General features: G+C 37.6%; 3 protein-coding genes and 1 long non-coding RNA gene across 5 annotated transcripts; 3 read left to right on the top strand and 1 right to left on the bottom strand.

The window, feature by feature from the left end:
* Positions 1–6,191: 6,191 nt before the first annotated feature.
* On the top strand, positions 6,192–6,818 carry LOC124819622 (uncharacterized). Its single transcript, XM_047291175.2, has one exon. The coding sequence runs from the start codon at positions 6,192–6,194 to the stop codon at positions 6,816–6,818; it is 627 nt and encodes a 208-aa protein (XP_047147131.2).
* Positions 6,819–22,966: 16,148 nt separating this feature from the next.
* On the top strand, positions 22,967–26,060 carry LOC124831679 (uncharacterized). 2 transcript variants are annotated; one of them, XR_015780009.1, is made up of 5 exons: positions 22,967–23,165; positions 23,541–23,662; positions 23,820–23,934; positions 24,107–24,206; positions 25,323–26,060. It is a non-coding gene; the product is annotated as an uncharacterized LOC124831679 (long non-coding RNA). The 2 variants fall into 2 exon arrangements; XR_015780008.1 differs by having other exon boundaries at positions 22,969–23,165; positions 24,112–24,206.
* A 16,745-nt stretch (positions 26,061–42,805) lies between these two features.
* LOC124831677 (laccase-7-like) lies at positions 42,806–47,706 on the top strand. Its single transcript, XM_047305752.2, has 6 exons — positions 42,806–43,079; positions 43,745–43,896; positions 44,952–45,193; positions 45,308–45,433; positions 46,170–47,144; positions 47,265–47,706. Exons 1-6 carry the CDS (start codon positions 42,990–42,992, stop codon positions 47,393–47,395), a joined length of 1,716 nt encoding a protein of 571 aa, XP_047161708.1. The 5' UTR covers positions 42,806–42,989; the 3' UTR covers positions 47,396–47,706.
* A 17,615-nt stretch (positions 47,707–65,321) lies between these two features.
* Positions 65,322–65,726, bottom strand: LOC124831678 (uncharacterized). Its single transcript, XM_047305753.1, has one exon. It carries the CDS (start codon positions 65,724–65,726, stop codon positions 65,322–65,324), a length of 405 nt encoding a protein of 134 aa, XP_047161709.1.
* Positions 65,727–72,089: the final 6,363 nt, after the last annotated feature.

Genomic DNA, 72,089 nt, shown 5'->3' with positions numbered 1-72,089 from the left:
GGCTCGTGACGTTAAACAAGCGCTACCTGGGAGGCAACCCAGTTCATTGAATATTTTTGTTGATTTGTTTTAGTTAGGGTTTGCATAAGCATTTTGAACATTGAATTGCAGGGAACCAGTGAGGGGCACATATGGGAGGCACGTAGGTTAAGAAAAGAAGGAGAAGAGCACTTCACGAAAGTGCCGCTGAGCGGTACTTTACCGCTGAGCGGTACTCTTGCAGAATAGGGTTTTAGTTCCCCTTAGCGGGACCCGAGCCCATTAGGGTATTTTTAAACCCTAAGCTGCGTATTCTTTCACACTTTCAGATTTTTCTCTGCACAAACACTCCCACATACCTTCTCCAAGGTTTTCCACATCTTTTCACTCTTCCCTCTTAAGAAAATTTCTCTTCTACTCACTTTTTCACTAGTGTGCCATCAAAGTTTGGGGTTGGAAGAGAGCATTCTAGCTTGGAAGCATTCTCATTGCATCTAGTATCTCCACCCAAGTAAGTAAAATGCATTTTGTTCATTCTAGGGTTTTGATTTTGAATATGATGGTCAAAGCATGAAGATTTAGGGGTTTTGATTTCTTTGCATGATTTGATGATATATTTGATGTTTGAACCGATTAAACTGCATGATTATGAACTGGAAAATTGAAAATTGCATTTGGGTGGAGTTAGGAAAGCTTTAAAACAGGTTTTTCAAAAATCTGCAGAGTTACCGCTGAGGGGTAAACTGCCGCTGAGCGGCACTCTGCCAGATTTGATTTTTCTGGTTTTGTGTGATCTGGAATGTGGTACTGGTGGCGCTGAGGGGGAATTCTGGCCCTCAGCGGTGGTTTAGCTTCGAAAGGAGTTGTGTTCTGTGTTTTACTAATGATTAACATCATGTTCTGTGGTTTTGTTTGTGTTTTGAATGTAGGAATGACATCCTCATCAGGAAAAAGATTGAAAACCATGGCAACTAAGAGAAAGGAAAAGGAACCAGAGCAACCTCACTCTAGCAGGTTCCTCTCTAGGAAACATGAGAAGCACTTTAGGGTGGTTCAGGACAGAAGACTTTTGATGGAGAGAAAGGTTGGAATGATACCTAACTTTGCTCCTCAGTTTGGAGAGCAAGTGTTAGGGAATGATTGGGGAAAGCTAGCCACTTATCCTGCACCTGCCAACATAGCTGTGGTTAAGGAATTTTACACCAATGCAAAGAAGATTGGTGATTATCCAACTGAGAATTATTTGGGCTATGTCAGAGGCCATGCTATCAGGTATGATCCTGATTCAATTAATAACTTTCTGGACACTGTATGGGCTGGTGAGCAGTGCCAGTTTGCTCTTTGCATGGAGGAAGGTGCTGATTATGAGGATGTGGAGAGAGTACTGTGTATACCTGGAGGACACTTCCAAAGGAATCGATCTGGCTCAGTGGTTAACATTAGGAGGACAGATTTGACTCCTCTTGCAAAGTATTGGATGGCGTTTTCTCATGCCAACATTCAACCATGTTCACATGTGTCAGATATTACTCTCAGCAGGGCATTCTTCATCTACTGTGCTATCAGAAACTTGAATGTTAATATTGGGCAGGTGATAGCTGATGAGATTAGTGTATGCGCCAATACTTCAAACAACAAAGCACCACTAGGACATCCTTCTTTGATCACGCACCTTTGCAAGATAGCTGGGGTGGACACTTCTGCTCCACCTTTTGAGAGGCCAAGAAAAGCTATTGATGAGGCCTACTATAGACAGTACTGTGGAGGTGATGATGCAGCTCAGCCAGTTCCACCACGCCGTGCTCGTAGAGAGAGAGGGCCAGCACAGAGCCAGACATCTGCTGAGACACATGAAGCAGAGCCATTCCAGATGAGGGACATGTATATGTCTCTTATAGGGGCTCAGTTGCAGTCCATTCACAGAGGGCAGGTGGCCACTGCTGAGATGATTGTGGGGATGTATGATACACCTCCAGCCCACAGGTGGACTATGGATGAATTCCATAATGTTGTAGCTTGGCCAGAGGAGCCAGTGCATGGAGGAGGAGCTGGAGCAGCTGAAGCTTCGGCTAGAGAGATGGAAGAAGATGAAGCTGATGATGATGATGCATTTGAAGATGCTGAAGATGAGGAAGAAGAAGAAGATACAGAGGACAGCTCAGACTGATGAGGAGCTGAGATAGCATTTACTGATAAATGCTATCATGTGCTTATGTTTTGTGGTTTAAGTTTTCTGAACTTATTTGTTTTTGTTTTTAGATTAGGGTTTGATGTACTCTATTTGAAACCTGGTTTCTTGTGATGGTTTGCTATTAACTGTGATTGTGTGATAAGTAATGCTGAATGATGCTTATGATTAATTGATGTTGAGATGATGTGCACATTAAAATGCTTATATAGGTGATTCACAAGCTTTGTGAACAAATGCATGATATCATGATTGTGATTGTGAAATTAAGCAGGATGTGTATGTCAAATGTGAATGAGCTTATATGTGAGATTTTGAGCTCCAGAGTTGTTATTGTTGAATGCTATTACTTTGAAAGCATGAATGATTTTGCCCAGGTTTTCTATGATTGAATCAATTGCTTGTTTTGCATCATATGATCAAGGCCGTTTGTTGGAAACCTTTTTATTGGCCAAATTTGTAAAAGTTAGCCCACTAAAAGAGAACACTTTGTGTTCAATCCTTTTGAACCCTTAGCCTTGAATATACACTGAAACCTTTGATTGAAAAATCTTTACCTTGAGTTAAGTAGAAGATCTTGTGTGGTATTGTTAAATGTTCAAGTTTGGGGTTGTTGGGAAAACATGAAAAGCATTGAGCTAAGAGCTAAAAAGTAAGAATATGCATAGAAAAAGAAAAGAAAAGAAAAAGAAGCAAAGCTCAATGCAAAGGCAAAAGAAAGTTGGGAATGAATAAGATGATTGTGTTGTATGATTCTCTTAACTCAAGGATTTTGTGATCCAGAAAAACCAATTTTCTTGTTAGCCCAGCCACATTATAAGCCATAGAAAAGTCCTTGTGATGATGCATGCTTGTGAATGTTTTTGATTGTGGTAAAATGAAAGGCAAATTTGATTCATGTGACATTGTGATAGTAGAGTGAATGAGTGATCATCTCTTATACACTTGAGTGTGAGTGAAACACTTGACTTAGTGAGGAAATATTACATGAACACATGAACATCCATGCTTAATTGATTGATCATTCATGAGAATAGCATTTGTTGGAATTTAAATGACTTTGTGAACACTAAAACATGTGCACATCTTGATTAAACTCTTGGTCATAAGTTTGAGTGAAGTTGTTACTTATCTTGAAAAAGAGGATTTTTGAATGAGTGAACCATCATATGAATTGGTTGAAGATTGAGTTACATCTTATTTGCTTGAGGACAAGCAAAGTTTTAAGTTTGGGGTTGTGATAACAATTGAAAAACTGTTATTTTTATGATTAAAATTGACACTAAAAGCAACCTTTACACTTAGAAACTAGCTTGAAATCATGCTTTTCTTTATATTTTTGGAAATAAGAGAGCTGGACAGGTTTATGCTTGATTTCAGTGTTTTTGTGCAGGTTTTAAGGTGAATTTGGTGAAAGAAGTGAAGACGGAGAGAATTGAAATCAGAAAAGACAACAAAAAGTGCAAAAAGGAGAAGCCGAAGTCACCGCTCAACGGCAGTTTACTGCTGAGCGGCACTCAGGAGCTTGCGGGAGGTCCGCTGAGGGGCAAAATGGCCGCTGAGGGGAGAAAACAAGTCACGCACTCACCGCTGAGCGGCACTTTAATGGGCTTGGATTTGACTTTTTGTAATTTACGAATGATATATAAGCTTTAGGGTTTCCTAGGGTTAGGCATCTCTGGCTGGAACGAAGCAAACACTCTCTCTTCCACCCCTTTGAAGGAGGATCTTGGATGCTGAGGCTTCCTCTTCACCTTTTTAGGGTTTATTCTTTCATTCTTTCATTGTAATTCATCTAGGTTCACCATGAATATGGTGAACTAAACTCTGTATGTTTGTTGGGGAATCAATGTAATCTTTTGAAGCTCTCATATATGGAATCTGTTTTTACATCTTTTAATTAAGACTTATGCTTTCTTTCATCATTAGTTAGGGTTTTTCCTCTTTGCTTAATGCTTGCATTGTTTAACTCATTCGATGCATGATTATTGGTTTTGTCGATACGGGCACGTACGGGGAAGTCTAGATCCGGGGAATTTCTCCCAATATGATATTGGTTGTCGTTAAGCTCCTGCACTTATGAACTGATCATTAGGAATGCTAGGAATTGTATGAACTCGTGATTAGGGAGAAGCCTTCTAGAAAGGTACTTTAGAGAGTGGCATTAACAATGATGATTTGAATGTTGAATTCCTAAAATATATGAGAGTGGATAAGATGAAATTGACCCCCAACAACATATTCATATCCATATTTCATTGAAAGTGTTTATCTTTTGCTTTTTGCCATTGATCAAAATTCATGCATACATGTTTATTTTCTGTCTTGCATATTAAACTCCAAATATTTCGTTTGTAAGTCTTAGTTAATCAAGAAACCACATAACTAAACTAGGTCGTGAGTCCTTTGGGAAGAACGATACTTGGTCTTACCAAGTTTATTACTTGAACGATTCGGTCATACTTGCCGATTGAAAACAAGTTTGTGACATCATAATTTGGTGTTCATAAATTTGTCCATCAGAGAGTCCGCGTTCGGTCATGGAAGTTCAAAGTTTCGTGGGGCTCGCGGGCTACTATAGGCGCTTTATCGAAGGATTCTCTAAGATAGTAGCTCTGTTAACTCAACTTACCAGAAAAGATCAACCGTTCGCGTGGACCGATCAATGTGAGGCGAGTTTCCAAGAATTGAAGCGGAAGTTGACGAGCGCTCCAGTCTTGGTTATTCCTGACACAGCCAAACCATTTGAAGTCTATTGCGATACATCTTATCAAGGTTTGGGCTGTGTGTTTATGCAAGAGAAAAGGGCGGTCGCGTACGCTTCTCGACAGTTGAAAATACATGAGAAGAATTACCCAACGCACGACCTGGAATTGGCAACGGTCGTCTTCACACTGAAGATTTGGAGACACTACTTGTATGGATCAACTTTCCAAGTCTTCAGTGATCACAAGAGCCTCAAGTACCTCTTTGATCAGAAGGAGTTGAATATGAGACAGAGGAGGTGGCTTGAATTCTTGAAGGATTACGATTTCGAACTACTTTACCATCCAGGGAAAGCGAATGTTGTTGCGGACGCTCTAAGCTGAAAAGTGGTTCATGTCTCGTCCATGATGGTTCGAGAATTAAGTTTGGTGGAGAGTTTTAGAGATCTAAGGTTACAGTTCGACTTGGAGCCGAACAGTATCAGATGTTGTAACCTTAGAATATCCAGTAACGTATTCGATCGAATCAAAGAAAAGCAAGCAGAGGATGAAGATCTGGTGAAGATTTTGAGCATGCTCGGTACGGATAAAGCCAAGCACTTCAACACTGGAACGGACGACCTCTTACGTTACATGGGTAGGACGTGCGTTCCTAACGATGGCGAACTAAAGCAGATCATTCTTGAGGAGGGACACCAAAGTCGTCTTAGCATGCACCCAGGCATGACTAAGATGTACCAAGACCTCAGGAAGTCTTTCTGGTGGCCAGGAATGAAGAATGATGTCGCTCGTTTTGTGGCATTATGTTTAACTTGTCAATGTGCAAAGGTGGAGCATCAGAGGTCAGGCGGTTTACTACAGCAGTTGGAGATTCCTGAGTGGAAGTGGGATAACATCTCGATGGACTTTGTGACCCACTTGCCTCGAACGGTCAAGAATCACGACTCCATCTAGGTGATAGTGGATCGACTGACGAAGAGCGTTCACTTCTTGGCTGTCAATCTGAAGATGTCTATGACGAACCTGGCAAAACTCTACATCAAGGAGATCGTGCGGTTGCATGGAGTACCTTCCGCATCATCTCTGACCGAGACACGAGATTCACATCTCGGTTTTGGCAATCTTTACAAAGCGAGCTGGGCAGCAAACTACAAATGAGTTCGGCGTATCACCCTCAGACGGACGGCCAATCTGAGAGAACCATCTAGACGTTTGAAGACTTACTGAGAACGTGCGTCCTAGATCACATGGGCGTTTGGGATGAAGTCTTACCTTTGGTTGAATTCACCTACAACAACAGTTTCCAGTCCAGCATTGGAATGGCTCCCTTTGAAGCTCTCTACGGAAGGAAGTGTCGCACGCCACCATGTTGGTTTCAAGAAGGAGAGAAGGTGTGGACTGGACCTGAGCTCATTCAGCAGACGACCGAGAAGGTGAATTTAATCCAAGAAAGGTTGAAGATGTCGAGGAGCAGACAGAATTCCTACGCTGACAAGAGGAGAAGGCCCTTGGAGTTCGCTGCAGGAGATCAAGTCTTTCTCAGACTGAATCCAACCACTGGAGTAGGCAGAGTTGTTCGTCCGAAGAAGCTATCTCCCAAGTTCGTCGGACCTTATCAAATCCTAAGGAAGATCGGACCAATGGTGTATGAGCTATCATTGCCTCCCCAGCTATCAAATCTTCATCCAGTCTTCCATGTTTCCCAAATCTGGAAGTACATAGCCGACCCCTCTCACATACTGGAATTAGAAGACGTTCGTCTTCGTCAAGACCGAACGCTGGAGATGCAACCAGTTCGAGTTGAAGACAGTCGCACCAAGTACTACAAAAGGAAAGCTATCAGATTGGTGAAAGTGGTGTGGGATGAGAAGATGGGCGACTCTACATGGGAAGTGGAGGATGCCACGAGGGACTTGTATCCTCACCTATTTTCGGGTAAGTTTTAATTTTCGAGGACAAAAATTTTTGTAGTTGGAGGGAATGTCAGACCTCGGAAAAATGCCCCCAAAACCCCTCTGAACGGACGCCAGGTGTCAAGAAACGAGGATCCGAAAATCAGATAGTGGAATGCAGGTGTCAGCAAGAGAGCGGACGTTCGTTTGAAACAAAATTGATTTTTCTGAAATCCGCGTCACTCTCTTCTGCATGCACCTTCTTCTTTCCAAACTCTGATCTTCCATTTCTCCTTCTTCTCTCTAGAAACTCTCCCTTCTCTCTACTGAAACTCACCTTTTCTCTGCTCTGATCACCGTTCAGGCACCGTAGGAGCATTCCCTGCGTCCCAAGCTACAATCTGAACCGAACAGCTCCAAGTTCTAAAACTGGTAAGTCTTTTGTCCTTAGTCGTTCGTTCTATAGTACATGCAAACCAAGTCTCTGTTGCATACTGATACCTTGTCTGATCCATTTTTGGTTTCTGGCTGTTGGTTAGTTAAAGAATTGTGGAACGTAAGGGTAGAAGAGATTTTAGTCAGACAAACCATACTTCTGCCTTTAGGATGATCGTTCACACTAGAGGTAAGGGAAGCTTATTTAAATTTAATTTATATGTTGCTGCAATGTATGAACGTCCGTTATTTGACTAAATGAATATTATGCATGATGGTTGATATGTTTGGATTGTATGAATGTTGATATGATTGTTTATATGGAATATGATTTATTAGTATGATATGAAGTGTAAGAAGTATGCAAATTGATTATGATATGAATTTTATAAAGTTATGAAATTATGTAATGAGAAATGAGTTGAAGATAAATGAGTCCTGAATATGAAATTTTCATATGATAATGTACGTTCGTCATTGAACGGTCTTTGACCGTTCGATGTTTCTAGTGAACTAGTTTGACATTGAATTCTTTCATTTGGAAAGAATTCTATTTGAGGACGAGCGCTTTCTTGTAGTAATGTTGTGCTTGAGCGTTCGACCAAGCGTAGTTGCGTCTGAGCTTTCAGTGACAAACATAGATCTGGTGTATATATATATATATATATATATATATATATATATTTGTATATGGTAGTTATTCTTAGACACAATTCCGATAATATCTTATTTATTAATCTTTTATTTTAAGTTTAGCAGTGCTCGGTCTCAAACCAAGCTCTTGTAATGAGTGGTGCTCGATCTTATACAGAGCGCTCGTACCCGTTCATAGTAAAACAATCTTGATGAAATAGCGTTCGTCCAATTTTAGTAGAATCTCCTTTACCGTGTTCGGTCATTGACCGGCATGGTTTCTGTATCTGAATTATTCTAAATATGGTTCTTTAACGTCTTGACGTGTCTACATTCATTGGTTCCGGTCTAGAGCCCGTTGATGGACAAATTTATGAACACCAAATTATGATGTCACAAACTTGTTTTCAATCGGCAAGTATGACCGAATCGTTCAAGTAATAAAACTTGGTAAGACCAAGTATCGTTCTTCCCAAAGGACTCACGGCCTAGTTTAGTTATGTGATTTCTTAATTAACTAAGACTTACAAACGAATTAATTGGGGTTTAAAATGCAAGACAGAAAATAAACATGTATGCATGAATTGTGATCAATGGCAAAAAGCAAAAGATAAACACTTTCAATGAAATTTATGTATGGATATGTTGTTGGGGTTCAATTTCATCTTATCCACTCTCATATATTTTAGGAATTCAACGATCAAATCACCATTGTTAATGCCACTCTCTAATGTACCTTTCCAGAAGGCTTCTCCCTAATCACGAGTTCATACAATTCCTAGCATTCCTAATGATTAGTTCATAAGTACAGGAGCTTAACGACAACCAATATAAAATTGGGAGAAATTCCCCGGATCTAGACTTCCCCGTACGTTCCCGTATCGACAAAACCAATAATCATGCATCGAATGAGTTAAACCATGCAAGCATTAAACAAAGAGGAAAAAGCCTAACTAATGATGAAAGAAAGCATAAGTCTTAATTAAAAGATGTAAAAACAGATTCCATATATGAGAGTTTCACAAGACTACATTGATTCCCCAACAAACATAAAGAGGTTAGTTCACCATATTCATGGTGAACCTAGATGAATTACAATGAAAGAATGAAAGAATAAACCCTAAAAAGGTGAAGCGGAAGCCTCAGCATCCAAGATCCTCCTTCAAAGGGGTGGTAGAGAGAGTGTTTGCCTCGTTCCAGCCAGAGATACCTAACCCTAGGAAACCCTAAAGCTTATGTATCATTCGTAAATTACAAAAAGTCAAGTCCAAGCCCATTAAAGTGCCGCTCAGCGGTAAACTACCGCTCAGCGGTGATTGCGTGACTTGTTTTCTCCCCTCAGCGGCCATTTTGCCCCTCAGCGGATCTCCCGTGACTTCCAGAGTACCGCTCAGCGGTGAGTGCGTGACTTGTTTTCTCCCCTCAGCGGCCATTTTGCCCCTCAGCGGACCTCCCGCAAACTCCTGAGTGCCGCTCAGCGGTAAACTGCCGCTGAGCGGTGACTTCGGCTTCTCCTTTTGCACTTTTTATTGTCTTTTCTGATTTCATCTCTCTCCTTCTTCACTTCTTTTACCAAATTCACCTTAAAACCTGCACAAAAACACTAAAATCAAGCATAAACCTGTCCAGCTCTCTTATTTCCAAAAATATACAGAAAAGCATGATTTCAAGCTAGTTTCTAAGTGTAAAGGTTGCTTTTAGTGTCAATTTTAATCATGAAAATAACAGTTTTTCAACTGTTATCACCCGTACTTGATTTATCCTTTGAGTATTGGTTTGAACTTACGAGAGTCAGTTCATTCAACTGATTCACGTTATATATATAACGTTCGTCATATGTTATATGATTGTACTCGGTCTATTCCTAAATCTATTAGTAACCCTTTTGGTCTTATCCTAATCTAGAACGAGCGACTTCTCGATCTCGTTCTTAGTGTTCAATCCTCGTTCTGAGTGAGGACTGAACGTTCGGTATTTGAAGTTATTAGAAATTGTGATATAGATGGAATTAAAATGATGGGTAATAAATGATGAAGAGTATATGAGACTGATGTAATGATGTGAAATATGAACGAGCATTCCGGAGAGGAACGACTCATGAGTGAATATTTGCAAGTTGTAAAGTATGACTGTGGTAATGCTAAGCTGTCAATTCATCCTGATGTTCCGTGAGTACTCGTCCTCATGTAGAGGAGGGTAGGTCATGTGTGGGAACGACAGGAGGTCCTAGTCCTTAGGGGTACTTTGGATAGATAGGATTAACCTCGGGTGGCAGCTGATGAGAGTATTCCAGTTACTACATCACCCGGGTGCACGAACGTCGTAGCTACACAGATGTCATACAGTCCGGACGGTCAGTCTAGTGATAGGCTTTGTAAGATGTGTATGTTGAATTTCTATTGTGTGTTGGATTGTTTAAAATATATGTTGATGCATGAATTAAATTATATAAGCTTACCCTGTATTTTCCTTGTGTTGTCTTGTTCACTAGTGCAGAAAGGGCCATAGACGTCCGTTCTTTAGGCTTTTTGACGTCCGACGTTCGACCGACGTCTTTGCGGGTGACGTCTATGTAGACGTCCGTTGTGTCAGGCCGGACGTCTGTATAGACGTCCGTTGTGTCAGGTCGGACGTCTATATAGACGTCTGCTGTGTCAGGCGGACGTCTATATAGACGTCCGCTGTGAACCTCTCGGACGTCTACACACTACTGCAGAAAGGACTTTATTAGACGGGTTATTTAGGGTTATTTATGGGTTATTTAGGGTTATTTAGGATTACAGGTTTTGGACGTTTTTTTGTGCACTGCAACACGTCTGAAGACCAGATTCGAAATGAAAATGGAGGGAGATGGAGGAGTAAACGACCTAAATCGTAGGCCAAAAACGCCGCCCAAGAACACGCTACAAACTGCACAAAAATGCACAGAAAACGATATTTAATCGGTCCAAATGAAAGATATTTCATCATTGAACAATTTAATCGGAATAAAAATAAGATTAAACGGTCCAAAACAGATAAAAACCAACCTGGAAATGCAAGGCGCAGAGGGAACTCTCACTGGTTCGCATAACTCCTCGCGGGTTCGCGTTTTGGTTAGTAAGTCCTTATTTCAAACATCTTTTGAACGTCCGTTGTGGCGGGGGCGGACGTCTATAATATAGTAGACGTCCGTCCCCCGCCAGGACGGACGTTTAAGAGGCTGACAGAGTAGTTGAACCAGTCAGCCCCTTGAACGTCCGTCCTGGAGGGGGACGGACGTCTATATATATTAAACGTCCGTTCCCCTCCAGGACGGACGTTCAAGGGGCTGACAGGTTCAACTACTCTCTCAGTCCCTTGAATGTCCGTCCTGGAGGGGGACGGACGTCTATATATAGTAATAGTAAACGTCTGTCCCCCTCCTGGACGGACGTTTAAGAGGCTGACAGAGTAGTTGAACCAGTCAGCCCCTTGAACGTCCGTCCTGGAGGGGGACGGACGTCTATATATACTAAACGTCCGTCCCCCTCAAGGACGGACGTTCAAGAGGCTGACAGGGTAGTTGAACCAATCAGTCCCTTGAACGTCCGTCTTGGAGGGGGACGGACGTCTATATATAGTAAACGTCCGTCCCCCTCCAGGACGGACGTTCAAGAGGCTGATAGAGTAGTTGAACCAGTCAGCCCCTTGAACGTCCGTCCTGGAGGGGGACGGACGTCTATATATATTAAACGTCCGTCACCCTCCAAGACGGACGTTCAAGAGACTGATGGGTTGAAATATTGTCAGTCTCCTGAACGTCCATCCTGGAGGGGACGGACGTTTACTATATATAGACGTCCGTCCCCCTCCAGGACGGACGTTCAAGGGACTGATTGGTTCAACTACCCTGTCAGCCTCTTGAACGTCCGTTCTGGAGGGGGACGGACGTTTACTATATATAGACGTCCGTCCCCCTCCAGGACGGACGTTCAAGGGACTGATTGGTTCAACTACCCTGTCAACCTCTTGAACGTCCGTCCTGGAGGGGGACGGACTTTTAATATATATAGACGTCCGTCCCCCTCCAGGACGGACGTTCAAGGGGCTGACTGGTTCAACTACTCTGTCAACCTCTTGAACGTCCGTCCTGGAGGGGGACGGACGTTTACTATATATAGACGTCCGTCCCCCTCCAGGACGGACGTTCAAGGGACTTATTGGTTCAACTACCCTGTCAGCCTCTTGAACGTCCGTCCTGGAGGGGGACGGACGTTTAATATATATAGACGTCCGTCCCCCTCCAGGACGGACGTTCAAGGGGCTAACTGGTTCAACTACTCTGTCAGCCTCTTAAACGTCCGTCCTGGAGGGGGACGGACGTTTACTATATATAGACGTCCGTCCTGGAGGGGGACGGACGTTCAAGGGACTGATTGGTTCAACTACCCTGTCAGCCTCTTGAACATCCGTCCTGGAAGGGGACGGACGTTTACATATAGTAGACGTTCGTCCCCCTCTAAGACGGACGTTCAAGATGCTGACAGGGTAGTTTAACCCGTCAGTCTTTTGAACGTCCGTCCTTGGGGGGCCGGACGTTTAATATATATAGACGTCCGGCCCCCTCCAGGACGGACGTTCAAAAGGCTGAATCTTCAACTCTCTCGTCAGGCTTTTGAACGTCCGTTAGAGGGGTCGTTCGTCTACTATATTATAGACGTTCGGCCCCTTCTAGGACGGACGTCTCCACACTCAATTATTTACATTTATGCCACCGGTCAATTATTTACGTTGGGGTTGTGGTGGATGGACGTTTATGGGGTGAGGTTAAAGATTAATTTTGCACTAGTGGTTGTACGTCCGTCCTTTGTTGCAATGATCATCCGTGCGGATGTGAGCAGAAGGAGACGCGCTCCTGGAAGAGGCGCTGGAAGAAGAGAATTTGGTAGAAGTTGAAGTTAAGACCGAACAGTAGGACGTTCGGTCAGTAGGGTAGTTTTGTATTGAGGCAGTCTTTCCCCTCTTTCTCATCTTATTATGTATGACCGTTCGGTATTCTGTTTTGTAAACCGTTCGGTCAGACTCGTACTTATGTATTGTTTTTTTTTTATATAACAACTCTCTCACTCTGTAAGGTCGTTCGACCATGAGCGTACGTCATGCTAGTGTAAGACTGAACTGAATTATTATTAATTGTAATGATTCTACTATATAGTATATTGCTGTATTTTTGGGATGTAACATGAACTATGAATACTTTATACTTTTCTTTACATTTACATTGTAGTTACGAACAAATGTACCTTGCTATTTTAAATCGAAAATAAAATTAACTTTTTCGTACAGTGTTATAATTTTTTATCTTCTTTATTTATCATTATAAAAAAAAATAGATTTTATTAAATTATGAAATTAATTAAAAAATTATATAAAATTTATAAATTATATAAAATTTGAATTATGATTAAAAACGTTGTAATATATTCCAAAGAATGACAGTTATAATGTCACTATTTACATGGAATTTTTTTTATAAAAACATTATAACAATTTTAACTGTTGTAATTTACATTTAGAAATCATCACTTTATATATATATATATATATATATATATATATATATATATATATATATATATATATATATGTATCTACAAGGGCCGGACGCCGTACGGAAGAGCTCACATGGGCGCCCGAGCCGAAGTCGAAGCCGCAGCCGAGAACGCCCCTTGAGAGGACACATTAATACCATTTCCGGAGGATTCGCGGGAGGAGGATCATCTTCTTCCGCCCGTAAGCGCCACGTTCGGGCCCTCCAATCCGTCCATCTGGTTGACAAGCCGCGTCGCTCCCTGCCGCCCATTACCTTCTCCGACGAGGACTTTCACGCCCCTGATCCCGACCAGGACGACCCAATGGTCATAACGGCAGAGATAGCACGGTATGGGATAAGCAAAGTCCTGGTTGACCAAGGAAGTTCGGTCAACATCCTTTACTGGAAGACCTTCCTGCAAATGGATATCTCAGAAGATCTGATTGTCCCCTACGATGGGCAGATAGTAGGGTTTGCAGGAGAAAGAGTTGACACAAGGGGATATGTGGAGTTGAGGACGAGGTTGGGGACCGGACGATCTAGCGAGGAGAAGAGGGTCCGGTATCTGCTGGTAGAGGCGAGCACCTCATATAACGTGCTGCTCGGAAGGCCGTGCTTAAACGCTTTTGGAGCGATCGTCTCTACCCCCCACCTCACAATGAAATATCCCTCCGAGAAGGGAATTATTTGTACAGTCCGGGCGGACCAGAAGACGGCGCGAGAATGTTACGCAGCAGGGTTGAAGTTGCACGTCCGCCCCGCGAAAAGGCGGGCGACCGGCTCAGAGGTGGCCATGGCCGACCTTGATCCTAGGACGAATACCGAGGACCGGCTGGAACCTATGGGAGAAACCCAACCTATCTTGATAGGAAAGGAACCTGCCCAAACCACTCGCATCGCCAGGGAGCTGAACCTCGAGATGGAAAAGGAGTTGAGAGCGCTCTTGTGGAGGAACCGTGATCTCTTTGCATGGACGGCAGCGGATATGCCAGGCATTCATCCTGCGGTGATGTGCCACAAGCTCTCACTTTTCCAGAATGCACGACCTATAGCCCAGAAAAAGCGAAGAATGGGCGAGGAGAAGCGCAAGGCGGTCGAAGAGGAGGTAGAGAAGTTGAAGAGAGCCGGATTCGTCCGGGCTGTCACCTACACCACATGGCTAGCTAACGTGGTCATGGTGAAGAAGGCTAGCGGGAAGTGGCGCATGTGTACCGACTACACGGATCTGAACAAGGCCTGCCCAAAGGATTCGCACCCCCTACCCAGCATAGACGCCCTGGTGGACGGCGCCTCAGGACACCGAGTGCTGAGTTTCCTGGATGCATATTCCGGGTATAACCAGATACCCATGTACGGACCAGACATCGAGAAGACAGCATTCATCACAGAGAAGGCTAACTTCTGCTATGAAGTTATGCCGTTCGGCCTGAAGAATGCGGGGGCGACATACCAGCGCCTAATGGATCGAATCTTCCGGGACCAGATAGGCCGGTGCATGGACGTATATGTGGACGACATGGTGGTCCGATCGGCAGATGGAGAGGGACACATCCAAGACCTTGAGGAGGTTTTTCGCCAAGTAAGGAAATTCGGCATGCGCTTGAACCCCGCAAAGTGTACGTTCGGGGTAGCCGCCGGAAAGTTCTTGGGTTTTATGCTGACATCAAGGGGGATTGAGGCTAACCCAGACAAGTGTGACGCGGTACTGAAAATGCAGAGTCCGGCCACCCTTAAGGAAGTCCAGAGACTGGTCGGACGCCTCACTGCCTTGTCCCGATTTATCCCCAAGCTAGCAGAGCGGATGAGGCCGGTCCTGCGTAAGCTGAAGAAAGGGGCCGGCCCGTCATGGGACGACGAATGCGAGCGAGCGTTCCAAGACATCAAAGCCATCCTAAGTAACCCACCGGTCATGAACCGCCCGGTTCCGGGTGGAGATTTGCATATCTTCTTGGGAGTATCTGAAACGGCTGTCAGCGCCGTATTGATGCAAGAGCGGCCGCAAGCGAGGTTAATTTACTTCGTGAGTCGAACGCTCCTAGATGCAGAAACCCGGTATCAGCGGGTAGAGAAGGTGGCCTTGGCTTTATTGCACGCATCCCGAAGGCTTCGCCCTTACTTTCAAAGTTATCAAGTGATAGTCCGGACGGACTTCCCAATCTCCAAAATCCTCAGAAAGCCGGACCTAGCCGGACGGATGGTGGCATGGGCAGTAGAGCTCTCAGAGTTCGGCTTGCGCTATGAACCAAGGGGATCGGTTAAAGGCCAACATTTGGCAGATTTCGCGGCCGAATTACCCCCATCCGGCCTAGAAGACTGGAATTTGTACGTGGACGGAGCGTCCGGGCGTTCGATAAGCGGGGCCGGCATCGTTCTTGAAGGCCCCAACGGATTCTTACTGGAACACTCCTTGATATTCAAATTCAAAGTGTCCAACAACCAGGCCGAGTATGAGGCCCTGATAGCCGGCCTCGAGTTGGCGAAAGACATGGGGGCGCGGAGGATAACCTGCCGGACGGACTCTGAGTTGGTGGTAGGCCAAATGAACGGCAACTTCCAAGTCAGAGAGGAGCGCCTTTTACGATACTACCAACGAGCGGCGGAACTCGCAAGGGCGTTCGATAAAGTGGACATACAGCACATTCCCAGAGAACAAAACACGAGGGCGGACGTACTGTCTAAACTCAGTTCGGGAAAGGAAAAGGGGCAGTTGACTACTGTCGTGCGGCAGGTTCTACTTCAGCCTTCGGTGGAATGCTCGGCGGTATCCGATGGAGGGCAGGACTGGCGTGCAGAAATCAGGGAGATCATGACCCGCCAGGACGAGGGGCGGACGGTAGGTCCGGGCGAAGCCAAGAAAATCGCCCGTTACCTTATTGTGGGGGATGACTTATACCGAAGAGGATTCTCCTCCCCCCTCCTTAAGTGCTTGGGGAACGAAGAGGCATGCTATGTCATGGACGAGCTACACAACGGCGTTTGTGGTTTCCACACAGGCTGGAGAACGTTAAAAGCCCGGTTACTGAGAGCCGGATATTATTGGCCTACCATGGAGGCGGACACAAAAGCGTTCGTCCAGCGCTGCGTTCGCTGTCAGGAACATTCCAACAACACCCATCTTCCGCCACATGCCTTACGTTCAATATCCTCCCCATGGCCATTCGCCCAATGGGGAATGGACATCGTAGGACCATTCCCAGTAGGGCAAGCGCAGAGGAAGTTCCTCTTGGTGGCGGTGGATTACTTCACCAAGTGGGTAGAGGCCGAGCCCTTGGCAACCATCACGGCCGCCCAGGTCCAGAAATTCTGTTGGAAGTTGATATGTCGCTTCGGCCTCCCCCGATCCATCATCACAGACAACGGCCGGCAGTTTATAGATAAAAAACTCGCCGAATTCTTCAAAGGATTGGGAATCAAGCACATTACCAGCTCCGTGGAGCATCCCCAGACGAACGGTCAAGCCGAAGCAATGAACAAGACCATAGTTTCGGAACTCAAGCGGCGTTTGGGAGAAAGGAAGGGAGCGTGGGTGGACGAACTGCCCGAGGTCCTATGGGCCTATAGATGCACACCTCACGGAACCACAGGCGAAACCCCTTTCAACTTAACTTATGGTACTGATGCTATGTTGCCGGTTGAGCTGGGCGAACCATCCTTGAGGCGAGAAGTCGAGGACCTGAACCTCAACGACCAAGAGTTGAGAATCGAGTTGGACTCCCTGGACGAACGGCGCGATCGAGCGGCGCTGAGGGCCGAAGCATGCAAGCGCATGGTGGAAAGAAAATACAACTCCAAGGTCCGGCCAAGAAGCTTCCAGGAGGGGGACCTAGTATGGAGAAAGGCGGGAGACGCCCGCCGAAACCCAACTCATGGAAAGCTGGCCGCCAAGTGGGAAGGGCCGTTCCGAGTAATGGAGGCCCTGGGAAACGGAGCGTATAGGCTGGAGCGCATGGACGGACGTCCCATCCCTAACACTTGGAACGCCACGCATCTAAAGTTTTATTTCAGTTAACTTCCACGGCTTGATGTAATGTACCCCCATGGTTAATGAATCAAGTTCTATTTTCTCCTGTGAAACTCACTTTGTTTTGTAGACATCCAAGCTGCCGAACGAGCGTTCCAAAGAGAACGACTCTCAGCTTGGTTGGGCGACGAAGCGAAGAAACGTCCGCCCTACCAAACTCCAAGCTGGCGAACGAGCGTTCCAAAGAGAACGACTCTCAGCTTGGTTGGGCGACGAAGTGAAGAGACGTCCGCCCTACCAAACTCCAAGCTGGCGAACGAGCGTTCCAAAGAGAACGACTCTCAGCTTGGTTGGGCGACGAAGCGAAGAAACGTCCGCCCTACCAAACTCCAAGCTGGCGAACGAGCGTTCCAAAGAGAACGACTCTCAGCTTGGTTGGGCGATGAAGTGAAGAGACGTCCGCCCTACCAAACTCCAAGCTGGCGAACGAGCGTTCCAAAGAGAACGACTCTCAGCTTGGTTGGGCGACGAAGCGAAGAAACGTCCGCCCTACCAAACTCCAAGCTGGCGAACGAGCGTTCCAAAGAGAACGACTCTCAGCTTGGTTGGGCGACGAAGTGAAGAGACGTCCGCCCTACCAAACTCCAAGCTGGCGAACGAGCGTTCCAAAGAGAACGACTCTCAGCTTGGTTGGGCGACGAAGCGAAGAAACGTCCGCCCTACCAAACTCCAAGCTGGCGAACGAGCGTTCCAAAGAGAACGACTCTCAGCTTGGTTGGGCGACGAAGTGAAGAGACGTCCGCCCTACCAAACTCCAAGCTGCCGAACGAGCGTTCCAAAGAGAACGACTCTCAGCTTGGTTGGGCGACGAAGCGAAGAAACGTCCGCCCTACCAAACTCCAAGCTGGCGAACGAGCGTTCCAAAGAGAACGACTCTCAGCTTGGTTGGGCGACGAAGTGAAGAGACGTCCGCCCTACCAAGCCCAAGTTGATGCAACAACGTTCCAAAGAGAACGACTCAGCTTGATTGGGGGCGGGCCACGAAGCGAGAGTTAAACATCTAAAAGCTAAACGTCGACATCCGCCCGGGAAAAGGGGGCGTCATCCCACCCGGCCGGGCCGGTACTAAAGCAAGTTCCTTAAGGAATAAAAGGCGCACAAAATATACGAAACAGGAAAAAGCAACTGTGTATTAATCAATGACGCTAAAACGCGCCAATTTACAAAAGGACCGCCCGGCCAACTTCTGGACAATCCGAGATGTTGGGCGGATGGTCACGACATACACCAAAAAATTTAAAGAAAAAGAATTCTAAACGTTTTTCCCGGATGCCGCCTCTACAGTTGGCCCGTCGTCTTCAACCACATTCAAATCCATAAGGACGCCGTCGAAAACGTCCTTCTCTATATCCACGCCCAAAGAAAATGGATCCTGGATGCCCGCCAGCAGAGTTACCTGACGAAGAGCTTTGTTGAACCCTTCCTCATGCTCAAACATAATGGTCGACTCCAACTCGGCAACCTGCTCCTTGGCCTTGGTAACTTCAAGAGTGAGCTCCTCGTTGGTCTTAGCATGATCCGTTTCGACCTCTTTTAGGCGGGCTACCTCCGCCTTCAGCTGACGACCTTCCTCCGCCAAGCGCTCCTGCTCGGCCTGGGCGGTTGCCAAACTTTTGGCGGCCTCCGTCTTGGCCTCCTCAAGATCGGCTTCTAACTGTTCGATCTTCTTATCGTATTCATCCTGGTTAAGGACCATCTGCTCCAAGGTCAACTGAAGGGAGGCTGCATTCTTCTTCTCCTTGTCGAGCTCGGCCCGGACCTCCGCCACGCCGGGGCGGTCAGCAAACTTTCTTAAGTACCAGGCCAGAGCGGATGTCCGGGTAGACATCTCTAGCATGGCGTTGGTTAGCTCCAGCTCGGACAAGGGTTCAATAAGCGCCCGCTGAGAGGAGCTCATATGGAATTTTGCCCGGTCGCTCATGCTGAACTCCGGGCTGAAAACACCGCCAGGAATGGGGACGGCCAATACCCTCTCCCGCTCTTTCTCTTTGCCCTTGTCCTTACGGGCTTTCTTCGAAGCTGACCGAGACGAAGAGCCCTCCTTGTCTTGACGTCCCTCAGCAGTAGGATCTTTTCTCTTTCGAGTAGGATCCGCGGAAGTCATGGCCGCCCCAGACGTTGGACCTACTTGGACGGCCACCATCTCCGGGTGATGCTCCCGGATTCTAATCTTCACGCCTGGACCCCCGGCCTTACCAGTGGGGGGGACCAGTCCAGTCGGAGCGCCGGCGGGAGGAGGGCGCGGCACAGCGGGAGCACCGGTTGGCCGGGCCGTCGACGAGCTGGCGCCGGACTTCTTCCTGACGGTCAGAAAATTGGATTTGCGGGGGCCCGGAGTCGTCATTAGTTCTGCAAAAAACAAAGAAATTCAGAAAAATTAACGTCAGTGCGAAAAACGAGCACACCTAATGTGACAAGACCATACCGAACGCCTTTGGTCCACAATCCTCAAGACTAAGGCATTCAACCAGGTGGCGGGCGGAGATCCGGCGAGGGAGGGTGTTAATGGTGCGCACGGCCTCTCGGTCGGGTGCTGTCAAATCCCCGATTGAAGTCGCCCGTATTCGTCGAGGGTCCCTCGTCCAATAGAATGGGAACAGCGGCCTCCCTTCACCATCGGAAAATTCACGGAGGCCGTCCTTGTCAACGATTATTTTAAAATAATGTTGCTTGAAATTTTTAAAGGAATCGGAGAAGGGGCGGAATAGGGTCCTGTCCCGCACCGAGTTAAAGGATACCCAACCGCCCGAAGAAGAAGGGCGGACTTCGAAATAGTGAAAGAAAACTGGGATGGTGGGAGTGACACCCACTGCTGAACACATCGCCACAAACGCCTGTACAGCCGCCCACGAATTGGGATGCAGCTGCGTCGGAGCCACATTAGCTTCCCGAAGAATGGCCATTTGAAAATTAGTAAAGGGCACCCGGACGAAAAGATGGGTGAAGAAGGCCACGTACATGAAGAAGAAATCATAAGGACTAGACCGCCCATCATGAAAGACCCTTTCGTTCAACAAAGTCACCCCGGCACGAATTAACCTCGAATCCTCCATATCCCGTACGATATGGGTATGGCGGATCCGCCATTCCAAATCCTTGCTGTAAGCATAGCAGGAAGCATATCGGCTGGGAACGACGGGAGCCAACTCCGATATCACCGTCCCTTCACCATCCGGCTCGAAGGGTGACCCGACTATACGAATACCGCCTTTGAGCAAGAACAGAGGCACACCATTAAATATCCGGTCGTTCATCGAGACCGGTGACCCAGGGTCCCCTCCGGAAGACCCAACCGCCTCCTCCAAAAAACGAGAAGAAGCCGAACTTAGAGAATCGCCGCTGTCGCCCTGCGCCGACCCCTCCCGGACTCCGCCCGACGACCCAGAACCTGACTCAATGGACATAGATGCCATTTATTACCTGAGGGAAAAAGAATCTCGAACTCCTGAGTAAAGAAGATAAGTGAAAATGACCCCGTTTAAACACCCTATTTATAGAGAAAAATTAGTAACCGCTGGATGTATCATGGCCGTTAGATTTGGCACAGCCAACGCTCCGGATTTGGCGACGCTTCAGCTCTATTCACTGGGGACGCGCCACGTGTTTTCCCGCCTAAAATCCAAATTCAAAAAGCCCACTGGATAAAGCCCAATTACGGATTCCCGATCCCCGCGCGCCGTATTCAAAATCCTACGTTCACTACGTGTACTAGGACTTGGGGGGCTTGTGTACCAGAGAGTGTCGGGCGCCGTACGAAAGACGCCCGAAATACCGGGCGCCGTACGGAAGGACCGTCCGGTTGTCCAATACGGAAGGACCGTCCGGTTGTCTAATAATCGCCTACCCAAAGATATACCAGAGTCCACTCCGGAGGTTACGGCGACTTACGACAATGCCTGTACGCAATCGTAGAAGGCACACCGGAGGCTCATGCATTGAAGAGCCGGCCAAAGATTGAACTTAGACCCGGTATAAACTCTCCTAACCCTCTTGTATCAGGGAGGAACACCTACCAACCGGGGCCGGCCAAAGATTGAACTTAGACCCGGTATAAACTCTCCTAACCCTCTTGTAGCAGGGAGGAACACCTACCAACCGGGCCGAACCTCTTTATAAGAAAAACTTTGAAGAACTCACAAGGAATCCTACCATCACAGAGCAGCCCGGCACGACAGCCACTGCATCAAATCTTGTCTGTTAGGTGACCCAAAGTCCCACGTTCACTACGACCACTAGGACTTGGGGGGCTTGTGTATCTACAAGGGCCGGACGCCGTACGGAAGAGCTCACATGGGCGGATCCCACGACCACGTGGGCGGATCCCACATGGGCGGATCCCCGCGGACACGGCCAGCAAAACCGGATCTCCGTACGGACAAGGCGGACGCCCATATCACATGGGCGGACATAACGAGTAAAACCGGACCCCGTACGGAAGAGCTCACGTGGGCGGATCCCACGACCACGTGGGCGGATCCCACATGGGCGGATCCCCGCGGACACGGCCAGCAAAACCGGATGCCGTACCAAAGAGCCCATATGGGCGGATTTCTGTGCGCGCGAGGTTGACGCCCATTTCACATGGGCGGACGACCACGCCCTCCGAAACACTAATCAACATAATTTAAGGGAAAGTAATCTGGTTTAAAGGTAAGTAGAAATTAGAAGCTATCGGGCCGTTTTGGGCCGTGATTAACTTTTCACTAATCCCAGGCCCATAGCGAAAACTATAAATACAGGTCCACGGTGAGTGGTAGATAGGTTACATTGAATGCACATTTATTACTGCTACTGAAAATAGCCACTGCTCTGAAACTGACTTTGGCATCGGAGAATCTTTTGTAGGTCTCCACCCCTCCGGATCAAGAGGAGAGCCAAAGCGCCGGGAGAAGATCAGCCACGAAGACGAGACCGCGGGAGGACTTGGAAGACTTGGAACCGCACAGCCCTACACATCCGAAACAATATATATATATATATATAATGCAATAAATAAATGATAGTTTGTGAGACAGTTCACTTTAAATCGTTACATACGACACAAATTATGACGACTTTCGAATTTGCCTTAAACATAAATAATTACAGTTAAAATCATCACAGTATACAAAAATAACAGCAATAATTTACAAGATTTATCTAGTAAAAGATATACAACATTTTAGTATTCTAATTTATTTTTAATATATTTTATTTTTAAAACATAACTCAAAAATTTTTCTTTAAATTGCTCTTAGATTTTTTTTTTTACTAAAACTTAATGAGATTCTTTTAGTCTGTGAACTTGACTAACTTTAAATTTGTAATTACTTTTTAATATTCAATTTATTTTTATTTGTGCACATATATTTTGTTAAAGGTTTATAAATAATTAATGTAATTAATATTTTTAAACAATAGTTGTAACACTAAAAAATAATTTTGATGCTTTTTTACCTTCAGTTTTATAATTCTGAATAGTTTTCGACAAATTTATTGAAAACTTCCAATTAAAATTAAATACATTTATTTTTTGAATTATTTTTCGGCAGAGCAAAATATCACCGCCGCCAAGAAGGCGGTGGGTGCAGACTTTAAGGCGCATATGGAAGAGGTGGTGAGCGTGGTTCTTTACGCTAACCGCATGAGGTAGAGCGTTCTTGTGAACATAATGAGCGCGACCACTGTGTACCAGGCGGTGCTCTTTCTTGAAGGCCTGGTCCAATTCCTCATTGGCTTCAGAGAACAGGACTTCCTCAACGCCGTCGAACAGTGCAAGGTCTTGCCTCACGCTAAACATTATCGCACTTCCTCTTACTGATCCATACTCCACTCTATCTATTTCTTTCCCCTCTTTTTTCATCATCCCCATTTAGGCTTCATTATTCCATGAAATAATACATATACATTCATCTTCTTTACAATTGCTTAAACTTCCTCCTGCATTTTATTGATTGATACGCTTCACCTTTCCTGAATGTTGAATCACACTTTTTCATTTCATGTCTACATTTTCTGTATTCAACAGAGACCTCTATTAGTAGTAAATATATAATTTCAAGTCTTACACAATAATATAGTTTTTGTACTCTTTTGTTTTTTTGCCGAAATAGCTTAACAAAGAGTTTCCTTCATTTTCATTTATTACAAACAGATGGGGAAATACCCCGCTTGATGAAGCCCGGATGTGTGGAAATAAGAATCTGATCAAGTTGCTTGAAGATGCAAAATCTGCTCAACTGTTAGAATTTCTGTATTCCTCCCAAGAATTTACAGGTACTGACATATTGCGTTACCTTTATAGTTTTCCTAAGAGGTGGATAGGAAGTATGGTAGAATAGGCTTCTTAGCTATTTTGATCGATTAATTCTTCCATACTAAAGTGATCTGCCTGAGAATTTTATAACATGTACCGGAATGTATTATTATGTAGATCCGATGTTAGATTGTGTGAAGGGCGTGCCAGACCGATTGATATCCTAACCAAGCATCTCAATGGATCCGCTGATTTGGATATAGAAATAAATGAACCATACATGGTGTTCAAGGTTAATATTTATATTTATAGCAGTTCATATCTTCCCTTTCCTTTAAATGATGAAGATTATAATGTAATGGCCTTTGAAAACTCATTGAACCTTTTCCTTAGTATGATTAAAGATTTCCAGCTTTAAATACCAATGTTATTGGACAATTTACATAACAATTTGAATTATATAGTTCAGGGTTTGACAGTAAAGGAAATGGAAGAGCTTCGTGATGACATCAAATGCATCTGGACCTTCACAGGGCCACACCCACCCATGTAGAATATTGGGAGGTATCATCTTTTATCCATTCTTTATCCTATTCACGCTTCAATTGCAAACAGATCAAATCTGGTGTCTTTGTTTTGTGAGAAGGAAGGACAACCAATCGGTGGTCCAATTCTCATAAGCATTCGATCCTTAATGAAAAAACTAAAAAGTAAAATTAAATTTGTAGAATAATAGTTCTAAAGAGTTCTAAAGAACTAATACCACTTTAGCGAAACAACTAAACATTTATTCTAAAATAAGAATTTGAAAATAGAAACAGTTCTAAAGAGTTGCCATTAGCCTAGATATTCTAAAAATATATCTGTTTTGAACCCAATATCTTTGATTAAAACGCTGTTGTTTTGCACAAGGCTTTTAGGTTATTTTCAGCACTAAAACACTGTTTCTGCATCATTTTAATGATTGTTTCTGCATTGTTTTATACTACTGTTTTAACTGCTGTTCTGTATTGTTTTATATTGTTGTTTCTGTACTGTTTTTATTTGCTGTTTTGAATGAAAATACTGCACCAAAAATCTGCTGTCTTTGCTGTAAAATTTGCTGTCATTGCTATTGTTGTTTCATAATTCTGCATTAGCTGTCATTGTTGTTTGCTGTTTAAAATCCTGCATCAAATGCTTGCTATTTGACTTATAATTATGCACCAGAAAGTATTGCTGTTTGATACTTAAATTTGCTAAAAGTCTTCCTGTTTCAGAATTTTGTAGTTTCTGCAATTGCTGTATTGTTGTTGTGTGTTATCAGTTTGCATAGAATCTGGCTATATGAATTTAATTAACATGGGAAGTGCTTAATTATGAGTAAAACTCTATTGTCTTGACAAGTGAAATTTGGAAGTTTGGTATGGATGAGTACGTTGATTATAAATATATATGTATGTATGTTGAATTAGTATGGTTGTCCGAAAGTAAGAATTTATGTATACTTCTTGGATAGTATTGGTTGAAATCAAGTCATTGGATGTCTGTGATTGATAACGGTTGATTTCACCGTTTTTGATACTAAAATCTTTTTGACTTTAAAGCTTGCTTAAACTCTTGTTTTTAGTTTATTTTAGTGAATAAGAGAGTTGAGTTTATACTTGATGATTTTATCAATAAATTTTCTTGATTTTGTAGGTTATTGGAATGAATTGGAAGAGAAGTTGAAGTATCAAGGAGTTGGAACCCAGGAAGGATAGAAAAAGCACTAGAAGAGGTTACAAAAGGTCGCAGGGCGCTTAGTTGCCCTTTTCTGGGGCCTTCAGCGCCAGCGCAGGGTGCCTGGTTGCCCTTTTTGGGCCCCTCAACGCCACTCTACACCGCAGCACACCTAAGGCGCCCTTCCAGGGACGCTGAGCACCAGTTTCAATGCACTGTTGAGCGCCAGTTTCAATGCATCGTTGAGCGTCTGCTTGCCCTCTACAGAATAGAAAGGCATTACCGACGGTCATAATCCCTCAAAAACAGTCAAAAGTCGTCGGTAATGACGTATTATCGACGACTTAAAGGACGGTCAGAAAGCCTTCGGTAATTATCGAAGGGCAGAAGCCATCGGTATTAATCCTTCGATAATTTATGCTTTTCTTGTAGTGAGTGGTTCATAGTGCTAGTTCTCTCGTTGTGTTGCCTGCTTGCCCTTAGTTGGGGCGTTGAGCGCCAGTGACTTGGGCTTGTGGGCTAATTTTGATCTATTTAAGGACTTGCACACTCTAGGATTCACATCTTTGGAAGGTTAAAGCGCACAACACACTTTTCGACCCTTTGGAGGCAGAATTGGATGCGGGAGCTCTCTCTTCGTTTTCTAGGGTTTTTATTTCACTTTTACTCTATTGTATACGAAGGTTCTCCATGATTGTGGAGAACTAAACTCATTTGTTGTTGGAGAAAATGTAATCTCTAAACTTTCATGTATTTGAATATGATTTGAATTATTTTATAATTCTTTCATTAATTGTTAGTGATTTCCTTTTTTGTTTTGTTATGTTTTGATCACTCATAGCATAATGTTTGGATTTCTTTGTTATTGGAAAATATAGAATGTTTGGTTGTCTTAAGGTTATGTTCGTAATGCAAAATTGATTATTATGGATGCAAGGGATTGTGGTCTAATAATTAAGGATAGATTTTTTACTCCGCGGGATCGAATTCTAAGTAATTTAGAAAGTGACGTTAATAATTTAATGAAGAAGATGAATTCTTATATACATGAATTGGATGCGGGAGCTCTCCTCTTCGTTTTCTAGGGTTTTTATCTCACTTTCATTCCATTGTATATGAAGGTTTTCCATGACTGTGGAGAACTAAACTCATTTGTTGTTGGGGAAAATGTAACCTCTAAACTTTCATGTATTTGAATATGATTTGAATTATTTTATTCTTCTTTCATTAATTGTTAGTGATTTCCTTTTTTGCTCAATGCTTGTTATGTTTTGATCACTCATAGCATGATGTTTGGATTTTTTTGTTATTGGGAAATATAGAATGTTTGGTTGTCTTAAGCTTATGTTCGTAATGCAGAATTATTAAGGATAGACTTTTTATGCCGAGGGATCGAATTCTAAGTAATTTGGAAAGTGACGTTAATAATTTAATGAAGAAGATGAATTCTTATATACATGAAAGTAAGGAAGGTGAAATCTAAACCCCAATAACATAATCATCTCATATTATAAATATTATTCATTCTTGTGTCAAGCCTCAATTGATTAATTTGTATTCATATTTACTTTTGTTGCATTTGTATTTAAACACCAACAAAATAGCTTTTCAATCTTAATTAGTTAAGTAATTACATGATTGTTTAGTGTCATGAGTCTTTTGAGATACGATACTTGGTCTTATCATTTATTATTATTTGATACGATTTGGTACACTTGTTAATGAGTTAACAGCACTGAATTATTGTAATATGTTCAGTAGTAATGCTTTGAGCATCAATGGTATACTTATTTGAAATGAGTAGAGACTGATAGCAAATAGTGCAAGTTTATATATATATATATATATATATATATATATATATAATATGGGTTAAATATGTTTTTGATCCCTTAACTTTTAGTGAAAATTGAAATTAGTCCCTCTTCAAAACTTTGGACTAATTTAGTCCCCAAACTTTAGAAATGTCTGAATTTAGTCCTTTTAACCAAATTTTGTTAACTTTATTTGATGTTTCAAACGCATTTCTAAGTTAACATTGAAGCAGAAATGTGTCAAATAGTATAAACAACTCAAATGCTATCATGAAACACACTTGAAACAACAAATAAACCTAACAAAATTTAGTTAAAAGGACTAAATTCACACATTTTTAAAGTTTGGGGACTAAATTAGGCCAAAGTTTTGAAGAGGGACTAATTCCAAATTTCACTAAAAGTTAAGGGATCAAAAACATATTTAACCCATATAATATTAGTGGATTATTGTTTGTATAGTCTATCCTTTCGTCTTTTAGTTGACAAAATGGTTATTTTTCTAGTTTGTTAATCCACCAAAGTATAAAACCTCTTTAGGTTTAATAGCACTGATGGTCCTTATTTTTGTCAGGTTTGTTCGAAATGGTCCTAATTTTTTTTTCTGTTCAATGTTGTCCTAAAGAATGTAATTTATGTTCAATTTAGTCCTTTTTACAGACGACATTTAAATCGTTAACGGCGCACTGTCCAACTGTGCAATCAATGACACATTACCCTTGACACGTCATCATCATCTCCTACCTCTAGAAACCCTAATTTTCCCTACACAGAAATCCTAGCCACCACTTAACCCTAACTGCCACCGCCACGGTCACGGCCAGCCACCATCTTCGCACCTTCATCATCTTCTCCGTCTAGCAACCACCCAAAAGCACGACCCATGGCCACCTACCAGCACCTTCATTGGCGCCACTTGTGCATCCAACAACAACCACCAAGGAACCCATTATTGTGAATCAAATGAACCCAAAACGAAAAATCAGATACATACTCCAAAAGAAAATTCTAAGTTCAGAAACCTTAACATTCCCAATCTGAACCCTCATCCCCCACTTCACAAAACCCAGACCTGTAGGGAAGAACAAAATCCCTAACCACTCGCAAAACAAAGAAGAACCAAGAATTTCCCAAATCAATTTTGAAACGAAAATCATATATTCCAATTTACAAAAACCAAATAACACAACAAAAACCCACAAATCAAAACCCTCAATCGCGAGTCCTATTATCGCGAAACCGCTTAAGAACGGTGGGCTTCTCGCATCGCAACTACGTCGGAGATTGAACTTTTGCGGAGGCGCCGCCGCTGCAACCCTCACCACGTCACGAGAAAGGAGTTCGCTCTTGTTTCTGCGAAACTCCGACAGACCCACTATGGTTAGTTGGACCATCACAAGCTTCAGTTTTCCTCTAGCTGTGTAGGCGTAAGGAAACCTTTCCCCCTTGCATTCAGAAACCCTAATTTTTTGGATGGGAAAAGGGCTGCCACGTGGCAGTCCCTTATTAGTTACGTCATATGTTTCAGTCAAGGGAGGTTAGTAATTAAATGACATGACATTCACTTATTGCACAACTAGACAGTGCGTCGTTAACGATTTAAACGCTGTCTAGAAAAAACTAAATTGAAAATAGGGACATTTATTAAATATCTATTTTATTTTCATACAACTCACTCTAACTTGTATCTTTATTCTCTTTCTATATAATTATTTCTCATCATATCACATCTGTTGCTTAATTTTCTCGTTATCTTCTATATCCCCTGTATTATTTTAAAAATCTGTTTGTGAAAAATAGTTAAAAACATTTTAATTGAAAATATAATTTCACTTTTTTATATTAAAGAAGAAAAAAAACTCTTAAAATTTGATACATAGCAAGTAGATGTTTACAATTTCTCTTCTGCTGCTACGTTTACAATTATACAGTTGCAGCATGACATTGACTTTCAGTCATTAAAAAATTTCCACATTATTTTGCTTTTTATGTAATAATTTGTGTATAACACTTGTCAAAGTAATACATAATACATTGAAATAATTCTGGTCTTGAAGCTTCCTTTGGCTTTTTGCAAAATAACTACGTGTTCCTTATAAAGTATGATACCTCGAACATTTCTATCTATTATAGTCTCAGGTTCTAGAATATTACGAAAATTAGATAGATTCCTTACACACACCGTCACAGTTATGAATCGATTCTAAAAACCTTTGAGATAGAGAAATAAGAAAAAAATAAAACAAGTTTTTAATATAAACTAAATTATTTTTTGTAAAACTAAATTAATCATTTTTTAAATTACAATTTACCACACCATTCACTAAATAAGTAATATAAAAATCTCATTATTTAAGCATACTCTAATAATTATCACAACCATACTATACAGTACTCATCCTTTTAGATGTAAAATATAAAATCAAACTCCAAATATGACTGGAATAATTAATCATTAAAATATATATAAGCAAGGTCTTAAAACAAATATCAATAAGGGGAACCGTAATTTTGAGTTTGCATACGTATATAGAGGATTGAAATTAGAAATATTTAATCATCACATGGATATCTGCTTTCTTGGTGAGAAACAAAAAATAATAATTCAATAAGAAATTTAATATTACTTTTTTGTTGCTTCAACGGGAATAATTTAATAAATTTTATGACAAGTTGGTAGTAGTGTAGTTTGTATCCAATAAAAGTAAACGGTTTACCGGGTTTAATCTAAACCAGCAAATATTAGGTTGTTTTCGAAAGGATCAACTACTCGTGCCTTTTTAAAAAGAAAAATAAAGATAAAAACACATTTCTAAACATTTTCTATATTATTTGTTAAAAATTATTAAAAGCTATAAGAGTTGAGTTTCGTAACTTATTTAAAATCTATAAATTTGTATTGAAAAATAATTATGTATTAAAAAATAGTATTAAAATATGTGGTGGTACATTTTTCTGTTTTAAAATAATGCAGACAACTAGTGAGTTACGTTTTGGTAGATGCCCAGGCACGTGAAGCTGTGGTGGTAGAGTGATTACAAGATGATTAGAGATTTTTGGTGTCATATGCATGGTTAGAGTTCTTACAACTTGTTTTTGGTAGGTGAACTCAGTGATATTTTTAAAAATTCTTTGAATTTTATAACAGGAGAATGGTATATGAGAGTAGTCGAAAGTCTTCTCTTCATTGATGAATAATGGACTTATTTAACTGTTCTTTTGTTCATTGCAAATAATTCATCTCATGATTTCAACGCATAAAAGTATTAAACATGATTTTAAAATATTATCATTGTAAAGTACACCATATTCATTTTTATTACACGATTTTCTGTTATGTGTCTATAATCATATCTACAGAAATTTTAAAATATTAATAGTTTTTAAAAATATAATATTTCTATACAAATGCTAAAATTAATATATATATATATATATATATATATATATATATATATATATATTATAATTGTTCTTACATATACAAAGAAGTCCCCAATAAAAAAATGTTGACTTTCTAACTCTTTATTCTGTTAACTACTTCTCATTTTCTTTTTATCGGTACTCGTTTTCTATAAAATAGATGCTGAAAAAATATTCTTGAATAAAGTCAAAATAATAATTAATGTCCAAAAAAAAGTGAAAACAAACATCGTAATGTTATATTTATATTAATTTAATACTTATAGAGTCTTACTTGGATGAGTCTGGATTTGGATCCAATGGTACAATGACTTATTTATCATCTTGTTAAATTTTATACTGAGTTGTATATATATTAGATTTGATAAGTCGACACATACTTGACTAGGTCGTTTGGTAAGTAGTTTATTATTATTTGACAGGCGACACATGGTATTAATAGGAGGTAAGCAACCCTCACAAGGTGACACCTAACTATATAATAAATGACGTCAAGTCTTGGTTGGCACCACATAACTCTCAACAAACGACTTATGACACTTAGCAAGAAGCATTTAACATTCGATAGGTAATACTTGATCCTTAACTTGTGGAGCATGGTGTCAATAGGCAACTATCGATCTTCAGTAGGTAGCCCTCGATATATGACACTATAACCTTAGCAAGTAAAACTTAACCTTTGATAAATAGAAATTGGTCCTTGGCATGCGACATATATGACCTCCAACGGACGATACTTAACCTTTGGTGAATAGCCTTTGACCCTTGACCGGCGATACCTAAGATGTATTCTGTACTAAATTGTCCTAGGAAAAAATCAATGTTGATAAAGAAAAAATATTCAGTATAATATATATATATATATATATATATATATATATATATATGGATTTTTTTGTGTGTTAATATTTATTTTTCAATTTTATTCTTTAAATAATTATACTTTTTAAATTAAGATAAATTTTATGAATTTTAGTTTTTAAGTGATTACTTATATAAAATTAACTGTTTTTTATTTGAGTATTTTTTTTTTAAAAAAAAACTTAATATTCTTTTAATTACAAAACTATCTTAAAAATAAATAAAACTATTTACAATAAAATTGCAAAAGTTATTTTAATTTTATAAATATAATAAAAAACAATAATAATAATAATAATTTATTTTATTTTTTGATTTTATTCATTAAGTACTTTTTCAATTAAAATAAACATTTTAACAATTCTACTCTTCAAGTAATTGTTTCTCTAAATTTAATTATTTTTTTAAGGGTTAAATATGTTTTTAGTCCCTGAACTATCAAGCGATTTTGGTTTTAGTCCCTATTCAGAACTTTGATGGTTTTTAGTTCTTATTGTTTTAAAACTCTGAGTAATAGTCCTTAAAATTGGACGGTGTTAAATTTCAGTGGATGTGGCAAACGGCGTTGCCACGTGATCACTGATTTGCTCTATTCTCTGTCTGCCACGTTGGATGTTTAAGTATTTGAACTGAGATTAAGTTGATTAATTAAGTTGTTCTAGGGTTCATAATTTGTGAAATTAAATTTTTGAATTGGGGGATTTAATTGTGCCAAACCTCGACAAGCTGGACATGCTGGACCGCCATTTTCGTCGTTTACATGTGTCTTCTATGGTACGCCAGCACTCACCACCCCGATCCCCACCTACCGGCCAAGCACGTCTCCGACGCCGGCCTCTCCCCCTCGCAGCTCCAAAAGCTTCCCTCCATCACCGGAAAAGACCTTCTCATGGGCTCCGAATGCGCCGTCTGCCTCGACGACATCGCCACCGACCAACCCGCTCGACTCGTTCCCGGTTGCAACCACGCCTTCCATGTGGAATGCGCTGACCCCGCCGTCCCAAACTCCGCTGCTGGCAGAGCGCTTTACTCTGACCCCATCAGATTCCGGCAACAAGGGTCCCCTTCTCTGGCGAGCTTCTCCACTTTCTTCTCCTTTTCTGTCACCAACCTCAATCCATCCTTCGTCGGCGGTGGCCTCACCTTCGTCATCTCGCCGGACTCCACCGCTGTCGGCGATTCCACCGCTGTGTGGGTCTCGTACTCGACTGTGAGGCCGAAAGATCCGATTTTGAAGGTGGATCTCGATGTCGGTATGTATCTTAATGATTTCATGTATGTGGGGTTTTCTTGGAACGGTACTGTGGGGGCTGTTGCTGGGGCTGTGACTGTTGCTGGGGTTGTGACTGCTGGTGCTTTTCATCTTGCGCTCTTTGTTGGTGCATTCATTTGGGTGTATTCTAAGAAGGTGAAGCGAATGAAGAAATTTGATCAATCTATTGAGTCGGAGATTATTAGAATGCTAAAGGAGTTTAGCTAAAGGAGCTGAAATTTGCCACTAAGGGGTTCAGTGCTAATAGGGTCATTGGTCATGGTGCTTTTGGGACCCTGTACAAGGGTATGCTGCCTGAGAGTGGTGACACTGTTGCGGTGAAGAGGTGTAATCATAGTGGTCAAGGTAAGAGTGAGTTTTTGTCCGAGTTGTCTATAATTAGGAGTCTCAGGCATCCAAGTTTTTGTCCGAGTTGTCTATGATTGCAAGATAATGACGCAGAAGCCTTACAGAGAAGAAATTATGAGTGAAGCCGAGAGAAAACGACGCGTCGTTGCCAACTCCAACCTTCAGAACGTAATTAACAGACTTAATCTCAGTTCAAATACTTAAACATCCAACGTGGCATACAGAGAATAGAGCAAATCAGTGATCACGTGGCAACGCCGTTTGCCACATCCACTAAAACTTAACACCGTCCAATTTTAAGGACTATTACTCAGAGTTTTAAAACAATAAGGACTAAAAACCATCAAAGTTCTGAGTAGGGACTAAAACCAAAATCGCTTGATAGTTCAGGGACTAAAAACATATTTAATCCTTTTTTTAATTATAAAACTACTGACAAAATAAATAAAATTTACTTTACAGTAAAATTAGAAAGAAAAAATATTATTTTAATTTTATAATGATAATAAGAATAATAATTTTATTTCTTTTCTATATTTTTTAAAGCTTGTGTTTTCACTTATATAATTGTAAATATACTTCTATTATTTGGGTGTGAAAGATAAGTACTTACGAACGTGTACGAGACCGGCATAAGATTCTAGTCATATATGTCGATTTTAGGAAAAAAAATAAAAAATCAGTCCAACAACATATATCATCTTGGTAATGTGGATCTTAAACAGCCACACAAAAAAATTTCACATCAAGCTAACATGCAAAAGAGTGCAAATATGTTTTTGGTTCATCACATAACCACACAAATTGAATCTCTATATGGTCAAGAAAGGAGGGAATAATATTGTTACTTACTTCTTAGAGTTTTCTTATATTATATCTTATATTTTGACCTTCCTTTTAAACATTAAGACTCCATAAAAAATATCACTACTATCGATGATTTAATGTTACAGGAAAGATACATTAAACTTATTAACTTATTAATTATTATCATTTTAAATTATAGACATTATAGTTTAAGTTTAATCCATGTAATACACGTAAAATATATTTATTTTTATAACTTTTTTAATAATTATAGACCCCAACTTATGATCTTATTCCCAAATTGAATTTTATTGTTAGTATAGGAAGTACAGCGTTAGAAAAAGTGGACTCAAGTTTGAATTCAAATCATGGATGTCATGTCCATGTCTACCAAACAGTTGAGTCTGCGGTAGTCAGTAACACCCAGCGGTTTTCTTAGAAAGCATACAAGAAAGTTTTTATAAAGATGAGGGGTGACTAAATAAATTTAAAAAGATAGAAAGGATGGATTCGTAAATTTGAAAAGATAGAGAGAGACTGTGATATATATAGAGAGTAACGTTAAATTTGGATTCAAATATTTAAACTGTTGAATAAAGAAATTTGAAAAATAATTTATAAAAGTTTGATATAATGGATTTGATAAAACCTATATTAAAATAAAATTGAAATTATTATTTAAAATTACAAAAAATATTATTATTATAATTATAATTATAAAAATAATTTTTAATATATATAGAGAGTAACGTTCCAATATATACAAGAATTATCATTATTATTATTTTATACTATTCTCTTGTGAAAAGTTTTTTATAAAAGATAACAATGATGGATGCTCACAAGTGACAAGCAAGGCTCACAAGTCTTACATATATAACAAAAATAAAAGTTAATTATTTATATATAAGAAGAAAAACTTATATATATATATATATATATATATATATATATATATATATATATGTAAAAATTGTAATTTAAAGTTAAAAAATAAAACAATTATTACTATTATTAATAGTAATAATATTATTAATATAATTCTTAATAATAATATTATTATCATTAATATTATCATTATTATTAATTAATAATAATATTATTATTATAATAAATATTATCATTCTTACTAATAATACTGTTAATATGAATAATAATATTATACTATTATTAATAATAATCATGTTCTAGAAAAATCAAAGAAACAGTAGATTTTTCCTCTTATTATATTATTATATGATATATATATATTTAAGTTTGAAGAGCTAGCATATTCTTATAGGATGAGAATTAATTTTGAAAAGAAAAGAATTGATTTTTACTCCTTTTATATGGTTCAAAATCGATTTCATATTTTTTAAATCATTCACAATCGATTTTACAATCAATACACTCAATTTTAAACCATCACAAATATATTCAGAATTGATTCCAACACTACATAATTAATTATATTACCTTAAAACACATATCTAAAATCAATTCTAATTTTTTTATTTATTCATAAGTGATTTCTGTAACATCTCATCTTCAATAGTAAAATACTACTAAAATAAATATTACATATATGATAAACAGAACTACAGATTTCTCAAAGAATAAAATTCTTCACCTGAAGAATAAGAGTAGAACCTACTCTACAAGCACCTCTCCCAACTTTTCACTGAAACAACTGAAATATTATATTCCTAAGCTCACACCATCAGGTGATCATCGTAATAGAGAAACAACGCACAAAGACAGACACATAAAAGCAAGGGTAAGCTAGTTTAAACAAAGATTAATCATATACTCATTTACTAAGTTTCATACAAACATACTTATTCATTCACATCACATAACTCTTCATACAAAACACCACACTGACTTTGACTGTCCAGACTTAGAATGATTGTCGAGCTACGACAGGTCGTGCACTCGTGACTTGTACTGCTTTGCAAAGCCATTGCCAATGGGTTTCACCCTACCATACTCACGAGGTTAGTCCGTTATCACTCACCTTGGGCCATACTGGAAGCACCCAAGACTAGGACCTCCTGCTACTCCTTACGACATGGATCAATCCTCTCTACTTGAGAATGAAAGACCATTGGAGTTTCAGGATAACCCCCAAGACTAAGCTCCTGCATTCATTCTAAACTTACTTGAATCTCAACAAGATAATTCATTTTGGATCACAACATAAGGCACCACCATGTAACCTCCTTGTGAGGTCCATGGAATTACGTCCATAACATAGGGCACCACCATGTAACCTCCCTTTGAGATCCATGGAATTACGTCCATCAACCATACTTTTAAACCACATACTTTGAAATCACCAACTTTCCCTTTAAAACATAACTCACAACAATAACCAATGATATAACATAATACAACTCCAACATACTTCATAAGGCACTCAATGGTTCATTTAAAACAACTTAGAACTATAAGAAAAGAGTAAACTAAACCTGGGCCATTCGCACAACACATCTTCGCAGAGCGAATCCAGATGTTTCTCGCACAACGACCCAACTTGTTGTGCGAATCCTCAAACCGAGACTTACTCCTCATAACCATTCGCACAATGATTAGCTTCGCTGTGCGAATAAACCCTTAATTGCATCAGACCTAAAACTCCTCGCATAGCCTCCCAATTCGCCATGCGGATCATCAAACAGAGAGTAACCCTCCCAAACCATTCGCACAACGAACTCATTCGTTGTGCGAATGTCCTGATAGAGAGCATCTCGCCAGGGTGACTCACTATGCGAATCCATTTGCATAGCGAGTCTGCATAATCTGCAGAACGAAATTCTGCAGAATTATGCAACTCAACCAGCCATTACCAATTCTAACCATTTTTCCCAACTTCTACCACCCCTAGATTGTTTTATATACTTAATTAGACTTGACTAAGTGATTCTAAGCCTTCTCAACTTCATTATAAAGTGTTTATGGATCAATTCCTACTCTAGAACATCAAATTCATCAACTTAGAGACCCAAATCACAATCTACCACTTGTGATACAATTCTCAGCAACTTAGGGACTCTAACAAATCCCAAACAACTCACCTAGACCCTCTATACTGACCAATTGCACACAGAACACCAAAATCAAGTTTTCACTAGTTCACTTCCTCCAATTTGGGTTCTACACCAAGAAAACTCTACCTTATGATCACAACACTCCTAAATCAATTCTCCAACATTTCCAAGCGTTAAAACAAACTCAACCAATTTATAAACCATCTCAACTACACCAAATCAGACCAACAAACCTTTCTCACCATTTCTTACCTTAAACTTCCATTTTCTACTACCAACACAATAACAAAGGTTACTATTTTCCTATAATAGTCCAATTTGTATAATTCAACTCATCAACATAAATTACAACATCATCAACATACATACAACAGAGTTTTGCACATGAACACATCCATCAACATACCAAACATACATTTCACCCACTTACTACTAACACATCATATTTTCCATATACCCGAATATCATGAATCTAGCTCAATCAGTTCATAAATCATTCAATACCAAACATACACAGTAATTACTAACTAAAGAAATTCTAGCTTTCCTTACCTCCGATCAACAGCACAGCTCATAAAAACCCCAACAGAAGCTTGCACCATAAGGAGACTCTACAAAAACATATAACTCACCAATTGGTGCTAGGAAAACAACCTTAGAACCTAATTTGAGTTAGAAATTGAAGAAGACAACATCTCAACACATGCAACCAGAACTCTTTGCATGATTACGGTTAAAGATGTACGAGAAAAGAGGAGAAACAACTTACCGACTCAGAACAAGAAATTGATCGGTCAATATTGTTGCCCTTGACGCCAGGATCGTCTAGGCACTTCGTGATCGTCGAACATATAACTCAGTAGGAAGAAAATCTAGAGAAAAGGCAGAGAATTCCAGGTGAATAGTGTTCTAGAGAGATAGAAGTGTTTTTATATAATGAACCGAGTTTTAGAAAGTTCTATTTATATTATAAGATTATTTTAAAGTAACTTGCTCGTTTCATTATTTTAATACACTTATCTAATCTAATACTCTATTTTCTGGGTTCTTCAGTGGCACAAAATCAATTCCAGCATTTTGAAGTCACATGCATGATTAATTCCAGTCTTTTGAAAATGCAACAAAATCGAGGTATTTTTCCAACAGAGTTCATTTCATGAGGAACAAAATCAATTACCTCAACTTTTCTTATTTTTCAGGCATGCATAGGAGATGACAACATGATAATCTCATTTTTCATGAAGAATAAATTTACTTTGGATTTCTTTAGTATGCAAAAATGAAAATCTTTTCTTCATCCGCAAATCCATCTGCTGATAAAGTATATCAGCATAAACAAACACACTCATAATGCTGAATTAAGTTTTAAATAATATTTTTAATTACGTTTTTATTAAAATTCTTGTTCGTGTAAATGTTTAATTATTTTAATTTTTGTGTGAATGTGTAATATATTTTTATTTTTAACTTATTTATTATTATTTTTTCTTGTCAATCATTTTTAATTTATTATTAAAATGTTCTTAAAGAAGGTAAAAGCGAATAGTTCAAACAATAAAAAATGATTTGATAACAAAATTAAATATAAGTTAGAAAACAATGGAATCAAAACATATAATACTTAGAATATTTTTAATATGTAAAAAATTTAATTAAAAATATTTAAAAATATATTGAAAACTTAATATAATATATAATTAAAGGAAACATATTCAAGCATGTCCAAAGTAATGATTTATTTTTCATTCACATATTTACCTATAGAAAGGAAAAGTATTTGAAGTATATAAAGTATATGTGAAAAGAAAAACAATAATAAATACATTTTAGAAGAAGGCTATATACCTATAATAATTGTTCATGGTATAAACAAGAATAGGAAAAATGCATATATATCTTTTTGTTACTGTAAGCTGTGTGTGAAATTGGTTGTTCCCAAAATGATTCTGTCTCCGCAAAAAGAAAATTAGAGAAACTGAATGACATATTTGCGAGACGATGTTTAAACATAGTCTAAAAAATATGAAAAGAAAATATAATAGGTGAAAGATATGGAAACATCATAATCGATAATTATATATATATATATATATATATATATATATATATAGATATGTATGTATATAAGGTTACATAATGTAAGCAATTAATTAATAATTATATGATATAATACGATCATAATAAATGAAAAATATTTATAGTAGTAAATAATAATATAAAAAATTTTATTTTAATTTTTTAAGCTAAATAATTTTATTTTTTATTTACTTTGATAAATTTACTTTCTATTATAGAAATACCATGTATATAGTATGTGACCTAAAAATAGGAATAAATCTGATCGGAACAAACACGGACAGCGAATAATCATTATTTGATCAGTAAAAAAAGTTCAACTGTTATATTTTGGATTATTCATTTAAAAAATATTTACGGGTTTTAAAAGATTTATAAATATTTGTAAATACTGACATATATTTAAAAAATATATTTTATAACTTTTTAAAATAAAATCTAAATAAAATAAAATATATTGAAAATTAAATGAAATATAAATTAAATTTTAATTTTAATTAAATTTAATAATGAAATATAAATTTAATTTTACTTAAATTTAATTTAATAAAAATTAATTTAAATTTAAATTTAAATTTTAACAAGTAACATATATCTTAGAATCCATTTATAAAATAATATTAAAATACTTATCATGTGCGAGTAATTTAATAATTTTATCAAGCACTGTCCGTAAACATGAAGACTTTTGTGATTGTACCCAAGGTCAAACTTCTACGGTCAAACTTGTAAAAGATTTTCCTAGTGAATTGCACTTAAATGTTTTTGATGTTTAGTTAGCTAATTTTCTAAGTAGTGTTGTGATGTATTTTAATGTTGAGTGGTGGAGCCATTTCGGTTCCCTTGACCGGTGGCTATTACTTGAATAAGGTAGGTTCATACTTTTAAAACCTCAATTTATGTCTTACTTTACTAACATAATGAGTTAAATAGTCTGGTTATTAATTAAAATAAAAAACGAATTTTAAGATTAATATTTAATGATATCATTTGAAAATTAGAAATATATAATAATATTAAAATTTAAATCCTGAATAAATAATAAATCAAGTTTGAATAATAAATATCAAGCTTCAATAATATATTATAACTAAATAATTTAATGTCTTTATTTATAATAAGAAATATGGGTTAAGCCTAAAATACAAATAAGAAATAATAACAAACAAACTAAAAATAAAAAATAAATATAAAATAAAGATAATATATTTAACGTCTTTCCTTAAACTAGTACATATATATGTACCAAATTTGTTATTAATATAATTCATCAAGTCTTTAGAGAAAATATTTATTTTTGCACTCGAATGACACCAAATTGCTAATGATTTGCAAAACGACATAGAAGACGAAATATCAACAAAAAGACTCCCCCTAAGCAACAAATTTGGGAGGTTGCTCCATGTTAAATCTCTTCTTGCAAATCGTCATTGAGGAATGTCACCAGTGGATAAAGAGGTAATTGTTGGAGAGCCACCATGGCTATAAATAAACTAACAAAATCCATCTTTTCCATGGGAAGAAAAGCATATATGGACGGGTTAAACACAATGGTGACAAAAGAGAGGTTAGAAGAGATAACAGTGGAAGAAGTTTTGGATGAACAGGAGAGAGAAACTATAAAAATCCAAAATTCACCAATCAAGGCACCTAGAAAAGGAAAACGAGCAACATCGATACTTTGAATAGCTGCCTGAGAGTAGACGGAATGTGCAACAACACACGATGAACCTAAAAGCGGAAAATGAGCAACTTCGACGCTCTGAATTACTATTAGACATGCCACCATGCACGACAAAAAAGGAAGCAAATTCATAACTTCAAAGGCACTGAGAGCGCATAGGAGTTCCGATGAAGGCTTTATTAATGACATGGTGGTTACCTGACCGAGATGTTCAAAACCATGTGATCGTCGGTCGAAACCTGAACTCTAATAGTGACAGCAGTAGACAATAGCAGTAGAAGACAGTGCCAGTGACGACAATAGATGGCGCCTCCGACGACTGCGGATGATGTAGTGATAGAGGCACCAAAAACTTTTTCCTCAAAAGAGCCTTAGGCTCTAGATACCATATTGAATATAATGAAAAACTATTTATGAGATTAATCTCCCTTGTGTTGAATATACACATAGGATCCTCTATTTATAAAATAAAAAGCCCAAAATACAAATAAGAAATAATGACAAACTAACTAAAGATAAAAGATAAATATAAAATAAAGATAATATATCTAACATCCTTAATTATTAATTAAGAAAATTAATTATTCAATCAAATTGTTTTATAAAAAATGTCTTTTTAATATATATATATATATATATATATATATATATATATATATATATTAAAAGTAAAGAAGCAACAAGTTTTTTAAAATAATGGAATATTAGGATTTTCAAAGTAGTCATAATAAATTAGATTAAGTCATCTTACTGAGGTAATGAAATATCAATATCTATCATAATTGAGTCCTTTTTGTTATTTTCTATTTTTTTTAGAATTTCTATCTATTTTATTTACTACCTTGGAAATCATCACTTTGGGTATGTTTTAGTGATCAATTAACTTATAATCAATTGAAACTACTCTCTCATTTTCTTTTATCTTTTAAAGTTATTTTGACAAAGACCAATAAATATAATATTATATACGAAATGAAGTTAAGCTTGACGAGACTCCACAAATCTTGAACTAATAATATTGAACTTGACAGTGAGATTATGGAACTCAATTGTTATATGGCCATTAATGAAGTTAAGTTCGACAAGTGTCATTCCTAACATCATATGGCCAAAGACATCATAGGATTCAGGAATGACACTTTTTGAGCTCAACTGCGTCTAACCAAGCTCCATAACATCATTGTGAAGTTCAGCATCATAAGTTTGAGGTTTGTGGAGTCTCGTCGAACTTAACTTTAAAGTCGATACTCGACTTCAGTGCTAAAATCGACAAGAGGTGACTGACTTCAGTGTTAAAGTCATCAGGGGTGACTGATTTCAGCGTTGAAGTTGTGAGGGAGTGACCAACTTCCACTTTTCAATAGTGTCAGAACAATAGAGGTCGTGTGGGACAGGAAACAAATGACTTTTTTATTTGAAGGCGTGTGTGATTGCACAACGTATTTATTTTCTGTAATTTTGTTTTAAAATTTGTCTATTTTCATAATTTATGTCTGAAATTTGCCTACATAAAAAAAAACCACATTCTTTTTGTTTTTGGACTTGTTGAGTGTTATATTCAAATTCAATTGGATTTGTATTCATAAGCAGGTTTTCAAATGGATGCCAATGGATGGAAATATTGAAACATTTTTAAGACGCTTAAATTAGTTAAATGACTCTTAAATTAGTTAAATGACTCTTAAAAAATTATATACGGAAGCAGAATACGGCACTACAATAAATTATTGAATGACAAATAGACCTTAACCACTACAAGATTATAAACAAACATTAATCAAATAAAGAATGTGGGAGAACGACCATGCATGAGAGTTAAATCACTATTTAATTTTGTTGCTTCTTTTAATACTATTTTCTTTTTTACATGACAGACATGTTAATTGACGGTTTCCTAACTCAATTCAAATTTTTAATATCGAGTTTTTGACTTCTTATGCTCTTTCGCACAACATATGTCTACCAGATCAAACTTTCACATTTTTTATACAACTTGACTATGTGCACAGTGATGCACCAGCAATTAAACAAATGATTTTTCTATGAATAAGAACCTAAAATCGTTGAAGAAGTGTACACCACTGGTTCTCTGACTCCTTTATATATATATATATACATACCATCCATAGCTTTGCATTCTGAAGCACACAGAAACAAGTCTCTACATTGTGTGGAGTCCTTGTTGTTGTGCCAGGAAAACAACTAAAACAGTTCATCGACATAACCACACCTTCTCACTTTCTCAGAGAAGTGTTTTTGTGTCATCCAGTTGATAGTTCAGAGAAAACCTTCTATCTTACTGTTCTTTCGGTTTGCCACTTCAACAACATGAAGCTTTTGGCGTTTTGGTTTGCATTGGCTTCTGCTATTCTAGTTTTTTCCTTGGCCTCTGCTGATACAGTAGAGCACACTTTCACTGTAATTGGCTAAGTTTACTTCTTTACTACTTCTCGGCGGCTTTTGCTGTTTTACCTTTCTTTCTTTTCTTTACAAACCCATTAAACCATTACATACCTTGCACATATTACCAATATGGTGTGAGATTACTTGAGTATGTGATTAGAAGTTTCCTTTAGTTTACTTAAAGAGGAGACTAAGTAGAGATAAAAGAGAAGAAAAGTTAAGTCTGATAGATGATGAACTGATATGATAAGAAGAAGAGTAAAAAAAATTGACTAAGGGTAATTAGATTTTGAAAATTTGAAATCCTAACAGTGTCTTTTCTTTGTTCAATTTGTTTTGGCTGGTGCTTATACTGTCATGAGTTTACTAATGTTTTAATCAGTATAAAATTCTTCGCCTGTTTATGATTAGTCAAATATATGAATAATTTAGTGCAATTTGATAATCACTCAACCACTCCCTTACCAACTCAGCCACTTGTTATAAAACAATATTTTCGACCATTCTCAATCATTCTGTATATAATGTGACATATACTATTAAAAAACGAAAATAAAATCATACATGTTTCGAGTTTCGGCACAAAACTATAATGAATTTTAATATTTAATTTTAGTGAAAACACACACTTTAAAATGAGTAAATGACAACATTGTTCAAACTAATTCCTTGATTTACAGGTTCAAAACAAAGCGATCACACGTTTGTGCAATGAGCGAGTGATTGTCACAGTTAATGGGCTTTACCCTGGACCAACGTTAGAAGTTCGAGAAGGGGACGCTGTGATTATTCATGTAGTTAACAAGTCACCCTACAATATCACTATTCATTGGTAAATATTTCTAATCATTTTAATCAATTTTATTATTGGAATATCAAATTCAAATAATTTATAGCTATTTTTATTTCTTACTTTATAATTAAATCCGCCATGACTTGGGTTCGTGTAGAAAAATAATCAATAAATTTATTTTATATCATACTTTTGTTTCTCCACATATAAAATATGATATTTTTTGTATCTCTTGTGTCGTGAGACAAGCTGGGTTTTTATAAGAAAATTTAGAGAACTACTCACCGTTTTGTGTATTAATTCGGTGTGAGTGAAATTACCATGCTCTCTTTCCTTTCTGGTTTACAACTATTGGAATGTCCATTAATTTTCCAATTCTTTTCTCCCTTTTCTTTTTGGTAGTAATAACGTTGATTTTTTTGAAAAATCTGCTTTTTCAAATATCTAATGATTATTTCTTTTCTATCACACTACTTTCCAAGCATATAATAGGCTTTTGCATGTTCATTTTTTTATTTGCTTGGAAAATGCGCATGATGTTGAAAAGTCAAAAGGGGTCCCTAAAAAAGATTCAAGAAAAGCTGAAGGAAAGTTTGTATTAAGTTAAAGAAATATTTCTTGTTCGGATAAACGTCCAATCCTAAATATAAATAATTTTCGTGACTAGAGGCGAGAAACGACGAACAAAGAGAACAAATTTGGTAAACATAAAAACAGTGTGACAGAAGAGAAGAGGAAGGTAGAGAGATTTAAAATGGCATGGCATAAAAAGTATACGGGTGATTTTTAATTTTTCTATTTCTTGGCTGCTACCAACTTTTCCATTTTATATCCACAAAAAAGTAGTTCTCCCTTTAATTTTAATATCTATTTATTGGTCAATACAACATGTTTTCTTTTGTCTTTTTAATTATTGAAGATAAATTGTATACTTTATGAGGAGTTAGTTTTGAAGGGTAACTACAAAATTACTCCAACTTGTATAATGTTATATTGGTAGGTCGTGGTAGGTTATTGAAGTTTCGTTTCCAATCAAACTCAAGTCTGAATTTTCTCTCACTTACCACATCACTGTTCAACGTAAATACTTGCAGGCATGGAATATTTCAGCTGTTTAGTGCATGGGCAGATGGTCCTGAATACGTAACACAATGCGGAATTCGTCCTCAACATAGTTATACATACAAATTCAATGTGATACAACAAGAAGGAACAGTGTGGTGGCATGCTCATGCTTCAGTTTTACGTGCCACCGTTCATGGTGCTTTCATCATTCACCCACGTTCGGGCAAGCTTCCATTTCCTAAACCCTACAAGCATGTTCCAATAATATTAGGTAAGTTCAGATCTTTTAATACAATAATAAAGTTTGTGATTACATGAAAATAAACTCATGAAAATATATTTTTTTCTTAATTTTTTTTTTTTGTATTTTGTTATTTAAATGCAGGTGATTGGTACGATGGTAATGTGGTTGATATTTATGAACACGTGCTCGCCGCTGGTGATGTAAGAGTATCTGATGCCTTCACCATCAATGGTTTGCCTGGTGATCTCTTCAACTGCTCTAAAAAACGTAAGTCTTTGCCTTCTAATATATATTAATTAACGTGTACTCTTCTTGCAAAAGATACCCACTTTCATGTGTGCGGAAAAAAGAATCATATAATATATATGAGTCACTTTCCTGTGTGAATATTACATTTCAGAGTATCTAAAGTGGACCACTTTTAAATTCAAAGGCAAACATGGGTTGAACTCATAGGATAATAATTTTAAATATTGATATTAAAAATACTGGGTAATATGTTTTAGATTATGGCATGTTATTATAATTGCAGCCGGCTAAGTAAATGTGAGTTTAATTATTGAGAACACTATAATAATATTCTCTACAACTTTTTCCAACACTTTATTGAAATTTATTAACAAATGGTAGAATTTACCTCTAAGAGATTGATCAGCAGTAAAGCTTACCTAAATTTATAATATCAAATAAATTTTATATAAAAAACGTCAAAAAGGAATAATGATATAGAAAAAATAGTAATTGTTTTTAATTGTGATAGTAATACAATTTGAGTTTTGCAGCTTATGATTTCGCGTTTTTAATATTTATTGTAGAAAATTACACGTAAATGATGTAACCCCAATAATATAATCGATATACAGTAAACCTGTAAACATTGACCTTTCTGTGAAAACAATGGTTATGAATCATTTTTCAAAATTGAATAATTTGAAACTTTGAGTGATACTGGTGTATGTATCAATCAATCTACATCTAATTATAACTCATGAACAACATTCAGAGACATACAAGCTAAAGTTGAGACAAGGGAAAACCTACTTGCTACGAATGATCAACGCTGCATTCAATAACAACCTTTTCTTCAAGATAGCCAACCACAAATTCACAGTGGTTGCATTGGACGCTTCCTACATAGAACACTATGTCACTGACGTCATCACCATCGCTCCTGGCCAAACCGCCGACGTGCTTCTGAAAGCCGACCAGCCCATAGGCACCTATTACATGGCAGCCACTCCTTACGTTGTGGGGCAGCCGTCACCACTGTTCGACAACACGACAACGCGTGGCCTTGTCGTCTACGAAGGTTACACGGCATCATTAAGAGATTCAAAACCCATCATGCCACTGCTTCCACCCTTCAACGCCACGGCAATCGCCAACGCATTCTTCACCAACATCACAGGCTTGGTGGGGGCCCCTCACTGGGTCCCGGTGCCACTTGAGGTGGACGAGCGCATGCTCATCACCATTAGCATAAACCTAGAAAGGTGTCCCAAGAACGGCACGTGCCTGGGTTTGTTTCAACAGAAATTCTCTGCCAGCATGAACAACGAGTCCTTCACTCTCCCTGTTGGGAAAGGGTACTCGATGTTGGAGGCATCATTTTACAATGTGAGTGGCGTGTACACTACTGATTTTCCAGACTACCCTACTCAAACATTTGATTTCACAAGCCCCAAAAATGCTTTGGATCTTAGCCGCGTGTTTACGACAACGAAAACGACCAAAGTGAAGAAGCTCAAGTTCAATTCTACCGTTGAGGTTGTGTTTCAGAACACGGCAATTTTGAATGCGCAAAGCCATCCCATGCACCTTCATGGTTTTAGTTTCCATATTTTGGCTCAAGGGTTTGGAAACTATGATGCCGTCAGAGATAGAGTCAAGTTTAATTTGGTGAATCCACAAATACGTAACACAATTGCTGTTCCAGCTGGAGGATGGGCTGTCATTAGATTCCAAGCAAATAATCCAGGTGCACTGAACAACCATCCTCCTTATTTAACATTAGATTAATAAATTGAGTTAATTATCTTAATTATAATTTGATTGAGATTTTGTGACCAACTGATAATAATTATATTTTCTTTTGTAGGGATGTGGTTTGTGCATTGCCACGTGGATGATCATCAGTTGTGGGGACTAAACATGGCTTTTGAGGTTGAGAGTGGACCAACTGATTCAACTTCTCTGCCACCACCGCCGGCTGATCTACCAAAGTGTTAATATATGTGCCAGCAATCACAATTGAATTCCAATTCCTTCCTCCTGTGTGTTTTTCATAGTATATTTAATCAGCCATTTTTCAAAATTTCAAGTAGCAAATAATACCTTTATTTAAACACAGGATCAAGCAAAATAAGTAAACCAGAATTGTTTCTAAATTCTTCCTAACTTAAAGGACCTTTCTTGCCGCGCCTTCCACCAACTCTCCTCCCTTTCATGTATTTTATTTTATTTCATAATTAGTTTATCTGAGAAAACTGTATGATTCATACTTTGGAGCAATAAAAAAAGTGGGAATCTCCGTCTGCTTAGATTATTTTGCTACAGCAAATACATGTCTATTATATATCTTCAGTTTCGCAGGAATCATATTCTTTCAAATCATTCTTCTTATTATAATTAACATAAACGGTTAATTGAATAAAACAATAAGTTGTATTGGCCACGTTAATTTTATTTTATTTTACTCTATAGGGATCTCAACTGAAATTTTGGATGACTTTACATTATAAAAAAAATCGGATTTATTAATGGATTTTGTTTACTAGTAATCAGAACAATCTACGAGGTAGAGTAAAATTGTCAACAAAGACATTAAAAAATTTGTTGTAAAATGTTCATAAATTTTTTTTACTAACAAATATAAATATTTGTGAATAATTATTAAAAAAAAATCCTTCGTAATTATCTATTGGTAATACTTTTATTGTCAGTAAATATCACAATTTTTTTTTCTTTCTCTTCTTTTACTGTTGCACCCATTAAAGTTGTGTTAGTCATTACCTCTATCATGTTTGTTGTCACTTTGTCCCTATGTTTACTATTTTTGACTCCTTCTCCTCCTTTGTTATGGTTGTTGTTATTGTCATTGTCGCGTCTTTCTCCTTCGTTTTTTTTCTTCTTATATTCTTTTTCTTCTTCTAATATTATTCTTCTCTCTTCTTTTCTTCTTCATTTCTATTTAATATATAACAAATATTTCATCATATTTAGTGAAAAAATTGATACCAACTTATAAATGAAAATAGTGACAAATTTTAAAAAATATAATAACCAATAAATTTTTAAAGATTTAATTACCAATAAATTTTAAAAAAAATCATTACCTAAGAATTTTACCAAACGAAATACTAACAAAAATATTTGTTGATAATAGAAATTATGAATTACCAAATTATTTATATATAAAAGAAGAAAATAATAATAGGAAAATCAAACTTATAAAATTTCTGAATAATTATAGATCTACTTGAATCAAATATGAAGAAGAAAAATAACCATACTCTTGATAAATATTTATATACTTCGTACCTACAATTAAATGTAAGAGACTTTTAACAATATTCATGTTAATAATTTCTATAAGTTTTCCTTTCTTAAAGCCTTAAAAACCTAAAAACCTATAACATCTTGGCATCATAATTGAAGATCTTAATAAATATATTTGGATCATTTTCTTCAAGCTTTTCTTATACATATTCTTTTAGGTCTTCTTCTTTCTTTTTTAATCTTTCAACAATTTCAATATTATTAAAGTCATTCTTCTAATGCTTCCCCAACTAGAATTGGACAAGATTGTGGGTGAACAACAATTGACATGATATCTGAAACATGTTAAGTAGAAGGTGTAGTCTCTACACCACTACAAAAAAAAGTTAATCGATACACAAAATTTTTGGATAATCACTAGATCCGACGATAAATAAAAATCATTGACAACTTACCAATGATGAAAAAGTCTATTGATAAAATATTTGTCAATAAATTTTAATGACAGACAAGATTTTTTTTCAATAATTACTAACGATAAAAAATTGTTAGTAATTATTTTTAGTAGTAATTACTAGCAATCAAAGTCCATTAATAAATATTTGTCTTATGTTATGCATGTAAGTCATCCACTCACATGGTGTGGAATCAAATGGGACCACAAAACGATCTTCATCCATTAAAGAATAATGTCTTCACAGACACTAAATCCTTTCATATGTTTGGTGTTGGAGATATAATACTATGAAAATTCTATGCATGGTATGAACTTCTCACTCCTTCTAAGACAACTTTTTGGTCGCATACAAATTACATCAATCATTTTTACAATATCACAATGTCTTTTTTTTCCTTTTGTCATATAAGTCACAGTTTGTTTGTTTTCCTAACTTATCATATCTTCAGTCCGTCATCACTGAAACTCATGGAAAGTAGTTGACTTACTTTATGTAAATTGAATAATATTTAGAAGTACATTCTATCCTTTGTACTAAGGTAAACTCTCGCTAATTGATAATGAATCTACTTATTGTTAAGGTTGTTGTAAAAAATAGAAGAAACACTAGTAGGAATGTTTAAATTGTGTTTCAAAATCCTTTTAGAAGTTTTTTACAAGTATCATATGTATTGGGTAGTCAAAAGATGCTTTATATGACAAAAAAAATTGTAAATAAATTTTATAAATTATTTTTCATAGATGCCTTCTTTCTTTGACTAACATAAACAAAATAACATGTGTGAGACTAATGAGGGAAAAATAGATTACTTAGTATTTTTTATATTGGTTTATAGTTGTTTCTGACAAATTCATTCGAGTACTATGTTAGATTGTAGTCACTCTTGACTAACCCTACCAAGTATTATGTGACACTTAGTCACTCATGGTTAGCCCAAAAATCCTTTCAGATCATTGTAACTCTTGACTAACCCAATTTGAGTATTGTTTATACAACAAGTTACTATTGCCTCAGCATAAGTATTCTTTAAACAAGTTCCTTCTGGCTTAAGACAAAGCAAATGTCTTTATGATGAATAAATCACCAGTTTTGCTCACTATAGAGGGGTTGCATCTTTCAACAATTACAAGATTAAACACTCTCTACTAGTTTGCTAAAGAACAAAAATAATATTCTTTACAAAGCTTATTTTGGGTCCAAAATGATTTTCTCAACAATTCAACACTTTTTTATATCTCACTTTTATACTTTTATTGAAATATGGCTTTGTAAAGGCATGGAAGAAAGTGCATTACAAATCCTTTTCTAGCCATTGAGTTAACTTCAGAATTATTTGAGTGTTTTCTTCATGTTTGATGAGCTTTCAATAGTGCAGTCCAAGAAAACGACACCAGTTATTTTTTCTTATAGACACTAGTTTCGCAACTGAGGCATATACAGGCGAGGTAAAAAGGGGTAGGCTTTTTGCCTCGGTTCTGAACTGAGTCAAAAGGGTTCGGATTCTGCCTCGGTTCACAGACAACCGAGGCAGTAGAGTTTTTAATTTTTTTAATCTCAACCAAGATCACCGGTTCCTCGTTCTGTTATGTTTTCTATGCTCATTTGCTTTCTCTTTTCCTTCCCTTTGTGCCTTAAACTTCTCTCTCTTTTTTAATCTCATGCATTGCAATTTTATTTCATCCATGTTTTTACACAAGTGGGGGCAAAATTACATTTGACAAACTCAGATGATTGCTCCAATCTAAGAAGGGGGAAATAGGAAGCGGAGAGAGAGCTCAGTTCCCTGACGGAGGTGAAATCGGAGCTCTCCAATAGGCTTCAAATATGGACGCTAGTCAAGATGCGGGCGGAGATGCAGCTCGAGAGGGCGATATGGGAGAGAACGAAGATGGTGAGGGAGATCGAGGAGCTCAGGCGCCAGAGAGACGTGCTTAAACGAAGGATTGAGTTCTGCAAGCAGAAGGACGCAATTGGAATGGCGGCTAGGCTCGCCGACACGTGCTGCACCTTCCGCGAGTATACGGCGCAGGAGATCCAAGCGGCCGAGGTTGAAGTCCGGCAAAGATCTGAGCAATATTTACAGGGGACGCTTCAACCACTCCACTGTTGCCATTAAGATGGTCCCTTCTTTCACTCTCTTCTTTCCCAGCAAGCAATCAGAAGCTCCGTAGAGCAAACTAAGATGTAGAACCAAACCGCATCAGATGATTGCTCCAATCTAAGAAGGGGGAAATAGGAAGCGGAGAGAGAGCTCAGTTCCCTGACGGAGGTGAAATCGGAGCTCTCCAATAGGCTTCAAATATGGACGCTAGCCAAGATGCGGGCGGAGATGCAGCTCGAGAGGGCGATATGGGGGAGAACGAAGATGGTGAGGGAGATCGAGGAGCTCAGGCGCCAGAGAGACGTGCTTAAACGAAGGATTGAGTTCTGCAAGCAGAAGGACGCAATTGGAATGGCGGCTAGGCTCGCCGACACGTGCTGCACCTTCCGCGAGTATACGGCGCAGGAGATCCAAGCGGCCGAGGTTGAAGTCCGGCAAAGATCTGAGCAATATTTACAGGGGACGCTTCAACCACTCCACTGTTGCCATTAAGATGGTCCCTTCTTTCACTCTCTTCTTTCCCAGCAAGCAATCAGAAGCTCCGTAGAGCAAACTAAGATGTAGAACCAAACCGCAAACACTATCCATTTCGTCATCCACTTGCAGAGAAACAGAACCAAAAACCAAAAACCAAAAACACAGATCCAGCGCCTAACCGCCACCACGCTGCCATCGCCGCGTCCTCGCTACTCCATGAGAAAAGAGTTTCCGCCATCGCAACACCGTCACTGCTCTCTCGTCGCACCGTCACTGCTCTCTCGCCGCACCGTCGCGGGCTCTCTCGTCGCACCGTCGCGGGCTCTCTCCCTGCATCGTTGTGGACTCTCACCGCCATCGCACATGTTCGAGAAAAAGGAGAAGAGGAGAAGTGCTAGGTTTTTGGGGAAAAGTTTCCTCTTTCACTACCGAGAGGCTAGTTTTTACTGGCTTTAAGTCCCATTAGAAAGGCTTATATGCCTCGGTCCATCTACCAACTGGGGCAGTATCTTTGCCACGTGAGGTTTATGCCTCGGTTCACCTTGCCAACCGAGGTAGTATTCTCTTTAGACACCGATTGCTTAACAACCGAGACATATAGTGTTTTCCAAATTACGAGACTGCCACCGCGTTTTGATACGCTTCGGTTCCAGAAAAACCGAAGCGTAATGTGCGAGTTAAAAATGCAATTTTTTACTAGTGTTTGATGCATAAGATGTTGTAAATGTGGTCTATGCATTCATTAAATTAACTTTACTTCAACCAATATTACAATAGTTGGTTGGATTTATGTAAAAGCACAAGCTATATAGTCCTTTCCATAGTTCACAAAGTGAGTACCGAGAAGTTGATGAAGGAAAGTAACTTTAGTTTGAGTTTTAGGAAATCATTGATGTGGTAAAAGCTTTAATACGGATCTTCTTGATCAAAAAAGGAGCAAATCTCACAACATAATAAGCACGTGTGTGTTATATCCTTTGTCAAATAAGACTACATAGTGTTATATCCTTTGTCAAACAAAATATATATGTCTTTCTTGATGTTTTATCAATGTAAAGTTTGCGTCTTATAGATGAAGTACTGTCATATTTTATGTTTTGTTGTTTTACATATAATCTAAACTATGTGTGATACTTTTCATTTATAGTTGTCAAGTTGATTGTGTGATCTCTTATATCAACGTCACACCTTGATAGAGGATTATCCCTTGGTCCTGTAGAAGAAGAGCTTGAGAAATAACCATTGCAATTCAAAGGACCTATTACAAGATCAATGAGTAAAAACTTGAAAGAAAAAATCTCTTTGAGGCTCATGATTCTCCATGAAGATTGAAAATCAAAGAGCATGAAGATTATGGCTTGGAGAGCAATTATACAATAATTTAGGCAATTAAAAGTATTTATAATTTTTTAATTGCAAACAATTTGTTTCTGTTTTGAAATTTTCAAGTTATTTTTGGGTCTGATGTCTTTGGGCTTTCTTTTAGGATTTCTTAGGTGACTTAAACATTTGTGCCTATATATATAGGGACACCAAATACGTATTTAGACATTTTTAATTCATATTATATACATTTGCATTCTTTGAGAAAAAAGTTCTTGGTTCTCGAATTAGAACTGTGACTCTTATCAAAGATGAACATCTTTGTGACGAATCTTTACTTGACTTATCAATATGCTAAATTGTAGCATCCCTCATCCTTGTTTTATTTCACATATTTTTTTGGTTTATTTTTGTTGTGCCTATTGAAGATCCAAATTCATAAGCGTTCGTACTCTTTCATAGATAGGATTGTATCACAACCCCAAGATTAATAAACTTCATGATCATCTCCTAAGTACCAATGGTGGTAATCATTTTCTTTAGAGATATATTCTTTACCAACATAATTTTTTCGATGAGATTAGTCTTCTAGGAATCATGTGGGTTCAAATACATTTCTCCCATTACACAAACTTTTACCCAAGTGGCTCTCCTCCATCATAAAAATCATAGAACTATAACCTTTACAAATAATCCTTTTCACCATCATTTCATCAAGTTTTATGAAATCATTTTTTTCTCAATACTAATGCATAATATACTTTAGTCTACTATCTTCAAAGCTATACATGAGGGAGCTCAAAGTGTTAAAAAATGAGTACAACTAGTATACAAATCAAGAGGGGGTTGATTTGTTTTTTAAGTAAAATTGATCTTTTCAAATTTTCAAAAAGATTTTAAAAGAATTTTCATGAATCACTTAACAAAATTGGTGTGAGATACATTATTAAAGTCCAAATCAATCCCAAAGAAAGAGATTTAGGTCAAAAAAAGAATAAGATACAACCATTTTTATAATGGTTCGATAAGAATCTACATCCAGTTTTTTTAACAATCTGAGCTACAAATTTCACTAAAGATAAAAAATTACAAATTACAAGAACTTCTACATCCTAAACCTAAACAAATTATTGAAGAAACCCTTCAAGAAATAAAGAATAGGTATGCTACACACAATCATCGTAGACTACACCATATAAGTGAATTACAACACAAAGAAATGGAAATACGAAATACAGGATATAAGAAAAACATCCCCTAATTGAAGATGTTACAATTAAATCCTATAGCCAAGATAAAAACCCTTCAATCTCTAATCTTATTGAACCAAAATGATTTCTACAAAGTTTAAATGCTCAAATCGTCTCTCTCTCACACACTCACACACATACACATAGTAATGATTTTTTAGTATCAAAATGTCCATTGATATGAGAGAAGATGTAAAATTTAAATAAAAATAAGATAACTATCAATAATATTAATGGATTATATAAATAACCAACCGATTAAAAAGTTATTTGTAAAATCATGAAAATAAAATCAAATTATATTAATTATGTAAGTGACTTAATTGATTAATATGTCTTAGTCACATATTTTTAAAAGTTTGCTTGATTAATGAATTATTTTTTGAATTAATTGATTACGATGGAGAATGATGATGGTTATAGACTATATTTACTTAATTGATTAATATGTTTCTTAATCCATTAATATATTAGTTTTTACATTTTTTATTTCAAATTAAGTGTGTCGCCAATCATATATTAATCGATTAATTTTGAGTTAAGAAAGATTAAGAAATTTGTTCTTGGTTATACAAATGTTCTAAGGTACACTAAGCTTATCTAAGATACACATCATTCTTACTACTTGGACATCATCAATTATCATGTAGACAACATAAAAAAAACACACCTACACAAGGATATTGATCTTTTTTTTTAAAAAAAAATACACTTTCATTTAAGGTCACCATTTTATGAGAATAAATTGTCATTGGAAGGCAAGTCAATTCTTCGAAGGTATTAAAGTTTTTAGTCCATTCATTCTTATATTCATAAATATTTTGAGAATACAATATTTTCTTAAGTCAACGCATAATTAAATGGATAAATATGTTTCTTCATACATTACCATTGCTTATTCTATCAGTCATCAAGAGTTTTAACCATTCATAATAATACGAGCATTCAATTAATTTCATGAAGCTTAAGATATAATCCATTAAAAAAATACACACAATCAATTTAAATACAGCTTAGTCACCAAATCGATTAATAGTTTAAGACACGAGCACTTATTCAGAAACAACCTTGGATATTATATAGATATTTCTACTTTATTGTCCAAGAAATGGTTAAAATAGATATTTCGTTCATCGTTAGAATTTTTTGTTTCGAGTTGGTCTTTCTAAGTTCAAAATGTTTTATTTGTATTCCTCAAAGTGTCTCTGTTAATTAATCAAATTAGTTCTTCCATCAATATTTTTTACCAATGGAGTTAATTTTGACTGTCGTGTCATTCACCGTTTTCTTGATGTTATGAAAACTAGGAAAATAATGTGATAAATTAATGAGACAATAATCTAATATACACTAAGAAAATCATTAAATAACAATCAAATTTTAAACTAATATATTGATTAAATTAAATACTATTTTATGAATTAAAAAATATTTATATAGAAAACAGTCTTTATTATTAATATAAAAAATAATTGATGTCAATAGCTTTTAATTTATAAAATAATATTTAACTTAATCTATACAATAATTAATTATTCTAAATTTAATTATTATATAATGATTTTTCTGTAGTGATAACATAAATTTTAGGTAATAAAAATGACTTATGAAATCTAATAGACCAAACTAGAAAAGAGAGATATTTTAAGAGACCGCTCTTTGTTAATGAAATTAGAATCAAATCATTAATTTCTCATATATTATGAAATGTTTTCTATAAGTTTATATAAAAATTTGTAAAAATATGAATTTCCTATAAATTTTCGTAAATTGTGAAAGTTTCACATAGAAAAATCTTAAAACATATAAAATATTTTAGTTATGCATGTTGTATTAAGCTAAAAGAAAAGTTTGTCATAGTCGTTTACCTATTTCACTTTTGAACATATTTTCAAGAATTCATTTTTTTATTTATTATAACATTCAAATAACTAATTTAAATACCATACACCAAATACACTGTTTGAAATGAGCCTTGAAATTGTCAAAGATTGACAATGATTGACTAAAATAATAATTAGTACTAAGGTGAATTCAAAGACTTTGAAAGGGTAAAAATAAAGATGCTGCCACTATCTGATAATAATTGTGTAGTTTATTTTTCTCTCAAAATAAAGATAAGATCACTTTATACATGAGAACACAAGAGTGTCTGCAGTGCCGGTCAAAATTAAAGGCGGCTAAAAAGTTATTCAATGTTAATAATTATATATGTTTCTTAATAATTAGTCTAGTATACTGATTACAACAGGTTTTTCTTTTCTGATAACGGAGTTTCAACCTTGTTAGAAAAAAAAATGTGAATAAAAAACTATTTAAGACTATAATTTTTTATACTATTTCCTCCTATTTTAAACAATAATTAGGATTTTACTTTATTTAAATAGTATAAATGGTTTAATCTGACAAAATTTCACCTATATATATTCCTTTAAATGAAATCAATTTAAGTAATCTTATAACACTAGTACAGGAAGAGGAAACGACAGCGATCATTTTTGTCCATAGACCGCGGTTCCCGAACCGAGGCATATTCAGGTGAGGTAAAAAGTCTACTTTTTTTGTTTCGGGTGCAGACCGAGGCATAAAATGGTAAAATTTTGTCTCGGTTATTGCCTTAACCGAAGCGATAGGTGTTTTTATTTTCTTTATTTTTTATTTTTTGGTTAAATTGTTGATAAAAGAAAGTCAAAGATTAGTGTTTGGCCCAAAGACGAGATCGGTGGTTGCAACAACACCCCATCACTCACTATGAAGCAATCCTTGAAGTTCCAGGGTGATGAAAACCACCACGAACACAGCACACAGTGACTCCGCCACCGCCACCAACTCTGTTTCCGAGTTTTGCTTCTCACTCTTTTCAAACTTCACATCAGGCCCAATTCACATCACCGCCACCGCCACCCCCTTTTTTCTCTCTGCAATTCAAACCCCAATTCAGCCACCTCTCTCCGTAAAATCATTTTCTCCGATACCCTACCATCCCCTTCTCCTCTCCCTCCCACACCTCAAATTGTGTCCAACAATCTTCCTCGGGTTGGCAGAATCTGAAATTGGAAGATAACAGAGACAAATTGATAGCTGACGGCTTGAGCTGAATCCGGAAACGTCGAGAAATCTGGATTTGCTCGAGATGAAGACCGGGAAGCAGCAGAAGAAACAGACATAGTCAAGAACCCTAGTATTTGGATTCGAGGATGAACAGCGAGGAACAAACCAGAGATTCGAGGTTTGTTCGGTTGAAAACCTAGGGTTTGATGCGGAAGCGGTTTGAGCGATGGAGAAGTGATTTTAGTCGGTGAGAAAGGATCTAATCGGTGGAGAATGGTCGTGAAGCAGAGATGAATATGTGATTCGGTGGATTGGGCAGACGTGAAGGTTTTGAAATTCTGAAGTAAAGAATCTCTCAGAGGCTTGTTGATGAGGATGAGGTTTGTGGTTGAAGAGCTTTCGAGAGAGAAAACGTAGGTGCGGACGTGAATTGATGATATGGAAGCTATGTGATGGAATCTCGTGAAGGAACGGCACGCGTGGCAGTAGACCTGATGCAAGCCACGAGGAAGCTATCAATTGGTGAGAGTGGCATGAGATGGATGCTATGGAGGAGAGAGAATCTGATAATGTAAAATGAGAGAATGATAAGTGAGATGGAAGGGGGCTAGAGGAGATCCTTTGGGATTCTCTAGCTTTGACTTTCAAGGGAATTAATTTCTGGAGTTCTCTCTACAGAAAGTTTAATTCATTATTCTCAAAAGTACCTTACAAGAGGTGGTGGCATGTCTATATATAGGACTAAAAGTCCCTCCTATCTAGCACATGCCTAACACCTTTTACACATGTTTTTAATAAAAGTAAAAGAAATACTATACTAAACTAATTGGCCTTGGGCCCCGTGTATCATCCCCTCCCCCTTGGAAAGGATTTGTCCTCAAATCTGATGGTGCTTTTGAAGACTTATTTTTTGTTAGCTTCATAAGGGTTCCTCCTGGGTCAAATATCCATTTGCAATAAGCATCAAACATATCTCTAATTAGTTTTCTTTGACCCAATAAAATATATAAAATAATATGTGTAGAAGAAGGGTTCCAAATTTTGAAATTTTTAATTTTATTATAACAAAGAAACCTTTCTTCATTTGAAATTTTATTTGTATCTTGAGTTATTGGTAACCATAAAGGTAACCATAACCCACGTTGGAACTTTGCATGTGTTGAAAGTGATAACATTTTTAAAGATGGAGTGGTCAATTCTTTGAAAGAAAAGTGAAATTTTGAAATTTCAAATATAAATGGAGAAAAGTGATAGGATAGAAAACCTCCCCTTAAGAGTCTAGCTTCTAGGATAGGAGGAGATGTGACCCTTAGTTGCTTTTTCTTTTCTTCCATTTCTATTCTTTCAACTTCTTCCTTTTCTCTTCTTTGTGCTTCTTTTCTCTCTTTCTCTCTTCTTTTCTCTTCTTCGCTTCTTTCTCTTCTTTCTCTTTCTTCTTCGTCCCTTCTCTCTTGCTCTCTTCTTTTCTCTTCTTCTCTTCTCTCTCTTCTCTCTTTTTCTTCCTCTTCTCTTCTATTTCGTTCTTCCTCTTCTCTTCTTTCTTTTTCTCTTTTCTCTCTTACTTCTTGTTTTTGTTTTTCTGTTTTTAATCTCTCAATTCTATATTTGCTTGTCTCTTCCCATAGCCTCTTAAGTTTTTCTAGAAACTCACTTTCCCTACGAGAGAACCCACTTAAATTTTGAATGAATGACTCACCTTCTCTAATAAGCTCTCTCATAAGTTCTAAGTTTCTTTCAATTTCTCGAGGCACAAACTTTCTTCTCATACAAGCTTTCAATTCATTCCAATCATAAATGGGATATTTTCTACCTATCTTAACATGATATTGCCTATCATCCCACCACTCTCTTGCATGCTTTTTAAAACTAGAAGTGTAAAGATTAAGAATATAAGATTCATCATCTTTAGAATAGAAGGATTCATATTTACTTTTTCTCACCATGAATGAATGCATGTCATTAATTTCCTTTTCCCAAGCTAGGTATGTTAATGCACCAATATCATCACCAAAGAATGGAATATTTTCACTAGCTTTTTTATACAAATCATCTTCAATCCTATCAAATTCATAAGATGAACAAGACTTCCTTCTAGCTTTATCATGTTCTCTTTTGATTCCTTTGTAACTAAGTTGCTTATCAAAATTAAAATTCCTAGAAGACCTATATGGATAACAAGACATCTTTGTTTCTAAAAGTTTACTAGTGTAAAAGATATACAAGATTCACACTTAGACAAGTCCCAGGTAAGAGAGGTGAGTCATGAAGACTGCTTAAGTACCAAGTCTTGCCTTGCCAGAAATGTCTTAGGTTACTACTAGTTACCCTTTAAACTAAAATCACTTTTAAAATCAAAGGACACAACTCACAAACAATCACAACAATTAAACACTAATAAATGAGACTTTGCGGACTCTAATGTGACAAGGCTTAGAGTTTAATCCCTTTTAGCCTAAAATCACCCTAAACGTAAGACACTAAAAATTAAACACAAACAAGAAAAGTTTTGCCAAGAGTTGAAAGAGCACCAAGGACTCTTCCAAGCCACTTGGACTTTGAATGGCCTTTTACACTGATATTAAAAGAAAGCTAACACAAAAACCTATTACACATAAAATGAAGAAAACAATTTACAAAAGATTCAAACAGCTGTCACGGTCTGGTCTGGTTCAGCTACAATCCACTTTTGGATGCCAGTCCTTGTGCCAAAAATACGTACACTCCTATTGCTTCAATTTCTTGTTGCGGGATAACTTGGGCAATCTAGCTTCTGGTCAATCCTATAATCACAAATGCACAAAAACTGTTGTGAGTATTCACTTGGTTAAAACAGATTGTAAAAGAAGATATAGGGCAGTAAGAACTTCCCTTTCTCTTGGCTGCACAAGCTTTCCAAGCTTTCCACTCAGAATTATGCTGCTGTTCAATTAAACTCACTTTAGTTCAAAGCTTCCACATGAAGTGCTTAAACTAAACTCTCAAACTGTTCCAAGTATTCTGCACAGTTAAATTTCAACCAAAATCAGCAGGATATTCATTCAATATTATCACTTACATCACTTACAAGCTAAAACAGAATAACAATTCACAACAAAGGTAAGTTAGACAACTTCCCTATTTGAATAGTTGTTTCTAGCCTGTTTCAAGATCCACACTGAAGTGTTCCTTCTACTGTTTCTTCAATAATATTCTGCTCAACTAATGATTCATTCACATCAGCTCTGCACACCTAAATCTCAACAGAATCCAGCAACAGAATCCAGCACAGTGAATTAAATTCAGATTGGATGTAATTCAATGCAGAAAATAACCACCTAATTAATTCAACCACCAAGTCAGAACTGGAATTTAGGTGCTTTAATCACTTGTGAAAACTAGTTGATACATTGGTAATTAAAACAGATTGATGCACAACTGATTATGACTAGAGCAGCCTTTTCAACAATTCAATGAATTACACTGGACAGAAACAATGGACCAAACCAGTCAAGAATAATGTCCTAAACTAATTCAGAAATCAGTGGACCATGCTAATCAAATCAATGGACAGAGTATTGTGAGGCAAGTCAGAAATTGGCAGTTTTAAAACAGTGTTCTTGCAATTCCAGAAATGCTCATAAAACAATCAGCACATTATTTGCAATTCCTATGCATCTACCAAGTCCCATAGGTCTTTATCAAATCAGAAGCAACATTCAACATGCCCAATTAAACCATAAAATCAACAATTCACTTTCAAAACAGTGAGTATATCAATGAATTCAGCAAGCAATGTTTGAAACTAAAATGAGTGCAATGACAGTTTAAACACTCACAAGCACAAATAGCATCACAAGCACAGTTTAAACATTCAAGCATTTAATATCTCACTGACTTCATCAAACAGTTTATGAACGAAATTGATTTCAATAACTTCTTAAACAGTCACAACTCTCCACTCTGATCATCTCATTTTCGTTTCCTGCACAATGAACAATCAACAAATGGTTAGTTGAAACTGAACTCTTGTAAATGCCAATAGCCACTAATCTCACAACACCCAAATTTCTCTTTAAAACATTTTAAGGCACTCAAATGAAATTTTCAGTCTAAGCCAGAGAATCCTGTGGATCACCACCACCTAGAATGCTACCATTCACACTTACCTTCTTTCAAATCCAAAAACCAGATTGGAATCAGATTTCTCAATTCAAGAAAATGGTTAGCTAAGGCAAAGTGATGGACAAACAGGACAACCACTCAAACAGCAGAACAGACTCTAACTAAGGAAACTCTAGACCAGATGAAATAAGCAATTAAAAGCTTCAATTAAAGATTGGCAGAATAGATTTCACATGCACTGCAGACAAAACTAGATAACCAACAAAGACAAACAAGAAGCAAAGCTATCAAGAAGGGAAGTACTCAAAAATGAACCTAAGAATTGCTCTAGAAGGGATTAAGAAAGCAAGAAAAACACAAGCAAGTTAGAGCAGAAACAATTAAGTGACTCCAGTACTGAATTTTACAAATGCGTTTGATACAATGCCCCAACAAATTTAGTTCATAATTGATAATGTTTTCAGTTTCTGATTTTGGAGCTTCACTTATTTGGATTGTACAAGGTCTGAATGCTTTTTAAACTTGTATAGATATTCTTTTTCACCTGTTTTGATTTCATTCAACAGACCCTAGCTCTTACTACAATCCAACTGAATCATAAACACACAAATCAAAATTTCAGTACTGCACTATACTTGCTTCATTAAAAAAATTGACTTAAAATGGTGGTTTCAAAGGTGAAAAACGCACAAAGGCTGGTATAACTCGAATTAACTATCTCAACATGTTTAAAACTTCAAAACAAACTTGTTTTGCATTAAAATTGGATGCAGAACATAGTAATTCGAAAATTGAACTTGCAATAGCCAATTATGCAATCAAACAGGTCAACCACACCACCAGTTTTAAGTTTCATTGAGTCAAAGGACAAATTATTGATGAAAATGACTTTAAAACAGCAATTGGAAACTTGAACACGACACGAGGAAGTTAATGTAAGATTTCCAGCAAGATCTATATGCCAGAACAGATTTTAAAACAAAATTTAGACTCAAACAAGACAATGCAGATCGGCCAACTGCAATTTGATACTGCTGGAGTTTTCACAAGGTGCCATCAAGCTATTTGCTTCAGCAATTCATGGCTTAAGTGATGTGCACCTGATACGAACTCATTCAAGCATTTTATCACCAAAATAATATGTATTGACCATGACAATAAACGCAAATCAAAATACACCTCAACAGTACATTAAATCTGAGATTACGGTCACTTTTGCATGCACCCGAGCTCACAATGAATGTATCATAGCTCATATGGTGTATAGCCACTGATCATATATTCCAGAATCTCAGAAAAAAACTCAACACAGCTTTGAACACAAAATTTATGACATTTTAAGAAATTAAACATGACTGTAAACATGACAGAATATGATTCAGCAATGAAAATGACTCAACAAAAATTTGGACCGATTAAGATGATGAAAGACACAACCAAAACAAGGTTAGCATACAAGAAATGACTCAAGCAGAAACCTAATGAACAGATCAAGACCAAAAACACATGAATCAACACAAGACAGAGAAGGAATCATAATGAACAAGACGAATAATTTGAAAAAAACCAAACGCACAGATTGAATCTCAAGAACAGAGAACAGATCGAGACAGAAAAATTTGAGAATCGACGAAGAGTAACTCAGATCAGAGAGAAACGAGATACTTAGCTCAAGCGGACGCGCCTAACCTAGGCTCTGAATACCACATGATAGCTGACGGCTTGAGCTGAATCCGGAAACGTCGAGAAATCTGGATTTGCTCGAGATGAAGACCGGGAAGCAGCAGAAGAAACAGACATAGTCAAGAACCCTAGTATTTGGATTCGAGGATGAACAGCGAGGAACAAACCAGAGATTCGAGGTTTGTTCGGTTGAAAACCTAGGGTTTGATGCGGAAGCGGTTTGAGCGATGGACAAGTGATTTTAGTCGGTGAGAAAGGATCTAATCGGTGGAGAATGGTCGTGAAGCAGAGATGAATATGTGATTCGGTGGATTGGGCAGACGTGAAGGTTTTGAAATTCTGAAGTAAAGAATCTCTCAAAGGCTTGTTGATGAGGATGAGGTTTGTGGTTGAAGAGCTTTCGAGAGAGAAAACGTAGGTGCGGACGTGAATTGATGATATGGAAGCTATGTGATGGAATCTCGTGAAGGAACGGCACGCGTGGCAGTAGACCTGATGCAAGCCACGAGGAAGCTATCAATTGGTGAGAGTGGCATGAGATGGATGCTATGGAGGAGAGAGAATCTGATAATGTAAAATGAGAGAATGATAAGTGAGATGGAAGGGGGCTAGAGGAGATCCTTTGGGATTCTCTAGCTTTGACTTTCAAGGGAATTAATTTCTGGAGTTCTCTCTACAGAAAGTTTAATTCATTATTCTCAAAAGTACCTTACAAGAGGTGGTGGCATGTCTATATATAGGACTAAAAGTCCCTCCTATCTAGCACATGCCTAACACCTTTTACACATGTTTTTAATAAAAGTAAAAGAAATACTATACTAAACTAATTGGCCTTGGGCCCCGTGTATCACAAATCAAACCCTAACATTTTGGAAAACTCTAAGAACGATGAAAAGTTAAGGGAAGCGAGAGCGACAGAGCAATGGAAGCGAGAGTGACGGAGCAAGATCGCGAGAGCGACGGAGCGAGGGCGAGGGAGCGACAGAGCGAGGGCGACAGAGCGACAGAGCGAGGGCGACGGAGCGAGGGAGTGAGGGACTGAGAGAGTGACGGAGCGAGGGCGAGGGAGCGACGGAGCGAGGTTGAGGGAGCGACGGAGCGAGGGAGTGAGGGACTGAGAGAGTGACGGAGCGAGGGAGCGAGGGACTGAGAGAGTGATGGAGCGAGAAAGTGAGGGAGGGAGAGGGAGGGAGGGAGTCAGATCTAGAGGAAGAAGGAAAGGAGGGAGAGCGAGGGAGCGGGGGAGGGAGAGCGAGGGAGTGAGTCAGATCTGGAGGAAGAAGGAAATGAAAGGTTACGTTTTTTTGGTTAAGATACGTGCACATATGACTCGGTTCTCTACTAGCCCGAAGCAATACATGCATATAGGTCTCGGTTCTACACCTGACCGAGGCATATAGTTCTCAGAAAAAAATGAAAAAAAAATATAAAATGATTATATACCTCGGTTTCCGTTTAAATCGAGGCATAAACACTATTTCGCACTGATTCTGAACGAACCGAAGCCATAGGCTCTGCACAGAATTCAAATTTCAGAGACTGTCAGGGGGCAGGTGGGCTTTTAGGCTTCGGTCGTTGATTTAACCGAGGTAATATGACTTATATGCTTTGGTTGATTTTGAACCGAGACGTATAAGTTCGCTTAAACTACAAAAATGCCACCGCATTTTAATAGGCTTCGGTTTCACCTAAACTGGAGCCTATAACGCGAGTTTAAAAACAGTTTTTTTACTAGTGTAACTTTTTATAAAATTTTAACAAAGATATAATCATTTTAATATATAAGTGAGTAAGGTTGACAAACACATATTTCCATTTTTACTTTCTTTTCTTTCTTCTTTCAAGACCGCTTGATTTGATTCCTTCAAGTTCTAATCGAGCGGTGGATACATGCTAAAGATACTCCGATGTTCAAGTCAGATTTTAACCAATGAATTTAATTCACAATTAATTATCAAAACTCAATTAAGTTAACCTTATATCTGTAGCTTACCTTCATATTTATAGATTTTATTATGGACCTTAGGCTAATGATAACGGTTGAAAAACCATTATTTTTATATTTAATTTTGATATTAAAAACACGGCTTAATACCTCTTTTGGTCCCTAGAAAGAGGGGGATTATTCAAAGTGGTCCTACCTTTTTTAAAAAGTTCAAAGTGGTCCCAACTTGTGAAAAATCGGGTCAAGTTAATCCTTTTTAGCTACGGTGTCAAAATTTTAACGATAGAGCTGCCTCGTTCGCCAAAATTTCCTCCATCTCCATCACTACAAAGTCCACCGGGAATTGGAGTTTATCAATCTTCACCACCACGTCTTCTACCACACCATAAGGGTATTTGATGGACCTATCTACCAACTGAAGCATCATTCTTGTTGGCTTGACTTCAAGACCACCAATCTTTTTAAGCATAGATAGGGGCATCAGGTTGATGCTAGCCCCTAAATCAATAAGAGCCTTCTCTATATCATGTTTTCCAATTGTACAAGGAATGGTGAAACTCCCAAAATCTTTAGATTTTGGAGGGAGAGTCTTTTGTATAATAGCATTGCAATTGCCCTGCACTTCAATTGTTTCCTCTTCTAGATATTTCTTCTTATTGAGGAGTTGCTTCATGTGCTTCGCATAAGCAGTAATTTGCTACTGTGCTTCAGTCAAGGGCATAGTAATCTCCAATTGCTTGAAGATCTTCATGAAACGCCCAAATTGTTTCTCTTTTTCAGTCTTTGAAAAGATTTTTGGATAAGGAAGGGGCTTCTCAATTATTCTCTTTTTTTTTTCTCATCCTCTTCTCCTTTCTTTTTCCTCTCATCTTTCTCAACTTCTTTTCTCTTAGCCTATTCTTTTCTCTCTTTATTCATCTCTTCTTTTTCACTCAACTCAACTTTTTATTTTCTCTCAACTTTTCTTTCATACATCGTGCCACTTCTAGTCATAATGGCATTACACACCTCCTTAGGGTTAACTTCAGTATTAGCCCCAAAACTCCTGTTAGGCATCTCCTCCAACTTCTTAGCTTGTTGACCAACCTGCATCTTCAAATTCCTTATAGCAGCTTCAATGTTCTCCACCACATAGCTCACAAAGTTGTTGTTGAACTTGAGAAACGTTCTGCAACTCCCTTGTCAGTTGAGAGATTTTCTTCAATAGAGTCTCTAGTTATTGAGTCATAATCTTATTCTGTGCCAACAGAGCATCTTGAGATTGTAGTTGTAGAACTCCGTTTTGTTGAAGTTGAGTTCTTTCACTATGCATCTCATTATCATTTGTAGGCATATATTTTCAATCAAATCATAAGCTTCCTCTGGAGTCTTACACTTGATATTACCTCCAGCTGAGGCATTTAGCATCAATTTAGTTTGTGAGCTTAGACCTCCAAGGAATAGAATGACTATTGTAGGTTCATCAAAACCATGAGTATGCGTCTTTCTCTATAAGCCTTTAAATCGATCCCATGCTTGACCTAATGTTTCATCCATGCCCTGCTTAAAAGAAGAAATTTCTTGCTTACCTTTATTCACCTTTGATTGTGGGAAGTATCTGTTCAGAAACTTTGCAACCACTAATTTCTACTCAGTAAAGTGTTACCAATGAGGAGCATTGGTATCTTGAAGCTACTGTGAAATTTTGATGATGATAAAAGCTGAAGAATTGAAGACTCTAAATGCATCTTTGTTAAACGCATTTTGTAGAAACAAATGTATAGGATAAAATGTAATGATGTAAAAACTCTTAGAAGTTTTCGTATTTAGTGAATCATTGCACAAATAATCGATTATCAAAGAAGTATAATCGATTATCACGAGCCAATTTAGAAGAGAGTTGCTTGCGCAAATAATCGATTATCACACAGAATAATCGATTATCACTTTTTCATTTAATTCTATCCAAGTCTCTGGAATAATCGATTATTGCTCAAGATAATCGATTATCACCATTTTGAAAACCCCATAACGGACACAAATAATCGATTATCACTTATGATAATCAATTATCAATGGCAGTTGGGAGATGTCTTTTCAGTTTTTGACCCTGCACGAAACTAGGCTTATAAATAGAGGTCTTCACAGCTCTTAGAAATAACTTTTCAATTGAGAGTATTAGAGTTTTGTGCCTAAGGGAAGCTCTCTGTGAGTGAAAAAGATCTATGCCATTTTGAGAATACAGTTTGTCTGAGGAAGTTCTCAAAGTGATAGAGTGCTCTTGCCTGGTCTTGTGAATAGGAGAAGCTCGCGTTTTGTGTGTCAAAGGTTGGAGCGGTTCTCTTCAAGTTAGCTGAGCAGGTTCTTCCGTTCGTTTGTCGAAGGAAGGTGTTTTCTATTCTTTGCTTATTTTGATTATCTGATTGTAATCTGCAAACCATATTTTAGTGAAAAAAAGTTAATCACTATTCATAGTGATTAACGACTGGACGTAGAATCTTTTGATTCGAACCAGGATAAAAATTCTGTGTTGATTTTCTTGATCCTTAAACTCTTAGCACATCATCAACTGTTCGATAAAAGTTCGCTAAGAAAATCAATTTTTGAAACCAACTATTTTAACTTGTGTTGTGATCGTTACACGCTTTCCGCTATCTATATTTTATTCCGCTGCGCGACTCTATAACGGTACCGATTGTTCCGACATAAAGTTGTTCTCTGGAAAAGAGTTCAACCACATCTTAGCATTACCTCCCAAAGAGAAAGGGAATAAGCTAAGTTTAATAGCTTTATCTGGCACTGATCTTCACAATATTGCATATCTCATTGAATGTGGTTAGATACTCATATGGATTTTCATGTGATAATCCATTGAATTGGTTGCTCTTCACCAATTGAATCAAAGCAAGCTTCATCTCCATATTTGCAACATTAACCCTCGGTCTTGCAATGCTATTAAAATGATGAGGGCCAATGACTGTTGCATAATCTGTCGTTGAAGCTATCAAATTAATTCTACTTTTCAAGGCAACTTCAGTATTGCCAAGTAGTATTCAAGAAAGTAGATAGGGCTAAAGTAACCCTGAGTCGTCTCCCAACGAACACGAAATTGCTTTTGAATATCTGTGACTCTTACGAATGCTATGCAATGCTTAGGAATAAAAGCAATGGTTGAAGAGTGTTTAAAGAATAAATAAGAAACTTAAAAACAGTTATGATGAAATAGGCTAATTCCACTACTTTTCCAAGATAGATTCATCATCGGTTATTCACGGATAATTGTTCAATTGATTATTGTTTAAGTTTCAAATTAATTAACGTACATTCTTAATTAATTCGAGGGCGATCATGCATTTAACCAAAGTAAATTCTCAATCAAATGCAAAACCTTTCTAGATTATTCACAATAAATTCAACCAAAGTACATTCTCAATCAAATTCTATTGTGTTTAATCATGTCTATTCTTAAATCTCCTAACCAAGTTAAAAGTTAATCAATCAAAGTAAATTCTCAATTAATTATAGTTGAAATTATTACTACCAACCAAAGTACATTCTCAATTGATAATAAAAACCATTTAATCATATGAAAGTTCCTAAATTAAATCAAAGTAGATTCTCAATTAAACCTAGAAACCCTAGAACTCATATAATCAATATGCATGTAGATTCAAACACATTATGATGCAAAAATCTTTGCTTTTAACAAGATAGAGAGATGAAAGACATAGAGAGAACAACTTAAATCAATAACCAAAGTAAACAATTGCATTAACTCAATCTAACCTCAGAATCCATCATGGAATTACAGCAGAATAGCCCTAGATGCTTAGCTCTCCATGAATGAAGTTGAATACAAGATGAAAGAAAAGTGAGAGGAGTATCAAAGAATGAATGAATTAAGTGAAGTCTCCCTTGGGTCTCTTTATATAGGGCTTGATTGGGCTTGGACTCTTAATATTCAGTTGATAGAATCTTTTATCTTATATCTTCCAAATAACTAAAAGATTTGAATAATTATAACATTATGTGGAAGATATTTTCTGTTGATATTCTCTAATTAAATTAATTTAACAACTAAATTTTATCTTTTAACTTTTCTAACTTTCCAAAATTGCACAAATGTCCTGAAATTTCCCCTATCTACACTTTAGCCCCTTCAGAATTCTCCAAATTTGCACCAGAACCCCTTAGTTGACCAGAATCAATTTTGTTTGACTAGTTTTTCGCAGTCAATGGGAGACTGACACGTGTCAGCCCCTTTCCCACCCAAAATTAGGGTTTCAGATTGGGGGAAAGGGAGCTCCTATGCCTCTTCCTACGCCGCTATTTCGAATTGGTTCGAGCTCGCCCTTTGTGAATCTGGTTTTTCTGGGTTTTCCTCCTTACAGGTGCGAGTTACTGGCAGTGGCGGAGTCCGGAGTTATGCGACGGTGATGGAGGCGGTGCGAAGAAGAAGGAACTCACGAGAAGTTCACGAATTGTGGTTCTGCTGTGTGGTTTTTCTGAGTGCAGGTGGTGCGCGAGAAGTGGTGGTGTTGTTTGGATCTGCGGCATGGTTGATGACAAATTTATGAACACAGAAAAATGGCGCCACAAACTTGTTTAACCCTCGGCAAGTGTGACCGAATCGTATCAAGTAATAAACTTCGGTAAGACCAAGTATCGTTCTCCCAAAGGACTCACGGCCTAGTTAGTTATATGATTTGTTGATTATTTCAAACTTGTGAACAATTGATTGTAGGTTTTAAATGCAAAAGACAATAATTAAACATGTATGCATGAATTTTATCAATGGAGAAGAGGAATACAAACACTTTAATGAATTAGATGGATGGGTATGTTGTTGGGGTTATCAATTTCATCTTATCCACTCTCATATACTTTTAGGAATTCATCATTCTTTTCATCAATGCTAATGCCACTCTCTAAATCACCTTGCAAGAAGGCCTATCCTTAATTACGAGTTCATACAATTCCTAGCATCCCTAATAATTAATTCTGAAGCACAGAAGCTTAAAGGCAACCAATATGCTATTGGGAGATTTTCCCCGGATCTAGATTTCCCCGTACGTTCCCATATCGACAAAATCAATAATCATGGCATCGAATGAGTTAAAAATGCATGCTTTGAGCAAAGAGGAAAAACCCTAACTAATGATGAAAGAAAACATGTATCTTAAAATAAGATGTTTAAACACAAATTCCATATATGAGAGTTTCACAAGATTACATTGATTCCCCAACAACAATACAAGGTTTAGTTCACCATATTCATGGTGAAACTAGATGAACAATAATGAAAGAATGAAGATAGAACCCTAGAAAGAGGAGTAGGTAGCCTGAGCATCCAAGATCTTCCTCCAAGGGGTGGAAAAGAGAGTGTTTGCTTCGTCTCTAGCCAAAGATACAAACCCTAAGACGTCCTAAAGCTTATATACTATTCTAAAATATACAGAAAATTAGGCCCAAGCCCAAAATAGTGCCGCTCATCCCCTCAGCGGCATTTTCACCCCTCAGCGGAGCCAACGTGGTTTCCTGAGTGCCCCTCAGCGGTAAACTGCCGCTGAGCGGTAGTTGCGACTTCTCCTTTTGCACTTTTTGAGTTCTTTTCTGATTCCATCTCTATCCTTCTTCACTTCTTTCACCAAATTCACCTTAAAACCTGCATAAAACACTAAAATCAAGCATAAACCTGTCCAACTCTCTTATTTCCAAAAATACACAAAAGCATGATTCCAAGCTAGTTTCTAAGTGTTAAAGGTTTTTTTAATATCAATTTTAAGCATGAAAATAACAGTTTTTCAACTGTTATCAATGGTGGTGTGAGGAGAATGGCGCATGATTGAGGCGCTGTAATGGTCGTTCTTGCGGCGGCTTTGGGTGACGACTTGCGGTTTTGATGGATGGTGTGCCAGCGGATGGAGAAGATGAAGATGGTTGTGCGATGGTGGTCGAGACGCGACTTTGCAGAGGCGCGATGAAAGGGATCGCGAGAAGCGGTGGCTCGATTTGGTTCCGAGAAGAATGGTGTCGCAGCGGCTAGGGTTGATGATGGTGGTTACCGGCAGCGCTAGGAAGAAGATGGTGGAAGAAGATTAGGGTTGAAGGAGATGCTTACCTGGTAGGGCTGATGTGTCATGGGTGGTGAAGTGTCAAAACCTGATTGACTCACTGATTAGTGCAAGGATGAGTGATGTGGCATCATCTGGATGGTTTGATATGTTAGTGGTGGACTGCCACGTGGCATGATCTGGTGAAGTTTGGCTTAGGAGGGGTATGGGTAGGGAAATTTAGGAGGTGTATTTAGAATATGGTTACTGTTTGGCTTAGTATTAGGCCTATTTAAGAGAATAGGGGTGTATGTAGGGAAATTGGGAGGTGCAAGGGTAAAAGTTGCCTGTTTGGCCCATCTGTACATTATTTTCCAAATAAAATACGATTTTGGGCCTTGAATTGCCATTTGGACCAATAGAACTTATAATTTCAGCTGCACAAATAAACGTAAGAACATCCAAGAATATTTTATGCGCTACAACTCACTTTTTACGTCTCTTTAATTCCCAAACCCAACAATTCCAATCATCACAAATTCACTTAAAATCAATCATTTAAGCACAATTATCCTATCAAAAATTTGAATTTTAAAGCATAAATGTGGGCATAAATATGCACTCATCACTCTTCACCAATTGAATCAAAGCAGGCTTCATCTCCATATTTGCAGCATTAACCCTCGGGCTTGCAATGCTATTAAAATGATGAGGGCCAATGATTGTTGCATAATCTGTCAGGGTATGTCTATCATTCTACTCTTCAGCCATATTTTCTACTCCCTGGTCAGATCTTTGAGGTGAAGGCTATAAAAGAGTCTCAGGAGAAGGGAAAAGTTCTTTGGACGTCCTGTTTCTTCTTTTTCTTTCTATTGTTGTCTAGCCCTACAAGAAGAGGTTTAGAAACTTTTGTGCTCCTAGTCCGAATTGTACCCTGCATACACTAGAGAACAAAACACTAGAGCACCCAATTAGCACTAAAAGATAAGAAAGATAAAAAGATA

Source organism: Vigna umbellata, chromosome 5 (genome assembly GCF_029865625.1).
Source record: "Vigna umbellata cultivar VRB3 chromosome 5, Vumbellata_1.0, whole genome shotgun sequence".
NCBI lineage: Eukaryota > Viridiplantae > Streptophyta > Magnoliopsida > Fabales > Fabaceae > Vigna > Vigna umbellata.
Note: the sequence above shows the minus strand (reverse complement) of the source record. Positions and strands in the feature narration are given on the sequence as shown.

Excerpts from the sequence above, each read along its gene's own strand:
- LOC124831677 (XM_047305752.2), top strand. The coding sequence starts at position 42,990 with ATGAAGCTTTTGGCGTTTTGGTTTGCATTGGCTTCTGCTATTCTAGTT. Across the intron at positions 43,080-43,744 it reads CAGTAGAGCACACTTTCACT|GTTCAAAACAAAGCGATCAC; the intron begins GTAATTGGCTAA and ends CTTGATTTACAG. Across the intron at positions 45,194-45,307 it reads GCATGTTCCAATAATATTAG|GTGATTGGTACGATGGTAAT; the intron begins GTAAGTTCAGAT and ends ATTTAAATGCAG.
- LOC124831678 (XM_047305753.1), bottom strand. The coding sequence starts at position 65,726 with ATGAAGCAACTCCTCAATAAGAAGAAATATCTAGAAGAGGAAACAATT.
- LOC124819622 (XM_047291175.2), top strand. The coding sequence starts at position 6,192 with ATGGCTCCCTTTGAAGCTCTCTACGGAAGGAAGTGTCGCACGCCACCA.